A 72,089-nucleotide genomic window follows, 5' to 3' on the forward strand; every position below is an offset into this window, starting at 1 on the left:
CCCCCACGTCTCTCTCACCTTATGGTGTTGAGAGGAGGGCTTTTTTTTTGTGTGAAAAGAGTGTGTTTTTTCCTCGGATTGCCAGATTAACTAAAGAAGCCGATATGAATGTATCGGTTAAGTTGACCACCCAAAGCTTTGGTAAAACTTGAAAATATTCCAATTCTGTCTCGATGGTCCTCAGCATGTATGTCATCAAAAGAACTTGGGATTGACCAGTAATTTAGATTCCCAGGGAGGAAGAACTGGTCAGACGCAACAACACCAACGTATAATGCGGGTTCCCCACCTTTTATATGACAACTGACACAATAATATTGACCGTAAGGAACACCAGTTTGAATAGATGCAGCATGTTTATTACACCGGTTTTGGGTTCGTGGTGGTCCCACAGACTAGTGTAGCGTTATTCATCCCTTTAACTACCGCACTTTTTTGACGTGTAAATGCTAAACATTCCGACTTTCAGATTGTTTGAGGCTGCCCACTGAGTCAAACCCACTAGCAATAAGCATATAATCATAAGAAGGTAACATACTCTTAAGTCCCTCCCAAAGTCAGTGTCCCATTGGTCCCCTTCAAGCTACTCTTCAATACCACCCAGACCCTTCTTATCCCGCCTCAGGGTGTCCGTCAGGGGTCGGGAGCTGCTGGGGGACTCCAGGTTTTTGGGCTCGTTGGTGCGGTAGCTGCCCTTCTGTTGGTAGGCGTACACGTAGATGGCGTACAAGCCCGCCAGCAGCAGCAGCAGCGCCAGGATGGCGATGACTGGAAAAAATAGCAGAAGGAAGTGAAACTCTGCAAACTGATGCTTTTGTCGGGAGGGAAGAGTGCTTTGTAATCACATCAGCCAGACTCCGGGCTCCTTTTCTGTTTTATCTCATTCTACGGAGCCTGCACTACATCTTTGTTTATTTCATTGAGTTACTCTTTTACAGTGTTCATGCTCAGCAGGCCCTCTGATTCATTTAGTTTAAGGTGCATCGCAACAATTTAATAATTTTTAATCCAAAAGTAATTAAAAAAAATATGTATGACAAATCGACAAAATAATAAACAAAATAATAAAAATGTTTTAAACTACATATAATTTTAAAACATACATACAAATATATATATAATAACAGAAAAATAAGCATATACACACACATACATATATACATATATATACACACACACACATGCATGTATACGTATACATGTGTGTGTGTGTATACACGTATATATATATATATATATATATATGTATATATATATATATATATATATGACCTAATGTGTCTGTGTATATATACATATACACACACACACATATATATATATGTATGTATATATATATATATATGACCTAATGTGTCTGTATAAATATACATATATATACACATACACACATATATATATATGTGTGTGTATATTTATGTATACATATATATATATACACACACACACTAGGTCATATATATATATATATATACACATTTGTATATGTATGTGTATATATATGTATGTGTGTGTGTATATATAAATATATATACACACACACACATTAGGTCATATATATATATATATATATATATATATATATATATATACACACACATTTGTATATGTATGTAAATATATATATATATATATATATATATGACCTAATGTGTCTGTATAAATATACACACACACATATATATACATGTGTGTGTATTTATGTATACATATATATATATACACACACACACACACACTAGGTCATATATATATATATACACACATATTTGTATATGTATGTGTATATATATGTGTGTGTGTGTGTGTGTGTATATATAAATATATATACACACACACACATTAGGTCATATATATATATATATATATATATATATATATATATATATATACACACACATTTGTATATGTATGTAAATATATATATATATATATATATATATATGCACACACACATTAGGTCGGGGGGGGGGGGGGGAACAGAGGCTGTTTCATCCCTACAAGCCTGTTTCACAGGTTTCCCCTGCTCTTCAGGGGATTTTATTAATTTTAATACATTTTATTCATTAAAGCCTGTTTTGCAGGTTTCCCTCCTCTTCAGGGGAGTTTCTTCATTTTAATACAATGTTATTAATTTTAATAAAATCCTTTGAAGAATAAAATAAACACGCAAAACAGGCTTGTAGGGACGAAACAGCCTCTGTGCTTTATCCTGACCTAACATCCCTTCAATTCCCCCCAAAAATGTATTAACTCACTGGAGTATAAAGACAATATAACATACATCCATAAACGTGGATGCATATGCAAAAGTGCTATGTATTTATCTGTACAGCAATCTATTTATTTATATCTGCACTACCATCAGCTAATGCAATTAAATTGTGTTCTTATCTATACTGTAAAGTTCAAATTTGAATGAAAATAAAAGCATATAGATGCAATGCTATTCTTTATGTACCTTTTTTATTGTTTTATTTTATAAAAGTTATTTAGTTACATGTGATGCAGTCATTTCTAACTGTTTATCACGCTCTTGCATCATGTTGACGGATGAAAAGATTTGCTGCTGTTTCTCCCTGATCTGTATTCCAGGCTTCCCATGTCGTCCGCTGTTATATCGCCTGCCCTAATCTTTCATAACCGTCCCATGACCTGCATCGGCGTAATACTTCTCAATCTGCGCGGTGTTGACTTATTAAGCCGGAGCCTCCCATCGATGACCAGCAGCGGTAAGCCGGGCCCGCTGATCTGATCAAGGTCTCAGACGTCGACAGAGCAGGGAGTCTGTCAGTGTGCTACGGAATTGAAATCCCAACCGTCTACTGCTAATCAGGGCTGAGCTAAGTTAAAATAAATATTTGACTTTTAGAAATTCCGAGATAAACGTCGTGCCAAACAGACTGCAGATTTATGCATGATAAATCAGCTTTTATTATTATTGCATGCAAATGTGAATATATACAGAAGTACTAAACAGTAGAAAATAGATGGATAAGTACTTAAAACTAGAGATGTCCGATAATGGCTTTTTTTTGCCGATATTTCAATATTGTCCAACTCTTAATTACTGTTCATATTAAATGTTACTGCATTCCTAGCCCCTTCCTGCTCTGCCAATGATAAGAATATAATGGCAAATGTCCTGCGTAGCGCACAACGTGAGTGCTGGGTTTATAAATAGTAAAATCCAAGATGTGCATTTTTTAATTATTGTCAGCTATATTTATGTTCAATAGTATTATTTTTGCACAAAACAATTACTTTAAAAAACTAAATATGAATGAATGAAATTGTTGTTGGATTTTAAGTCTTTTTTTAAAACAATTTTTTTTTTTTTTTTTTAAATATCCATCCATCCATTTCCTACCGCTTATTCCCTTTGGGGTCGCGGGCGGCGCTGGTGCCTATCTCAGCTACAATCGGGCGGAAGGCGGGGTACATCCTGGATAAGTCGCCACATCTTCGCAGTTTTTTAAATAATATAACTTTTAATTTCTGTATATTTCTTCGCAGTTTTTGAACATTTTGAATCATGAGAGAATCAGGATGGATAAAAATCATGATTTAGATGTGGAATTTTTGTTTTGTATAAAAAATTAAATATAAAGCAATAAAGTACTAGTGAGTGTGTGTATGTTTGACCTACATCTGAGTAGAGATGTCCGATAATGGCTTTTTTGCCGATATTCCGATATTGTCCAACTCTTGATTACCGATTCCGATATCAATCGATACCGATATATACAGTCGTGGAATTAACACATTATTATGCTTAATTTGGTTGTGATGCCCAGCTGGATGCATTAAACAATGTCACAAGGTTTTCCAAAATAAATCAACTCAAGTTATGGGGAAAAAAATGCCAACATATTTATTATTGAAGTCACAAAGTGCATTATTTTTTTAAACATGCCTCAAAACAGCAGCTTGGAATTTAGGACTTGTTCTCTCTGAGAGAGCATGAGGAGGTTGAGGTGGAAAAAGAGTTATTGCTGCAAGGGGATTCTGGGTATTTGTGCTGTTGTGTTTATGTTGTGTTACGGTGTGGATGTTCTCCCGAAATGTGTTTGTCATTCTTGTTTGGTGTGGGTTCACACTGTGGCGCATATTTGTAACAGTGTTAAAGTTGTTTATACGGCCACCCTCAGTGTGACTTGTGTGGCTGTTGACCAAGTATGCGTTGCATTCACATGTGTGTGAAGAGTCGTAGATATTCTGGACTGGGCTTGTACGCAAAGGCGGTGCCTTTAAGGTTTATTGGCGCTCCGTACTTTGTTCGTTACCACTACGTACAGCGGCGTTTTAAAAAGTTATAACTTTTACTTCTTGAAACCGTTGCCGATAAATACCGATATTACATTTTAAAGCATTTATCGGACATCTCTACCTAAAACCTTAAGAAAACCGGTTAAATGACAATTTCCCTACCTGTATCAAAATCAGTAGGGTTCTTTGTCTGTGAAAATTCTCATTCATCCAGGTCATTGTATCCTCAGAACATTGAATTGATCACAACTGGACTGTTCAAATTGTCATATAAAAGTAATTTCACCTCTCACCCGAGCAGGCTTCATTAAGTCCTGCTCACAGACTTAAATAGAACACATGTAGTCTGAGGTTGACGCCACACGGACGGCGTGGCGAAGTTGGGAGAGTGGCCATGCCAGCAATCTGAGGGTTACTGGTTCAATCCCCACCTTTTACCATCCTAGTCACGTCCGTGGTGTCATTGGGCAAGACACTTCACCCTTGCTCCTGATGGGTCCTGGTTAGCGCCTTGCATGGCATCAGTGTGTGTGAATGTGGAAATACTGTCAAAGCGCTTTGGGCTCCTTAAAAAGGGGTAGAAAAGCGCTATACATGTACAACCATTTACCATTTTCCAAGAACACTAAGCTTACACCGGATCCCTGTCCACACTCACACAATGCCATCGTTTAAGCTTTGGTTTAAGACCCCATTCCCCCCTCCGTCAACGTGACCTAGTAGGCATGCGCGGAAAATGGTAGACGCACATATACCGATGATTTACGTGGACCACGACTTAAAACAGGTTGAAAAACTTATTTGGGTGTAACCATGTACTGTACTGTGCAATCTACTAATAAAAGACTCAATCAGTCACTTCTGACCTGGAAGTGCATCCATATAAACATTGAAGAGATCCAAGCAAGATGTCCATTTCGATTTCTTATCTGCGACTTGTTGTGCCAAGATACCGAAAATGGCTGTGAGTGGAACCAAGAAGATGGAATTCTTTGTCTGGACCGACGACGAGGTGGAGTTGTTACTGAAAGTAACAAACGATTACCAAACCGTAATCTACACGCTACCTTTTTTTAATCACATCCACGAGAGCCCACATTCTCGTTGTTGGTTGATTGATAAGACGTACTTACTTAGACTTCGTTCCTCCCGTTCCTGTTGAAACATTGGGAGACGAGTCCCCTCCATTTGTTCCGGTCCAGGCGACCCTTCTTGCTCCATGCCAGCTGACCCCCATCTCTCTTAGGTCTTCCTTGGCTTTTTGTCTCCACGTCTTCTTTGGCCATCCTCTCTTCCTTTTTCCCTCTTCTGGCACCCAGTCCATTGCCGCACTTGCCGGACTCTCTCTTGGCAGTTGGAGTACGTGTCCAGCCATTCTCCTTCTCCTGTCAGAGACTATGTCAGACAATGGTGCTACCCTAGCCCTTGTCATCACCTCTTCATTGGTGATGTGGTCTCTCCATGAGATCCTCAAGATGTATCTGAGGCTTGTTAGTAATGCTTGATGTCTTCATCCACGCTCTCAGAGGCATAGGTCACTGTAGGGATGACCACTGGCATTTAGAGGCGCAGCTTTGTGGACGTACTGATAGATTTTGATGACCAGATGTTCTGAGACGTTGGAAGACTCCTGCAGCTTTTCCGATTCTGGTCTGTACATCCTTTCCAGTGTTTGAGATGTTGCTTCCAAGATACGTGACGTTCTCAACGTACTCTATGCCTTGTTCGCCGACGGTGAGCAGTGGAATGTTGATTGATTAATTAATTGAAAACTTTATTAGTACAGTACATATTCCGTACAATTGACCACTAAATGGTAACATCCGAACAGGTTTTTCAACTTTTTTAAGTCGGGGTCCACGTAAATCAATTCATGGTCTTGTCTCCCCTTCCACAAATGGACAAAGGTTTATCGCTAAGTAGAATCACAGCTTCGCAAGTTCTCTTGCTGTTCCACTGGCACAACACACTTGCTGACAAACATATCCCACCAGGCTGCCGTTCCTCCAGGCCGTATCCAAAACCGTTGCCCAACATTGCTATGTGCATCCGAAATGAGTGGAAACCGGCTTTTATGAAGCTGACCCCTGGCGCATCAATGAGTCCAGAGATTCAAGAAATAAGACGGCGCACTTACCCGTGTAAAAATAAAATCCCACGGAAGGGAACTTTAAACGATGGGTTACTCTGGCTGACACAAGGTTTAGGATAAATAGTTATTCGTATAAGGAGTTATCCGGCTTAATAAAGACAGGGCCTGAGAGCTTGGTGCCGGATCCAAAGTATTCAACCTCTGCATTGGCATCTTCACAACACTCAGACCAGATCTGTTCTATTGAAGTCTGTGAGCATGAACTGATGGAGCCTGTCCAGTTGTGATCCATTGAATTCTCTGATTGTCCGGTTCTTGCCTTGAAGGACAATATAAATACATGTTGAATGAAATTGAAATTGTTGGAAAGCTTCCCTGATGGATACGCGATGTAGCATTAAATAGTGGCCAAGTTGTGTTGTAATTGTGTCACGTTTGAAGCATGGTTACAACATATAGTCAAAAGTATACCTAGTTTGCAGAAAAAATGAGAAATGAATATAAAACAGGATGACAAGACAAAGCTCACCTATTATCCAGAACAGGCCAAGGTCGTCATGGATGTATATATACTCTAAAAGGTAGATGCGGTATATCCAGTCAGTGGATCCAAAAATTGATGTTTTGGTTTATTTCTGCGTTTCCGGGTTGAATGAACTCACCTATGCTCGTAAACCAAGGATCTACTTCCCACGGCACGTAACCAAGGACAGGCGGGAAGGCGCCACAGATCGACTCGGAGACGTAGCCTTGTGTCGTTACCGGAGGGTCCGTTTCATTGGGCCGGAAGAAAGCCTTTAGGGGAGCATAGACATTGTATCTCACACCTGATATGCAGCCGATGAAGCCCGGGGCGTTGTGCCTCTGGATCTCGTAGTCGATGTCTCCAACCTCTGAAAGACAGAGTCAGAATATAGTTATTTGATAAGGAGGCCTCGCCAATGCTCCGTTGTAGATTAGATTTACCCATCACTCTGCCTAAGAACATGGACTTAGGAGAGTCAAATCTTGCATCTTCGACTAAAGTGATCTTCTCCACAATGGGCTCCATGTAGTCCACCTGTTTGAAAATAGAGCTTAAATCAAGCATCGTATCAATCATCTAATCGAGCATGGATGTGAGAGGCATTTGTTTGGTAGTGGTGCAGATTTAGCTTCAGTTACTGGAGTGTCGGACCTAAGCCCAGATCTATGGGGGGGGGGGGGGGGGGGTCGCATGCGGATGGAAAACTGAACCATATAAATAATTTGAGTCAGCAAACAAAGAACATATGAGTTGACAAAGGATCTTTAAAGGCCTACTGAAACCTACTACTACCAACCACGCAGTCTGATAGTTTATATATCAATGATGAAATATTAACATTGCAACACATGCCAATACGGCCTTTTTAGTTTACTAAATTGCAATTTTAAATTTTGCGCGGAATTATCCTGCTAAAACGTTGCGGTATGATGACCTGTGCACATTTTGTTCCAGCACCGTTAACAGCTATAAGTTGTCTGTTTTTATCGCATAATTCCACAGTTTTATGGACACCAAGTTGCTGAATCTTTTGCAATTTGTTCAATGAATTATGGAGACGTCAAAGAAGAAAGCTGTAGGTGGGAAGCGGTGTATTGCGGCCGCCTTTAGCAACACAAACACAGCCGGTGTTTCCTTCCCGAAAAATGACGGTGAAGCTTTACTATGGAACAGAGCGGTCAAGCGAACACGGTTCCCTACCACATGTCAACCGGCAGGTTTTGTTGAGAAAATGGTGGTAATAAGTCGGCTCTTACCGTAGACATGAGCGTAGAACTTGCGTCGTTCTTCCTGCAGCTGTCAAAGAGGCAGCTGCGACTCTCTTGCCTCCTCTCACCGGCCGCCCTCGACCGTCTGATGCTTCCACCGTGGAGGAGGGAAAAAAATATATATATCTCAGCCCGGCCCCACCGGCCGCCTTCACCTCGTCGAGAAACGTGGCTTCCCTCGTGGCCACACCCCTCCGGCATTTTTTCCCCCTGCTGTGCCAAATTCCGTTGACAAAAGTGCCAGGTTTACGCCACTTTCTTGCCGCACACTATTGCTATTGGATTGGACCACACACACAAAGTACAGTGTATTATGCAGGGATTATTTCGAAAGATCGTGTTTCGAAGAAGGTCCCTTGCGAAGGGCAGAGATGGGCATTGCCAGCACCCATCGACTGGTGCTGAAGAAAGGTGTGGGGCCGACCTTCAGGTTGTACAGGTACGACCATATCATGATCAGCCGTTGTCAGTCCACTGCTGGACGAAAGCCTCAGCATGTTTCTGCCATTTGGCGTACTTTTCATGCTGGTTATTAGCCTACACTTTCCACGCTGGCTTGGTGCGGGTTGGAAGGGGTATTTTATATCAGAGATCCTTTTCCGAGACTAATTGCCTTACTGGGATGTTGAACTTGCTCTGTCTTGTTGGTTGTCCGCGCCCCATTTACCCAGGGACCCGCTCAGCTTTATGGCGCTGACCGCCCGCCAGTCACAAGAGAAGGTGCAAACGGTTCTTTGTGTGCATTTTATAGACGTTAGTTGGGACTCACTAACCCCACACACAACCTCCCATCTCATGCCTGGATGTAGTTTAACGTCATACCCAGGACCCACAACCATATAATCTCACTAAAACACTAGTAACACAATAAGCAGATAAGGGATTTTCAAGAAGTATCCAAGTAAATGTGTCTAATAAAATCTGAATCGCTCCCACCGTATTGTCTTTTTTTTTGTTTTCTAGTCCTTCACTCTCACTTTCCGCATTAACGAATCTTTCATCCTCGCTCAAATTAATGGGGCAATCGTCGCTTTCTCGGTCCGAATCGCTCTCGCTGCTGGTGGCCATGATTGTAAACAATGTTCAGATGTGAGGAGCTCCACAACCCGTGACGTCACGCGCATATCGTCTGCTACTTCCGGTACAGGCAAGGCTTTTTTTTATTAGCGACCAAAATTTGCGAACTTTTACGTCGATGTTCTCTACTAAATCCTTTCAGCAAAAATATGGCAATATCGCGAAATGATCAAGTAGGACACATAGAATGGACCTGCTATCCCCGTTTAAATGACAAAATCTCATTTCAGTAGGCCTTTAAGGGTCTGAGAGACTTGCAAAATAAACTGCCTGATGTACCATTTTGTTGTCATTCAGGTATCAAATCTGTTACCTGTGTTTTGATGGTCCGGTTGTGTCTGGTTATATTAATGTAATGCGGGTACCCATCTGCCAGGTTTCTCCGAGTCAGCTCGTACTTGTGGGTAATGAGTCCCAGTTTGTATCTCAGATCCACGCTGCCTGTGTGGAGAGAGCAAACAGAAGCTAGTGTGCGCTCGACGTGACGATGGGCAGCGACAGCTTGGGTTATTTTCTAACCATCGGTCTTGAGGACCACAGCGATGTAGTCATGGACAAAGGAGCTGATGTAGAGCAACACGGCCGGTGTGTACACGGTGCTGAAACTAAACTCAATGTCGTCCGCCGTGTCGTTGTAGCCCAAACTGAAATTGTCGTAATGTGGGTCGATCCAGTTGGCCCACGCCGCTTCGTCGGATATTGGCTTCTTCCTCACGTTGTACCTCAGCCAGGACCCAACCTCAAAATAGGCTCCGATGTCTTAAATGAGACGGAAGGAGAATCGATACTTTTGTTTGGTTTTATAACAGACCAATAACTTACCTTTATGGCAGTAGAACCCATCAAATGCGGTATTGTTGCAGTCACACGAGTAGGAGGCGTAGCCCTCAATACACTGTCCACTGTGGCGACACGGTATGGTCGCATTGAGACACTGCCCAGTACAGTTCCTCCTGATACCTCTTTCCTCATCGACCTTCCCTTCCAAATCCAGAGGAACGCCATTCATTCGTAGCCCTCGGAGACAGCCCAAGAAGGGTTTCTGGGTGAAGTTGCGGGAACCTATTAAAAAATTGGTATCAGTTAGGCGATTTCCTTCAAGAAATGCAGACCACACTCCACCTACCTACTACAAGAGGATTGGTGAACTCCATGGTGACAAAAGTCTGACTGGGGAAACGCCTGACAGTCCAAGGTTGGTAGTCGACTTTAATCCGAGCCAACTTCACATTGAGCTCAGCCTGGACGAAATGCCACTCGTTATCATTGAGTGGTACGGGGGAGCGTAGGGTTACGTTCTGGATGCCATCCCCCACCATGAATATGAATACAAGGTTATGAGTGGCTGAAAAGAAGGTAAGAAGTTGGTTAGACATCACGTCAGAAGACCTAGTCAAATCCAGAGCCTCCATCTACTGTACTTCTTCTTCCAAAGAATGGAAGGTGGAATGGAATTAATCCGTCAAAGAAAGAAAGTACAGAGAGGGACCCTGGAAGTGATTTGAGTGAACTCACTGTTGAGCTCTATCCGGATAAAGTTCCGAAGGTGGTCATCAGAGTTTTCCAAGAAGACCGAATCGTATCGATACGTTTTGAAGTGAAACGAGATGTCTGCGCTGGAACCCGGTCTGAAGGTTGGGAAGGTGATGTTGGCGGGTTTGGTGAAGGATATAGTGTTCCAAATGTTTCCTGCAACAGTGCAATGTTAGCAGAGGAATAATAACTTGTTTGCAAGAAAAAGTAAACCAGTTGAGCTCACTGTCGCCATGGCAGCGTAAAGGTCCTACGGTGAACTGTGCTTCTGAGCCAGTCCTGTTTGTGTCACCAATCACCACTCTCCTGACAGGAAGGTGGTCCCTGAAGTCCAAGTATCCTTTATCGGAATACCTGAAGGATCACAATATTTGTTAGAAAGTTCAAGGCAACACAAAGCATACAGTATGTTCTTGTCTCACCATTGTCTGTAGTCTGCATCACAGTTGCATTGATACTTCGGGTCAACGCAGGTTTGGTTTATTGCACAACCGCACTTTTGGACTTCTCTGAATGTTCCACCCCAGTAATAGTGACTCTCGTTGTTCCGGCCAATCCAGTATCCAAAAGGTCTTCCGTCTAAACCACAGAGCGAGTATCATTGCACAAGTCACCCCTTCCCATTTGCACATTACCAAAGTATTCTCAGGGCATTCGATCGATCACAAATAGACTTGATTGTCTAAGAAAACATTTTGCCTCTCATCCAAGTAGGCTTCATCAGTTCATGCTCATAGACTTAGATTGGTCAGATGTAGTCTTAGTCTTAGATTAGTTAGATTGAGTCTAGCAGCTGGTGCCAAAACCCCAACTATTGCCTGGGCAAGGATGGTTCCGCCCTTTTGAAGTGAAGAAAACAACTGTTGGGAAATCAGTCTTTCAGTCTGGATTCCTAAGAATTGCCTTCTAAGACAAACCAAACAGTCCAGTTGCACTTGATTAAATGCCCTGAGAAAACGATGAGCCGGATGAATGAGAACATCCATAGACATTACCAACGTAGTTTACTCACCGGGCGTGTTGAGGAAGCGGGACTTGTAGCAGGAGTAGTCTACCCACTGCTCGCAGTACATGGAAGTGTTGGCCAGGGCTGTGACTTCATCCCAGGAGGCATTCCAGTAGTTGACATTGCCGATGTACGGCTTGTCTATTGAACTCCCCGACACCTTAGTACCATGCACGCGGTCGTGCAGAATCACGGTCCAAGCTTTGTAGGCTGTAACAGAACCAATTGAAACTCAATATTAAGTTTGACAGGAATTACATTGCAAGACACAATTAGGAGCCATATTTGATCGTTTAGATTCAAGTGTAAATAGATGCCAAAGTCTTACTTACACTTCATTTTACAGTACACCTCGAATGGCTTCAGCGGTCCACTCAGATCTGGATCGATGGTGTAGTTACCGGACCAGTACTTTCCGCTGAGCCTGTAGGCCTCACATGACTCTTTATAAACAGCTGTTTGAAAGGTTTAAAATTATTCAACTGCTTCGGTTCAGGTTGATTTGGCAATGTTGTTGAGTGTTGAAATACGTACACATATGACACACTTCTCCTTTATAGCCCGTGTTTTCACAAACACAGATGAAGTCATCCCAGGACTGGATGCATCGGCCTTCGTGCTCACAGGGATTGGGATTACATCTGTCAAAAAAAACAATTAAGAATGGAATGTTTGATGTGCGCACACGATTACATTTTAAAGGAATTTGGCATATAAAAAAGGCTTCATATTTAGTAAGACTATTGCTATTTTTGCGGAGTGCTTAGGAAGCTACTGGAGAGCTCGTCTCCCCGGCGCCGGGGGAGGTAGCCAGAGAGAGACCCCTGATATACATTTTGCTCTTTATATATAGAAGATATTGTATTATTTCAGGTAGTTTGTATTTTGTGGGATTAAATCTAAAATAAGGCAATTAGAAATAACAACAGTATTTATTAAAATCACCAAACGAACACATAGATAAAATAATGTGGTGTTTTTATACTGACTGAGTAAATTTTGTAAAGATATTCATGTCCTACCTGTCAGTGATGCCACACGTTCCTAACAGCAGTTCGGCGTAGCGCCCCCACTGTCGCTGCAGGACAATGTCGATGTCCAGCTGCTCGTTGTCTATGAAGATGTGCTGCATGCAGCCGTGGAAGCGGTTCAGCTTGGTCTCGCACTTCTGTACCGTGTTGTTAGTTTTCGGGCATCCTGGGGGCGCAAGGCCACAAATGGGTAAAGAACGCCGACGACTTTGTTTTCAAGTTACTCTCGGTACTCTCGGTTATCGCTTCACCTCCAAAGAAGTAGCGGTCCCCGGTGCGTATGGTGAAGGGGTTGGTGATCTTCAGCGGGGAACCCTCTTCCTCGTCGATCGTGAGGGTGAGAAGGTTATCTCTGGCTGCCAAGTCCACCGAATGCCAGTAACCGTCGTTGAGCCTGTAGCCTAAGAGAGCAAAGAACGAGCAGTCAAAGCGGGGATGCCAACGCCACACAAACCGGTGCATCACCACTGCCAACCTGCGGCAAACTGCAGTTTCTTCTTGCCGGGCTGAAAGATGGTTACGTTGATCTGGCCCTCGCTTAAACCCAGCTCCAGGGCGCCCAGGTCGTCGGCGAAGCGTGTGAACATGAGCAGCCCCGTGTAGTCCCACGAGCGGAACTTAAACTTGACAAACATCCGCGGCTTCCTGAAGAAGCCTGGCACTTGCAGGTAGTTGTTGGGTCCGGCGAAGGTCATCGGCTTGAGGAGGATGTCGCGGCAAGCAAAGTGCAAATTTTTCTGGGGAGTGTGGAGAATGCACATATTTTTAAGTGTTCTTTCTTCATCCATGGTCATGTTTAAAGCAGCTCATATTTCCCATTTGAACACTTTGGGTTTTTATTTTATGTCCGCTAGTAAACTCTTTGTTTCACCTTGAAGGTGCCGTAGTGTCCGCGTAGGGGTATAACATACTCCCTTCCTGTGGAAAAGGTCGTATCTCTTTGGAACAACAGCTGTATTTCTTTGTGGGTGGGAGGGGCTGTTTTCTCTCTAAATAAGATTGAATTTAGACCTCTTCTTACATCTGCAATTGTCGCATTGTAAGGGCTGGTCTCCTATAGCTTTAGTAAAACTTGGCCAAGTACTATTCTGTCTCGGTGGTCCTTTTTACTCAACATATACGTCATCCAAAAGAATTTGGGATTGACCAGTTTGTTTTATCCTCTGAGAGGAAGATTGGTCGCACGCAACAATTTGGGGGCTGTGTCCGGGATGACACGGTCTCCAATAGCTTTAGTAAAACTTGGCCAAGTACTATTCTGTTTTGGTGTTCCTTTTTACTCAACCAATATGTAATCCAAAACAATTTGGGATTGGCCGGTTTGTTTTGTTCCCTGAGAGGAAGATTGGTTACATGCAACAATTTGGGGGCTTCATACGGGATGACACGGTCTCCAATAGCTTTATTAAGACTTGGCCAAGTATTATTCTGTCTCGGTGGTCCTTTTTACTCAACATATATGTAATCCAAAAGAATTTGGGTTTGACCAGTTTGTTTTATTCTCTGAGAGGAAGATTTGTCGCACGCAACAATTTAGGGGCTTTGTCCGGGATGACACGGTCTCCAATAATTTTAGTAAAACTTGGCCAAGTACTATTCGGTCTCGGTGGTCCTTTTTACTCAACATATATGTAGTCCAAAAGAATTTGGGATTGACCAGTTTGTTTTATTCCCTGAGAGGAGGATTGGTCGCTCGCAACAATTTGGGGGCTTCATCCGTGGGACACGGTCTCCAATAGCTTTAGTAAAACTTGGCCAAGTACTATTCTGTCTCGGTGGTCCTTTTTACTCATCATACATGTAATCCAAAAGAATTTGGGATTGACCAGTTTGTTTTATTCCCTGAGAGGAAGATTGGTTGCACGCAACCATTTGGGGGCTTCGTCCGGGATGACACGGTCTCCAATAGCTTTAGTAAAACTTGACCGAGTACTATTCTGTCTCGGTGGTCCTTTTTACTCAACATACATGTAATCCAAAATAATTTGGGATTGACCAGTTTGTTTTATTCCCTGAGAGGAAGATTGGTCGCACGCAACAATTTGGGGGCTACGTCCGGGATGACATGTTGAGGATTGGACGTCTCTTACGCTCTTCTGCACAGACTCACCTGGCGCCAAAACAGATATCAAGGTAAGCAAAGCCTTTTGTAAAATCTGCATTTGGAGTTTGTCCTGAAGTCTGTAAGTCAAACACTGTTTTGGACCACATGGACAGAATAGTAATATTATAGGAATGTTGAGTGTATTTTTTACCTTTCCTGCCTCTACATAATAGTTATAAATCGTGGTCAACACACGTCATTGTGTCTAGACTACTGTGATGGGCTGCTTCACTGACGACTAAGCAAATAGTCGGGTGTGGCTACCCTGGGTCGTTGGTCTTCACCTAAAAGAGCAACGGATTGGAGTCCCTTTGTATGGAAAGGTAGCTGAATGAACCCCTGGTTGTTGTCGACTTCTCCTGGGCTGAAGGGCGAAGTGGGTGCATGATGAAGCAAGATGGATGACGGCGATGAATCGTTGAACAACAGCTTATTTTATTGATTTCTCTCTCCCCTGAGCAGCCAGGCAACCAGTTCTTATAGCCCGAATTGATGTCAGGTCTTTGAGTTCATAGTACCGCAATTGGCTTCGGTCATAACTAACCGTTGACAATATGTAAGCATTATGACCGTTACTTATGGAGAACTATCCGGACTCGGTCTACCTTTGACAGATTTACTAAGCCTTGCTTTTGTGAAGTGTATGTCATTCACCTGTGCATGTCACACATAAGGGTCATATTTTATTACCTGTCCAAGATGATGGACCATAGTTAATAAGAACTGGTTGGTGGCTTGCGCCAGGAGGAATATCATCTTTCACCATACGCAAAACATGTTATTTCTTAGACAAACGGATACTACAGTGGCAGATAAGGGTGGATAAACCTCTCCATAGGATACTGACAGAGATAGATATCTTTTTATTTTCATAGTCATATTTTAAAATAGCTAATGTTCTCCCATTTGTTCTTTCTGTTTGCCCGCGAGTAAACTGTGTGTTAGTCTTGAAGCTTTGGAATGTGGGAAGTTGGAGTACTCCCTGGGTATCTTATCTCTAGTTGAACAAAGGTCCTGTTTGTCCCATTTGGGGAAGGTGGGAGCTGGTTGCGTATTGAAGAAGTAGTGTCTTCCCGTTTGAGAGTTAGATCAATTTGGGCAATGTGATTAAAAGGTTGTAGTATCTAGATTGGTCTCCCAAAGCTTTGGTAATAAAATATCAAAATAAGCAACTCAGCCTGGGATTCATTTATAACCAGCTTATGTGTCATCGAACCAACCTGGGAGGTGACCGGCAGAAGACCGGGTCCAACGCAACAATACCTTTTTTGGTATTATGATGTCCTCTTCTTCACTCTCCGCCTTATAGATGATATTGATGTCATTGATGAAGACGTTCTCCAGGCAGCCCCGGAAGTTTGGGGTGGTGGGCAGGTGAGGCATGTTTGGTTCTATCACTCCACCAACGTACAACTGAGAGACACACCAAAAACAGGTTGTCCGAAGTATCTTAAAAAACAAAACTACACTTTTTTTGGGGAATTTTACCATCATCCTCGCTTTTGTTTTGTTTGTTCTAAATTGTAGAAAAAACGCTGGTAAGACGAGGCTAACAATGCGGGTAATGGCGAGTGATCTAGTCGGCCTTTAAAACGCTCACGGGTGCTGAAAGATACAACCATCCCGTCCGTTGGCATCCCAGTGAAAGCAGCGGACTTTGGAAATCACCGTTCTTATTTGAAACGTTTTGTCAAAATAATTGTATCTAGGTTATCACAAAACTTTGTGTTACATTGAGTTCCCGGCGAGAAGACAAAAGCTGTCTTTGAACCTACCAAGAAGAAGACTTGTAAAACTCCACTGTGTAGGATGGGAAGCCACATGTAGGTGTTCTGTTTCTTTCATGTATCGGAATCAACAGAAAGATATTGTTTTGACCCAGGAACTACAAAGCGGAAAGGAAGCAGGGCCTGACTCCCCTCAAGGCGACCTTTTCTTCGAACTGTTCTGTGACCGAGGGCAACGGCTGTTTACGACCTTTTCTGTGAACTGTTTACAATCTTTTCTTTGAACTGTTCCGTAACCAAAGACGATGGCTGTTAACGACCCCCGTCCCTTAGAAACAGCTGTTCCCATGTAATCGGAGAAAGTCAAAATAAAAGGGGAGGCGTACAACCTTTCGTCAGAGCGTAATGACACTGTACAGGGGTACATGTGTACACGTTTCTCCTCACTGAGCCAAATTGAATTCTGTCTCTGTTGGATTCTTTGCTTCTTGTCTTGTTTAATAGGTGTCATCTGTGTTTGAACCTGACACGTTTAGCAATAGTGCTATATAATACCACTACAAACAGGGCCTTTGGCTTGTTGTGGCTGAAAACGAGATTTGGTTCACGGCCCCATTTCTGTTTTTCATATTATTTCTTTAACACGCTCCAGTCCATACAGGGCTGACTGGTGCCGAGTGAGTATTTTGATACAGTCGTCCGTAGCCATATAGGATTTTGTGTTTGTGAACTGTAGAGGTAACTATGTGAGTGTTGTTTCATGCCTAAAGACCTTTTTTAATATTTAAAACAGTTTTTAGAAAGTCTTAAACATGTTTTTTAGGCTTGATCTACAAAAATATTGAATTTTTGATTCATGACAGCGATGAACAAGGGTTTATTGTATTACCGTATTTTCCGGAACATAGGGCGCACTGGATTATGAGGCACATTAAAGGAGTCATATTATTATTTATTTTTTTTATAAATTTAAAACACTTTCTTGTGGTCTACATAACATGTAATGGTGGTTCTTTGGTCAAAATGTTGCATTGATGATGTTTTACAGATCATCTTCAAGCCATTTTCTGAAAGTCCCTTTTGTGGGCGGTCATATTTACGTTCTCCCCGTCATCTTTGTTGTAACAGAGCAGCATCTTCTCATCCGGAAAAAAACAACAAGGCCGGAAATGTGTCCCGTGAAAAACCGTCCGACCGGAACTCTATAATAACTGAAGTTACTTGGGTGAATAAAGTAAACTCACTACACCGGTATGTTTTAGCGCTTTCATAGCGAGTTTACTGACAGATATAAGTGAGAACTTTACACTACTTTATATTAGAAATGGCAACAGCGGAGGATGAACGTCCCATAACAAGAAGATAGAGAAAAAGAAGAAGCTTATCGACTACAGAGGCGGACACGCACAATTTTTCAGGATTTATGCAGATCCCAAATACAGATCAGCAGGTACCAGAAGGTAAAAAAAAGTTGCTTTAGAATAATACAGCGAAACAAAACGCCAGATAATGTGTCTTACATTATACACACACCAAAATGATACTCGTCTGTTGAAGCAAAGTACAATCCATCAAGCGGTACGGCTTCATAGCTTACCAAAGTCGTACTAAAAACATTTTGATAGATTTCTGAGCGCCGTGTGTAATGTTCTATATTCTTAATGGACCAGGTTGTTTACTCGAGTCATATAGCCACCATTATGCAGGCTACACGTATATCTTATGTTTGACTGCCATCTACTGGTCACACTTATCATTACACCAGACAGCAGCAGCAGCTTTATTTTGTCCATTCTTAACATGTACAAGACACATAAGAGCTGAAATTACATTTTCGGCACAGTCCCACTAAGAGCAGACATACGTAACAGGAGGACAAGACGGTACCGCTAAAAGATCAGCCACTTACGGCGCTCCTTAAAAAAGGTGAGAAAAAGATGACATTGGGAAAGGGGGAAGAGTAAAAAAAGTATCAGTCTAAGGCCGGACCCTAAGGAGGGGTCCAGACTGAGTCCGAGGAAAAAAAACTCACATAGCATGCCCCACATAAACATGATACATGTAATCACACCAACTTGCAACAGAGGGAGGAGGGGAGTTGGGGCCATGGAGGCCGGCTGCAGCTATAAGGCGCTACTCAGCCATCCACAACCTCAGAGGAATTAAGCAGTGGTTAAGGCGTTGATTTGGGGAGGGGCATGTGCGTGCATGTATGCCCAATTATCTTGGGTGAGATGTTTTTGTGGACTGGGGCCGATCTCAAGTTCGACACCAGGTGTTGTTGAAAAAAAAGGAAGGTCAGAAGTACCAAACAAAATAGCTTTGAGGTCGGTAAGCAAAACCAGAATTATTCCGTACATTAGGCGCATAGTCGAGTTTTGAGAAGGGGAAAAAAAGGGATTTTAGGTGCGCCTTATAGTCCGGAAAATACGCTACTCTTCGTGACCAGAACTAAGTTTTAGTTATGGAAGCCAGAGCGAGTGCATAAAAGACGCAACCAACAAAAATGCAGTTCAAGTATGTCCATAATTAGTTGATAAAATAGTAAGATATGTAAAGAGCTTTTATTTGCTATAATCACTTATGAACAGTAAACAAAAAGACTACATTGACATCTGCAATTTAGTTCAATCCAATAGGTTTAATATTCCTGATAATATCCAAAGTTCATTCGTATAAAAATATTAAAATAAATACTTAGATAGGTCTAAGAGGAACAAGAAAAATGTTGGATATTTCCTACCGCAGTGAAACCAATTCAAAACTGCTTTGGCAGTAATCGAAAAAGTAAACAGAAAGGCGAAAACTATAAAAAAAACTAATGTTTTTTTTAGGCGAGGTATATTTACGAAAAAGGTTTGTCCACAGTATGAACTTAAATAGTTTGGTCATTTTAGAATTATAAATAAATAAATCTGCCTTGATGTTGGCGTTTGAAGCAATGCAGAATTAACAATGATCTCTATGGGGCGGTATAGCTCGGTTGGTAGAGCGGCCGCGCCAGCAACTTGAGAGTTCCAGGTTCGATCCCTGCTTCCGCCGTCATAGTCACTTCCGTTGTGTCCTTGGGCAAGACACTTTACCCACCTGCTCCCCGTGCCACCCACACTGGTTTAAATGTTACTTAGATATTGGGTTTCACTACGTAAAAGCACTTTCAGTCATTAGAGAAAAGCGCTATATAAATATAATTCACTTCACTTCATGTATGGACTTGGCCGCCATTCTGCGAAACCAAACATGTTGACTCACAGTACAATTAAAAGTTTATCAAAGTAAGACAAGCGGATACCTTGGGGCGGTTTAGCTCGGTTGGTAGAGTTGCCGTGCCAGCAACTGGAAGGTTGCAGGTTCAATTCCCGCTTCCGCCATCCAAGTCACTGCCGTTGTGTCCTTGGGCAAGACACTATACCCACCTTCTCCCAGTGCCACCCACACTGGTTTGAATGTAATTTAGATATTGGGTTTCACTATGTAAAGCGCTTTGAGTCACTAGAGAAAAAGCGCTATATAAATATAATTCACTTCACTTGACTTCACTACCTGCAAATCAACCACAACCACAACCACGTTAACGATCGGCTACTATAGTGACCGTCGCTTTAAACACTGTGTGGTCCTGAACAACCGCATGGTGTTCATGCCATGGGCTACAAGTCCAGCAAAAGTCTTCCATTAGTGGTAGCAAACACAGAAAGTGTTCTCTATGCTGTTGTTTCCATGCTCTCTGTGAACTCAATGCACCGAGGAAAGACCCCAGAACACTTTTCCACTTTGCATCAGTCCATCTTCGATGAGCTCGGGCCGGGCAAAGCCGGCGGCGTTTCCGGGTGTTGTTGATAAACGGCTTTCGCTTTGCATGGTGGAGTTTGAACTTGCGCTTACAGATGTGGCGACGAACTGTAGTTACTGACAGTGGTTTTCTGCAGTGTTCCTGAGCCCATGTGGTGATATCCTTTACACACGGATGTCGGTTTTTTGATGCATTACCGCCTGAGGGATCCACGGTCACGGGCATACCTGCAGTGATTTCTCCAGATTCTCTGAACCCTTTGACGATATTACGGACCGTACATGGTGAAATCCCTAAATTCCTTGCAATAGCTTGTTGAGAAATGTTGTTCTTAAACTGTTGGAGAATTTGCTCAGGCATTTGTTCACAAATGATGACCCATGCCCCGTCCCTTGTTTGTGAAAGACTGAGCATTTCATGAAAGCTGCTTTTTTTTAATACCCAATCATGGCACCCACCTGTTCCCAATGAGCCTGTTCACCTGTGGGATGTTCCAAATAAGTGTTTGATGAGCATTCCTCAACTGTCTCAGTCTTATTTGCCACTTGTGCCAGCTTTTTTTGAAACATGACATCAAATTCCAAATGAGCTGATATTTGCAAAAAAAAATAAGAACGTTTTCTTAAGTATCTTGTCTTTGCAGTCTATTCAATTGAATATACCCTATTTCCTTGAATTTACGCAGGGCATGTAGTATGCGCCTGCCTTCAAAATAATTAGCGCATGCTTAGTATTACCGCCTGGTCAAACTTGTGACGTTACGAGTGACACTTCCCCTGTCATCATTTTCAAAAAGGAGGAGGCTGATGTCAATACCGGTAATTTGAAATCGCATAAAGGGAAGAAGATTAAGAGCGATTCAGTAGGATTTAAGGTCCAAGCTTACATCACACTCAAATTTTTACTGCATACCTTTGGTAAGTTCCGGAGTGAGAAGAGGTTTTAAAATAATTAGCGCATGCTTACTTTTACCGCATGCCTTTGGTAAGCGCGGGAGTGAGAAGAGGTTTGAAATTCATTAGCGCCCCGGCGGCAATTCAAGGAAATACGGTTGGCTGAAAAGTATTTGCAAATCTTTGTGTTCTGTTTTTATTTACCATTTACACAACGTGCCAACTTCACTGGTTTTTGGGTTTTGTAGTGAAGTGAAGTAAAGTGAATTATATTTATATAGCGCTTTTCTCTAGCGACTCAAAGCGCTTTACATAGTGAAAGCCAATACCTAAGTTACATTTAAACCAGTGTGGGTGGAACTGGGAGCAGGTGGGTAAAGTGTCTTGCCCAAGGACACAACGGCAGTGACTAGGATGGCGGAAGCGGGAATCGAACTTGCAACCCTCAAGTTGCTGTCACGGCCGCTCTACAAACCGAGCTATGCCGCCGGTTTGTACATAAAACCGTGTTGAAGTGAAGTGAATTATATTTATATAGCGCTTTTACATAGTGAAACCCAATACCTGAGTTACATTTAAACCAGTGTGGGTGGCACTGGGAGCAGAGGTGGGTCAACTCTCTCCTTTGAGGCACACATTAAAAGCGTTACTAAAACGGCCTTCTTTCATCTCCGTAATATCGCTAAAATTCGCTCCATTCTGTCCACTAAAGACGCCGAGATCATTATCCATGCGTTTGTTACGTCTCGCCTCGATTACTGTAACGTATTATTTTCGGGTCTCCCCATGTCTAGCTTTAAAAGATTACAGTTGGTACAAAATGCGGCTGCTAGACTTTGGACAAGAACAAGAAAGTTTGATCACATTACGCCTGTACTGGCTCACCTGCACTGGCTTCCTGTGCACTTAAGATGTGACTTTAAGGTTTTACTACTTACGTATAAAATACTACACGGTCTAGCTCCATCCTATCTTGCCGATTGTATTGTACCATATGTCCCGGCAAGAAATCTGCGTTCAAAGGACTCCGGCTTATTAGTGATTCCTAAAGCCCAAAAAAAGTCTGCGGGCTATAGAGCGTTTTCCGTTCGGGCTCCAGTACTCTGGAATGCCCTCCCGGTAACAGTTTGAGATGCCACCTCAGTAGAAGCATTTAAGTCTCACCTTAAAACTCATTTGTATACTCTAGCCTTTAAATAGACTCCCTTTTTAGACCAGTTGATCTGCCGTTTCTTTTCTTTTTCTTCTATGTCCCACTCTCCCTTGTGGAGGGGGTCCGGTCCGATCCGGTGGCTATGTACTGCTTGCCTGTGTATCGGCTGGGGACATCTCTGCGCTGCTGATCCGCCTCCACTTGGGATGGTTTCCTGCTGGCTCCGCTGTGAACGGGACTCTCGCTGCTGTGTTGGATCCGCTTTGGACTGGACTCTCGCGACTGTGTTGGATCCATTGTGGATTGAACTTTCACAGTATCATGTTAGACCCGCTCGACATCCATTGCTTTCCTCCTCTCCAAGGTTCTCATAGTCATGATTGTCACCGACGTCCCACTAGGTGTGAGTTTTCCTTGCCCTTATGTGGGCCTACCGAGGATGTCGTGGTGGTTTGTGCAGCCCTTTGAGACACTAGTGATTTAGGGCTATATACGTAAACATTGATGGATTGATTGATTGAAGTGTCTTGCCCATTGGCACAACGGCAGTGACTAGGACGGTGGAGGCTGGGATCGAACCTGGAACCCTCAAGTTGCTACCAACCGAGCTATACAATACCACATTTGAAGTTGTTGAAGGTTTTTGGATGTTTTTTTTAAAAGGCTTATACAGGCAGAATGAACCCTCTATTGATAGTTTTCTTGCTTGCTTAGGTCATTTCTCTATTTTGAACGAACAAATAAGAGAAAAACGTGTCTTCTCGTCTCACGTTGTAAAGCGATTGGCGAAATTCCAAAAAAAACTGTTGTTTTTCCTTAAGAAAGCCAACTCCCAAAGACGCCGGCTTACCTTGTTGTCCAGATCCAAGTGGCTAAACTCTCCGTTGCAGTGGGCCGTCACCGTCTGGCTGTCCACGGTCAGGTTCACCTGTCGACCCGAGCGCCTGATGGTGACGTAATGCCAGTGGAGGTTATCCAGAAGGCTTCCGGCCACCAAAGTAGTCCGGCCATCTGTTTTGTGTATAACGCTACTCCCTGAAACAAAGAGGCAGCTTGAGGCTCTGGTCTCAGACATCTTCCGCTCGATAACCATCATAACGAGAGCTTGCCCAGGGGGTGATCAAAGGGGTGATCAAGGGGGTGATCAAAGGGGTGATCAAGGGGGTGATGGGTCAAATGCAGAGAATAATTTCACCACACCTAATGTGCGTGAGACGATCATTGGTACTTATGTGGAAACTTAGCAAGCCTTGCTGTCCGATATTTTGAAACATTATATCGTACCGAGGCTGATATGGAGGTAGAGACGTCCTCTCTTCAGCTCCAGGGTGAAAAGGTCTCCCTGGACCCCCTCGCTGTGGAGCAGCAGTCCGTCCTGCTCCAGAGTCTTGAAGTTCATGGCGATGTGGTCGTGGAGCGTACGAGACCTTTTCCCGGGGTAGGTGTAGATCACCGAGTCGTCACCGTTGTACTGCAGCACGTAGGAATCTGGGGAAACGCAACATGGAGCCTACGTTTTTTTTAAGGGAAATTCCGGTGGAATTCATCCGAAATGTTGGCCTAAACTGGATGCGGCTCTTTAAGTCATACTTGCTACCCTTGAGACCTCCGATTTCGGGAGATTGGGTGTGGGGGAGTGGGGGCGTGGTTGGGGGAGGAGCTAGAGTTCACCAAGTCAAATATTTCATATATATATACACTGTATATAAATAAAAGAAATACTTGAATTTCAGTGTTCATTTATTTATACATATACACACACATAACACTAATCTACTCATTGTTGAGTTAAGGGTTGAATTGTCCATCCTTGTTCTATTCTCTGTCACTATTTTTCTAGTAGATGGCAGTATTGTCCTGTTTAAGAGTGTCACAACATTGCTGTTTACGGCAGACGAACTGCTTTACGGTAGACGAAAACGTGACTGCTGTTGTTGTGTGTTGTTACCGCGCTGGGAGGACGTTTATGAAACTGCCTAACAATAAACCCACATAAGAAACCAAGAACTCGCCCTCGATCATTCTTCAGTTATAACGTCATTGGGCAGACACTATGTTTATATTGTGGGAAAGCCGAGGCGAAAACAGGCTGTCCTCACTCAGGTCCGCATGGAGCTGGAGGGAGCGTGGCCTCCAGCTCCGTCTGATTTTCAGGAGAAAATTTGTCCCGGGGGGTTTACCGGAGAGGCGCTGAATTTCAGGAGTCTCCCGGGAAATCCGGGAGGGTTGGCAAGTATGCTTTAAGTGCTGATCTGAAACATTTAAAAAAAGGATTAACAACGGAAAAAGATGGAGGGGGATTGTTTTTGTTTGAGGACAAACATGACACAAACCTTCCCAATAGTTAGAAAGCCAACTGTTTAACCCCTTGTGTGGTGTTCGGGTCTGTGGGACCCGTTTATACAAATTAATACATTTTTCAAACTGAGACTTACTGACTTTGGCTCTTTTTCTGTGAATAACATATATCAGAATACATATTTAATGAATCAGCACCTCCAAGTCCGAGTCCATGGTTCTCGCCCCGGAAAAGGGTGGAGTGCCATCTCCGGGTTGGGGAGGAGACCCTGCCCAGAGTGGAGGAGTTCAAGAACCTAGGAGTCTTGTTCACGAGTCGTAAGATCAACAGGCAGATCGGTGCGGCGTCTTCAGTAATGCAGACGCTGTATCGATCCGTTGTGGTGAAGAAGGAGCTGAGCCGGAAGGCAAAGCTCTCAATTTACCAGTCAATCTACGTTCCCATCCTCACCTATGGTCATGAGCTTTGGGTTATGACCGAAAGGACAAGATCACGGGTACAAGCGGCCCGAATGAGTTTCCTCTGTCGGATGGCGGGTCTCTCCCTTAGAGATAGGGTGAGCAGCTCTGACATCCGGGGGGAGCTCAAAGTAAAGCCACTGTTTCTCCGCATCGAGAAGAGCCAGATGAGGTGGTTCGGGCATCTGGTCAGGATGCCACCCGAACGCCTCCCTAGGGAGGTGTTTCGGGCACGTGCAACCGGTAGGAGGCCACGGGGAAGACCCAGGACACGTTGGGAAGACTATGACTCCCGGCTGGCCTGGGAACGCCTCGGGAAGAGCTGGACGAAGTGGCTGGGGGGAGGAAAGTCTGGGCTTCCCTGCTTAGGCTGCTTCCCCCGCGACCCAACCTCAGATAAGCGTAAGAAGATGGATGGATGGCGTTGGATGGATAATTAATGACCACACAGCAAACACCCCCGCTACAAATTTCTATTACATATAAGCTGTCCGGGTCCACTGGACCCGGTTCTAATAGAAGTGTGAAAAATGATGTTCTGTGTACCACACGCAACCACCAACCCACCCACACACACACCCAGCAGGCCTTGACAGGAGGAGGACAGAGTGTAGGTACACAGAACACCAGAGGGTCAAATGTGCGAGAAAATGAGAGCAGACAGTGTTGACAAACAATGTTGCAACCTTGTGAGGGAACCGCAGGTGCGGAAACCCAAAAGAAGAATCCCTGTGGGATGCAGAAACTGGCAGGGAAATGTTTCGGTGCAGCGTTCATATTGTTGTTACTCAGCCAGCGTTTTGTGGGTCTGACAGACCCGTTGCATTTTGTGGCTTTTAATGCCTCACAATCAAACACCTTTATGTTAAAATACTGAAAATTAGATTTCAACATTTCTGTCAACGAAGATTTGCCTCAGCCTGTGACACAGTCATTTTGATAGTAGGCTATCATAGCTAATATAGACACTTACGTCATGTTTTGCCTTCATTATAAGACTTATATATTTTCATATTTTGCGGCTCCAGACTGATTAATTTTGTGTATTTTTGGTACAATATGGCTCTTTCAACGTTTTGGGTTTCCTAAACCAGTGGTCCCCAACCACCGGACCGAGAAATTAAAATAAATAAATAAATAATTAATTATTAAATCAACATAAAAAACACAATATATACATTATATATCAATATAGATCAATACAGTCTGAAGGGACACAGTCCGTAAGCACACCTGATTGTATTTTTTTATGAAATACAATCAGGTCCGTGGGACAAATTTTCAAGCGTTGACCGGTCTGCAGCTACAAAAAGGTTGGGGACCACTGGCCTAAACGGTGAAAAACAATGAAGTGAAAAAAAAAACCTTATACTCTGTCCCAAAACATTAAATTACCCCCAAAATGAACAATTGTTGCAAAGTGTAAGGGGTTGCAGGTTAACAAAAATGATGTTTTTTAACATGACTTTTGTACAAAAAATTGCACCAAAAACGTACCATAATGGCATCCGAAGAGCTCCAGCCGGACCCCAATCTTCCCTCCGTTCTCCGTGTTCCACGCCAGAGGCAGCAGGCGAATGTGTTTGGCGGTGAAGGCATAATGGAAGACGTTCCTCTTCACTTGGTAATAATTCCAGTTTCCAGGCATTGTCTGCGAACACGAAGGGGCGTTAGTTATGTCGAGTCGCCACCGCGGTTGATTGAGACGTTGGAGATGAACCTGGTTCGAGATTGATCGACCGATTGAGACTTTTATTAGTAGATTGCACAGTACGGTACATATTCCGTACACTTGACCACTAAATGGTAACACCCGAATAAGTTTTTCAACTTGGTTAAGTCGGGATCCACGTTAATCAATTCATGGTAAAGTTGAGCTTTGATCAAGGGTGTTCAAGATAACGTGTCCCTTTGAAGTCTACGAATGGGGACAATGGAAACAATAAAACACTGTTTGAATGCAGAATTGACAAAAGATTATCAATCAATCAATGTTTATTTCTATAGCCCTAAATCACAAGCGTCTCAAAGGGCTGCACAAGCCACAACAACATCCACGGTACAGAGCCCACATACATTATACTGCAGACCTGGGCAAATTAAGGCCATTGAGCCATTCAATCTGGCCCGCCGGACATCCATCCATCCATCCATCCATCCATCATCTTCCGCTCATCCGAGGTCGGGTCGCGGGGGCAGCAGCCTAAGCAGGGAAGCCCAGACTTCCCTATCTCCAGCCACTTGGTCTAGCTCTTCCCGGGGGATCCCGAGGCGTTCCCAGGCCAGCCGGGAGACATAGTCTTCCCAACGTGTCCTGGGTCTTCCCCGTGGCCTCCTACCGGCTGGACGTGCCCTAAACACCTCCCTAAGGAGGCGTTCGGGTGGCATCCTGACCAGATGCCCGAACCACCTCATCTGGCTCCTCTCGATGTGGAGGAGCAGCGGCTTTACTTTGAGTTCCTCCCGGATGACAGAGCTTCTCACCCTATCTCTAAGGGAGAGCCCCGCCACCCGGCGGAGGAAACTCATTTCGGCCGCTTGTACCCGTGATCTTATCCTTTCGGTCATGACCCAAAGCTCATGACCATAGGTGAGGATGGGAATGTAGATCGACCGGTAAATTGAGAGCTTTGCCTTCCGGCTCAGCTCCTTCTTCACCACAACGGATCGGTACAACGTCCGCATTACTGAAGACGCCGCACCGATCCGCCTGTCGATCTCACGATCCACTCTTCCCCCACTCGTGAACAAGACTCCTAGGTACTTGAACTCCTCCACTTGGGGCAGGGTCTCCTCCCTAACCCGGAGATGGCACTCCACCCTTTTCCGGGCGAGAACCATGGACTCGGACTTGGAGGTGCTGATTCTCATTCCGCCGGACATTCCCAAATAATTTTTTTAGATCTTTAAGAAAGAAACTGTAGCTGCCATTATGACGTGCTGTCATGTTTTCTCATGACTGTCAGGAAAACGCCTGACTGCCGTCTTGTTACCCCAAGATGCAAGAACCAGGAGAGCTGAGAGCAGGTAAGATGACTTGAATTATCATCAAAACCAAAACACGAAGCAGTCTTGAAAACAGCAGTTCCAAACATAGAATTATCTTCGAGCACTGAGTAGTGCTCGAGTGAAAACATAAATAGATATATGTCGATTGGCAGCTGGTGTGGACCGGCTGCCAATCAACGCCAGGTGAGGAGAAAACAGTGCTCCGCGGAACAAACAGGAAATTTAACAAAATAAGAGCACTGACGGTAAAGTAAATACAAAAAACAAGGAAAACCAACGGAAATTAAGTGACGGATCATCACATCTTCAACTATACAAAGTGTTTCAATGGTTGGAATCTGCGTTTATGGATGATATACCAGTTACTATGGTAATCTAATTAATTATTATGGTAATCTAATTATTTACTATGGTCATCTAATTGGTTGCTATGGTAATCTACGTCACAGCAGCTCAGACAAGGCATCAAGCAGTGTGGGCGGGGAGCATTTCCACAGACGCGGAAGGAGATTTTCACAACAAAGTTCTAAAGCTTAGTGATATATAGAATAGAATAGAGAGTACTTTATTGATGCCTGGAATTAAGTGGGTTTATTTTCTACCCTTCGCGTTCATATTTCACTGTTTGTTGCATTTTTGTCGCTTTTCACTTAAATGTGAAGTGAAGTGAATTATATTTGTATAGCGCTTTTCTCTAGTGACTCAAAGCGCTTTGCATAGTGAAACCCAATATCTAAGTTACATTTAAACCAGTGTGGGTGGCACCGGGAGCAGGTGGGTAAAGTGTCTTGCCCAAGGACACAACGGCAGTGACTAGGATGGCGGGAGCGGGAATCGAACCTGGAACCCTCAAGTTGCTGGCATGGCCACTCTACCAACCGAGCTATGTATTGTAAAATATGTGGATTGAAAGGGGGTGTGACGTTCATATTTTGTCAATATTCAATGTTTTATCGTTTATAGAAAAATTTAAAAATCCATTACGTTTTCTAAGGCGGTCTGTCATAATGTTTTTAGTATTCAATCATACATTATTGTGAGGTTATGTATTAGTGTTCCTAAAAGTAGATATTCCGCCCCCCCAGACACATTTTTTCTCTAAATGTGGCCCCCCCGAGTCAAAATAATTGCCCAGGCCTGTTATATTGGTACGAAGTGACTTGGCTTCCAAGAAACGCGATCTTACACTGCAAAAACTGAAATCTAAGTAAGATTAAATTGCTTATTTTCTGTCTGATAAGATAATTCTTCTCACTAAGCAGATTTTATGTTAGGGTTTTACTTGTTTTAAGGGCCCTAAATGATCTCAGTAAGATATTACAGCTTGTTGCTGAGATTTTATGACCTATATTGAGTAAAACATGCTTGAAAGTGGGCTTCACGGTGGAAGAGGGGTTAGTGCGTCTGCCTCACAATACGAAGTTCCTGCAGTCCTGGGTTCAAATCCAGGCTCGGGATCTTTCTGTGTGGAATTTGCATGTTCTCCCCGTGAATGCGTGGGTTCCCTCCGGGTACTCCGGCTTCCTCCCACTTCCAAAGACATGCACCTGGGGATAGGTTGATTGGCAACACTAAAATTGGCCCTAGTGTGTGAATGTGAGTGTGAATGTTGTCTGTCTATCTGTGTTGGCCCTGCGATGAGGTGGCGACTTGTCCAGGGTGTACCCTGCCTTCCGCCCGATTGTAGCTGAGATAGGCGCCGGCGCCCCCCGTGACCCCGAAAGGGAATAAGCGGTAGAAAATGGATGGATGGATGCTTGAAAGTAACTGTTGCAAAGCTGTCTCATTAACACTCACAAGTATAAAACTACTTTTTTAAAGTAATAATTTCTTTCTTCAAGCATGACAAAAAAGTCATGATGCTAATCGCATATCATTATGTCAAGATAAAGGCACTAGCATTTACTTAATTTAAGAATATTGTTCAACATATTGAGCAAAAAATGTCTAGTTTTTTTCTACCAAGAAAAAGGCACTTGTTATTAGTGAGAATGTACTTATTTTAAGGTATTTTGGGGGTTCGTTGAGGTTAGCTGATTTTACTTGTTTTGGAAAGTCTTGACAAGCCGGATTTTCTTGTTCTATTGGCAGATCATTTTCCTTAGTTCAAATAAAATACCCCTCATTTTTTTGTGTTGTGTTAGAGATCTCATCCGCGGAGTCCGCGGGTAAACCGCGAGTCGGGCGGTTGACATGACGAATAAATAGATTTTAATGAGATTCGGGCGGGTGGCGGTTGAACCATCCAGAATATTTGATATACATGATTCTGGGATCGATATCCTTTGCCATTCAAAGAGACATTTAAGACCCGTGTCATGAAGCGAAGAAGACAATAGGATACATTATTTTTCTCTTGGATGACTGTCAGCAGTCACCCAGATAATAAGTATTGGTCACCTTCTACATCATGCACGATCCGCTTATCAGTCCGGCATCATGTTGTGTGTAGCTTTGGCGGAAACACGCACACGACTGCAAGGCATACTGGGTGACACAGAGTACACTAATGGTTGTGATATAAACAATTTTAACACTCTTAGTAATATGCGCCACGCTGTGAAGCCACACCAATTAAGAACGACAAACACATTTCGGGAGAACATCTTCACAGTAACACAACATAAACGCAACACAACAAATACCCATAATCCTTTGTATTCATGACGCCTCCTGACTATTTTATACACCGTGCATCGGTAAGGTGGCCGGGGTTGGGGGCGCGGGGGTGTAAAATATATTCAGGATTTGTCACGGATACAAAGGATTGTGGGTATTTGTTGTGTTACGTTTATGTTGTGTTACTGTGAGGATGTTCTCCCGAAATGTGTTCGTCAATCTTGTATTGTGTGGCTTCACAGCGTGAAGTGAAGTGAAGTGAAGTGAATTATATTTATATAGCGCTTTTTCTCCAGTGACTCAAAGCGCTTTACCTAGTGAAACCCAATATCTAAGTTACATTTAAACCAGTGTGGGTGGCACTGGGAGCAGGTGGGTAAAGTGTCTTGCCCAAGGACACAACGGCAATGACTAGGATGGCGGAAGCGGGAATCGAACCTGCAACCCTCAAGTTGCTGGCACGGCCGCTCTATCAACCGAGCTAAACCGCCCCAATATGCGTGGCGCATATTAGTAAGTATTAAAGTTGTTTACATCACAACCATCAGTGTACTCTGTGTCACCCAGTATGCCTTCCAATCTCATACGTGTGATTGCGGAAGCTGCACACAACATGTTGCCGGACCAACAATCGGTTCGTACATGTTGTTGAAGGTGTCAAAGGCAAGGGTTTCACAGCATAACCATATTCTTGTCATCAGGATGATCACTTAGTTACTATGGTCATCTAATTAGTTGCTATGTTAATCCACGTCACAGCAGCTCAGACAAGGCATCAAGCAGTGTGGGCGGGAAGCGTTTCCACAGACGCGGAAGGAGATTTTCACAACAAAGTTCTAAAGCTTAGTGATATATAGAATAGAATAGAAAGTACTTTATTGATCCCTGGAATTAGGTGGGTTTATTTTGTACCCTTCGCGTTCATATTTCACTGTTTTTTGCATTTTTGTCGCTTTTCACTTAAATGTGAAGTGAAGTGAATTATATTTGTATAGCGCTTTTCTCTAGTGACTCAAAGCGCTTTACATAATGAAACCCAATATCTAAGTTACATTTAAACCAGTGTGGGTGGCACTGGGAGCAGGTGGGTAAAGTGTCTTGCCCAAGGACACAACGGCAGTGACTAGGATGGCGGGAGCGGGAATCGAACCTGGAGCCCTCAAGTTGCTGGCACGGCCACTCTACCAACCGAGCTATACCGCCCCTGTGTAATGTAAAATATGTGGATTGAAAGGGGGTGTGACGTTCATATTCTGTCAATATTCAGTGTTTTATCCTTCATAGAAAAATGTAAAAATCCATTACGTTTTTTAAGGTGGTCTGTCATAACGTTTGTAGCATTCAATCAGACATTATTGTGAGGTTATGTATTAGTGTTCCTAAAAGTAGATATACCGCCCCCCAGACACATTTTTTTCTCTAAACGTGCCCCCCCCGAGTCGCGAGAACGTTGGCGGCTCCAATTGACTTCATTACTCTGTGAAACAGGTTAAAATAGCTCTGTGACTAGTAAAGGTGGCCAACCTCTGATGTAATTCAATGGGCGGTTGGCGGGCGGGTACAGTCCTGATAAAATGTTGGTTCGGGTGGACGGGCGGTTGGATGACGATTTTGGTGATGCGGTTGCGGATGATATAATTGCCTATCCGCGCATCTCTAATATTTGTGTGGGGAAAAAATCACAAGACTACTTAATCTCTACAGAACTGTTTCATGAGGGGTTCCCTCAGTCGTCAGTAGATTTTTCTCCTAACGACTGAGGGAACCCCTCATGAAACAGTTCTGTAGAGATGAAGTAGTCTTGTGATTTTTCCCACACATATATATATATATATATATATATATGCATGTATATATGTATGTATATACATATGGTATATGTATATGACTTTGAGACCCGTTATGTCAACGAGTGTGTAAAACAATCTCGTCCCCCCCCGGGATACTCACAGAGTTGCCTCCTCTCATGATGTACGGCGTCCAGGAGTCTGGCCTGTCCCCGTAGAGGAGGGTGTACTTGGTGACCCAGTCGTACGAGTTGAAGGTGCCCTGGGTGGCGATGGCCCTCAAGCGGTACTTCCTGCCCAGGTTCACCTGCAGCCACGGTTGGCGGTCCTTGGCGGAGGGCGACCAGCCACTGCTGCCTAGGAGACGGGAGAAGGCCTGTTTGGTGGCTAATCCTGGTCATGTGCCAAAGGACTTACCATACAACTTGGCGAAATTGGCAGAGTAGAGAAAGTTATATCTGGAGGAAGCCAGAAAGGAGGAGGCGTAGAGGCCGGACACCAGCGGGTCCACGCAGTCTTCTGCAGACAAATGAAAAAGGACAGCCAGGTCATGAGCTGTTAAATAAATGATTTTTGCCAGCCGCCCTAACGACGTCTCTCTCTGAGCGTTATAAACGAGAATGGAAGTCGGGGGAGTGCTGATAAGAAGAGACCATTTTGGATTTTAATTAGTGCATGCGTCATGTTCATTTAGCTTATCGGAAATGTGCAACTCAAACGGCAAGCCACTGGACGTTTTCTCACTATCTTTTATATCGAAATACAAAATAAATAGATTTATAGTTACACAGACTGCAATCTGTAGAAAACACCGGGGTAAATATGAAGGACAATGCAATGAGTCATGTGTATTGTGTTGTGTTACTAAGCGGAAATTGGGTACATGTCGGGAAGAAGTACGTAAAAATGTCAAATTAACTACAGTGCGGCAAAAAAGTATTTACAGTAGTCAGCCACCGATTGTCCAAGTTCTCCCGCTTAAAATGATGACAGAGGTCTGTAATTTTCATCATAGGTACACTTCAACTGTGAGAGACAGAATGTAGAAAAAAAATCCAGGAATTCACATTGTAGGAATTTTAAAGAATTTATTTGTAAATTGCGGTGGAAAATAAGTATTTGGTCCACCGTTCAAAGCTCTCACTGATGGAAGGAGGTTTTGGCTCAAAATCTCACGATACATGGCCCCATTCATTCTTTCCTTAACACGGATCAATCGTCCTGTCCCCTTAGCAGAAAAACAGCCCCAAAGCATGATGTTTCCACCCCCATGCTTTACAGTAGGTATGGTGTTCTTGGGATGCAATTCAGTATTCTTCTTCCTCCAAACACGACGAGTTGAGTTTATACCGAAAAGTTCTATTTTGGTTTCATCTGACCACATGACATTCTCCCAATCCTCTGCTGTATCATCCATGTATTCATTTTAGTATAAACTCAACTCGTCGTGTTTGGAGGAAGAAGAATACTGAGTTGCATCCCAAGAACACCAAACCTACTGTGAAGCATGGGGGTGGAAACATCATGCTTTGGGGCTGTTTTTCTGCTAAGGGGACAGGACGATTGATCCTTGTTAAGGAAAGAATGAATGGGGCCATGTATCGTGAGATTTTGAGCCAAAACCTCCTTCCATCAGTGAGAGCTTTGAATGGTTGACCAAATAATTATTTTCCACCATAATTTACAAATAAATTATTTAAAATTCCTAGAATGTGAATTCCTGGATTTTTTTTTTCACATTCTGTCTCTCACAGTTGAAGTGTACCTATGATGAAAATTACAGACCTCTGTCATCATTTTAAGTGGGAGAACTTGCACAATCGGTGGGTGACTAAATACTTTTTTGCCCCACTGTATGTAAAAAAAAATAGGTAAGAAATGTCAAAAAGGGTAAGAAATAGGTACAAAACCCAAAACCAGTGAAATTGGCACGTTGTGTAAATGGTAAATAAAAATAGAATTCAATGATTTGCAAATTTTTTTTAATCTTATTTTAAATTGAATGGACTATAAAGACAAGATATTTAATGTTCCAACTGAGAAACATATTTTTTTGTTGTTGCAAATAATCATTAACTTAGAATTTAATGGCAGCAACACATTGCAAAAAAAAAGTGGCATTTTTACCACATGTGTTACCTTTCCTTTTAACAACACTCAATAAACGTTTGGGAACTGAGACCAATTTTTGAAGCTTTTCAGGTGGAATTCTTTCCCATTCTTGCTTGATGTACAGCTTAAGTTGTTCAACAGTCCCTTGTGGTATTTTAAGCTTCATAATGCGCCACACATTTTCAATGGGAGACAGGTCTTCTACTACGAAGCCACGCAGCTGTAACACGTGGCTTGTTGAAATAAGCAGGGGCGTCCATGATAACATCGCTTGGATGGCAACATATGTTGCTCCAAAACCTGTATGTACCTTTCAGCATTAATGGTGCCTTCACAGATGTGTAAATTACCCATGCCTTGGGCACTAATACACCCCCATACCATCACAGATGCTGGCTTTTGAACTTTGTCGCCTATAACAGTCCGGATTGTTATTTTCCTCTTTGGTCCGAAGGACACGACGTTGACAGTTTTCAAAAACAATTTGAAATGGGGACTCGTTAGACCACAGAACACTTTTCCACTTTGCATCAATCCATTTTAGATGAGCTCGGGGCCCAGCGAAGCCGGCGGCATCTCTGGGTGTTGTTGATCAATTAAGTTAAAGTTAGGTTAAAGTGCCAATGATTGTCACACACACACACTAGGTGTGGTGAAATTATTCTCTGCATTTGACCCATCCCCCTTGAACACCCACTGGGAGGTGAGGGGAGCAGTGAGCAGCAGTGGTGGCCGCTCCCGGGAATAATTTTGGTGATTTAACCCCCAGTTCCAACCCTTGATGGGTCACATTTTTATAGTCTTTGGTATAACTTGGCTTTCCCTTTACATAGTAGAGCTTTAACTTGCACTTACAGATGTAGTGACGAACTGTAGTTCCTGACAGTGGTTTTCTGAAGTGTTCCTGAGCCCATGTGGTGATACCCTTTACACACTGATTTTGGTTTTTGATGCGGTACCGCCTGAGAGATCGAAGGTCAGTAATATCATCGCTTACGTGCAGTGATTTCTCCAGATTCTCTGAACCTTTTGATGATATTACAGACCTAAATTCCTCGCAATAGCTGGTTGAGAAATGTTGTTAGAATAGATCTTTATTGTCAATGCACAAGTACAACGAGATTTAATTTTTCGGTACAGTCCCGCTAAGAGCAGACATACGTTACAGGGGAGGACAAGACGAGACCGCCAACGGATCAGCCACTTACGGCGCTCCTTAAAAAAGGTGAGAAAAGGGTGACATTGGGAGAGGGGAGGAGTAAACAAATATCAGTCTAAGGCTAGACCCTCAGGCGGGGTCCAGACTGAGTCCAGGAAAAAAAAAACATAGCATGGCACACATTTACACATGGTATGTATATCACACCAACTTGCAACAGAGGGAGGGGTGGGTTTGAGGAGACCCACTGCCGCTGTATAGCGCTGCTCAGCCATCCACAGCCCCAGAGGAATTAAACGGTGGTGAAGGTGTTGATTTCAAGGGTGGGGGGTCATGTGTGTATATATGCCCAATTAACTTGGGAGAGAGGATGAATATTTTTGTATGGACTGAGGCCGATCAAAGTTCGACTGCAGGTGTTGTTGGACAATTTGCCCATGCATGTGTTTACAAAGTGGTGACCCTCGCCCCGTCCTTGTTTGTGAATGACTGAGCATTTCATGGAAGCTGCTTTTATACCTTATCACGGCACCCACCTGTTCCCAATTAGCCTGTTCACCTGTGGGATGTTCCAAATAAGCGTTTGATGAGCATTCCTCAACTTTCTCAGTCTTTTTTGCCACTTGTGCCAGCTTTTTTGATTAATGTCGCAGGCATCGAATTCCAAAGGAGCTAATATTTGCAAAAAATAACAAAGTTTTCCAGTTCGAACGTTAAATATCTCGTCTTTGAAGTCTATTCAATTGAATATAGGTTGAAAAGGATTTTAAAAATCATCGTATTTTGTTTTTATTTACCATTTACACAACGTGCCGACTTCACCAGTTTTGGGTTTTGTAATTTTCTAGTCTTTGGTGACGACAACACCCCCGTCCCGTCCTACAAAGAAGACTGGATGGATGTGCCACACCTTCACCCTGAGCTGCCAAAAGTAGAAAAATGAGCTGATTTGACAAATAAGGCCACTGAGGTCAAACATGGATGGCAGATGTGACCTTCCTTGCTATGCCCCGCCCCCCTCGCCACCGCCATCCGACACCAGAATAATTACAACTATCTGCTGACGGAGGAAGTATGCATATAGTGATGGACTATAAGAGGAGTATTGATTGGTAGGATCCAGCATGGTCTCCTTTCCCCCCCCCACCTTGTTCCTGACATGCACACGGGCCTCGCCCCCTTCCTCATCATGTGCTCTGCAAACAGTGCGCCCACTTTGGGAGTGCCGGCTCCATTTCTGCTGACTCATCAGTCTGCTGCTGTGTGAGTGCGGGCCGGGTCGACCCAGCCTGCACTCTCTCTCTCTCCCTCGCTCGCTCGCCCTCCTGCAGCAGCACTTTGCAGGGGGGAGGAAGGAGGGGCAGGGGGGTGGGGGGGGGGGGTGTGACGACAGTGAGGTTGCAACAAAGTCACTGGGATGTTTCTGCACTATTAGCAGCCTTTCTAGTCGCCATTGGACTTTTAAGCAGCCTTTCTAGTCGACATTTCATGATAAGCAGCCTTACTAGTCCCCATTGCACTATAAGCAGCCTTTCTAGTCGACATTGCACTAAAGCAGCCTTTCTAGTCAACATTTGCAATATAAGCAGCCTTTCTAGTTCCCATTGGCTCGAGAGCACTATAAGCAGCCTTTCTAGTCAACATTGGCACTTTAAGCAACCATTCTAGTCACCATTGGCACTATAAGCAGCCTTTCTAGTCAACATTGGGACTAAAAGCAACTTTTCTAGTCGCCACTGGCACTATAAGCAGCCTTTCTAGTCGCCACTGGCACTTTAAGCAGCCTTTCTAGTCAACATTGGCACTTTAAGCAACCATTCTAGTCCCCATTGGCACTATAAGCAGCCTTTCTAGTCAACATTGGGACTAAAAGCAACTTTTCTAGTCGCCACTGGCACTATGAGCAGCCTTTCTAGTCACCATTGGCTCGAGAGCACTATAAGCAGCCTTTCTAGTCAACATTGCACTATAAGCAGCCTTGCTAGTTACCAATGGCATTTTAAGCAGCCTTTCTAGTCGACATTGGCACTATAAGCAGCCTTTCTAGTTGACGTTGGCACTGTAGGCAGCCTTTCTAGTCCTTATTACATTATAAGCTGCCTTGCTAGTCACCACTGGCATTGTCAGCAGCCGGTCTACATGACATAACTACTATAAGCAGCCTTTCTAGTCGCCACTGGCATTTTAAGCAGCCTTTCTAGTCAACATTGGCACGATAAGCAGCCTTTCTAGTCGCCACTGGCACTATAAGCAGCCTTTCTAGTCCCCATTGGCTCGAGAGCACTATAAGCAGCCTTTCTAGTCAACATTGCACTAAGCAGCCTTGCTAGTTACCCCTGGTATTTTAAGCAGCCTTTCTAGTCGACATTGGCACTATAAGCAGCCTTTCTAGTCAACATTGCACTATGAGCAGCCTTTCTAGTCACCACTGGCATTTTAAGCAGCCTTTCAAGTTGACATTGACACTATAAGCAGCCTTTCTAGTCAACATTGGCACAATAAGCAGCCTTTCTAGTCAACATTGCACTATAAGCAGCCTTGCTAGTCACCACTGGCATTTTAAGCAGCCTTTCTAGTTGACGTTGGCACTATAAGCAGCCTTTCTAGTCCTTATTACATTATAAGCTGCCTTACTAGTCACCACTGGCATTGTCAGCAGCCTTTCTATATGACATAACTACTATAAGCAGCCTTTTTAGTCGCCACTAGCATTTTAAGCAGCCTTTCTAGTTGACACTGGCACTATAAGCACCCTTTTTAGTCCTCAATATATTATAAGCTGCCTTACTAGTCCCCATTGCACTGTAAGCAGCCTTTCTAGTCGACATAGGCACTATTAGCGGCCTTTTTAGTTGACATTGACACTATAAGTAGCTTTTCTAGTCCCCTTTGCATTATAAGCAGCCTCATTAGTGACCACTGGCATTTAAAGCAGCCTTTCTATATGACATAGGAACTATAAGCAGCCTTTCTAGTCGCCACTAGCATTATAAGCAGCCTTACGAGTCCCCCATTGCACTATAAGCAGCCTTTCTAGTCGCCACAGGCATTCTAAACAGCCTTTCTAGTCCCCATTGCACTATAAGCAGCCTTTTTATTTGACACTGGCACTATAAGCAGCCTTTCTAGTCGCCACTGGCATTATAAAGAGCCTTACTGGTCCCCATTGCACTATAAGCAGCCTTTCTAGTCGACATTGGCACGATAAGCAACCTTTCTAGTCCCCTCTGCATTATAAGCAGCCTTAATAGTCACCACTGGCATTTTAAGCAGCCTTTCTAGTCAACATATAGTAGCCTTTCTAGTCCCCATTGCATTATAAGCAGCCTTACTAGTCACAACTGGCATTGTAAGCAGCCTTTCTAGTCGACATTGGCACTATAAGCAGCTTTTCTAGTCCCCATTGCACTATAAGCAGCCTTTCTAGTCGACATTGGCACTATAAGCAACCTTTCTAGTCCCCTCTGCATTATAAGCAGCCTTAATAGTCACCACTGGCAACCTTTCGAGTCGACATTGGCACTATAAGCAGCCTTTCTAGTCCCAATTGGCTCGAGAGCACTATAAGCAGCCTTTCTAGTCAACATTGCACTATAAGCAGCCTTGGTTGTCACCACTGGCATTTTAAGCAGCCTTTCTAGTCCCCATTGAATTATAAGTGGCCTTTCTAGTCACCACTGGCATTTTAAGCAGCCTTTCTAGTCGACATTGGCACTATAAGCAACCTTTCTGGTCACCTTTGGCACTAAAAGATGCCTTTCTAGTCGCCACTGGCATTTTAAGCAGTCTTCCTAGTCACCATTGGCACTATAAGCAGTCTTTCTAATCAACATTGGGACTAAATGCAGCTTTTCCAGTTGCCACTGGCACTATAAGCAGCCTTTCTAGTCGCCACTGGCACTTTAAGCAACCTTTCTAGTCGACAATGGCACTTTAAGCAACCATTCTAGTCGCCACTGGCACTATAAGCAGCCTTTCTAGTCACCATTGCCACTATAAGCAGCCTTTCTAGTCAACATTGGGACTAAAAGCAACTTTTCTAGTCGCCACTGGCACTATGAGCAGCCTTTCTAGTCCCCTCTGCATTATGAGCAGGCTTAATAGTCCCCACTGGCATTTTAAGCAGCCTTTCTAGTCAACATATAGTAGCCTTTCTAGTCCACATTGCATTATAAGCAGCCTTACTAGTCACAACTGGCATTGTAAGCAACCTTTCGAGTCGACATTGGCACTATAAGTAGCCTTTTCTAGTCGCCACTGGCACTATAAGCAGCCTTCCATCCATCCATCCATTTTCTACCGCTTATTCCCTTTCGGGGTCACGGGGGGCGCTGGCGCTTCTAGTCCCCATTGGCTCGAGAGCACTATAAGCAGCCTTTCTAGTCAACATTGCACTATAAGCAGCCTTTCTAGTCACCACTGGCATTTTAAGCAGCCTTTCTAGTCAACATTTGCACTATAAGCAGCCTTTCTAGTCCCCATTGAATTATAAGTAGCCTTTCTAGTCACCACTGGCATTTTAAGCAGCCTTTCTAGTCGACATTGGCACTATAAGCAGCCTTTCTAGTTGGCATTGGCACTATAAGAAGCCTTTCTAGTCCCCATTACATTATAAGCAGCCTTGATAGTCACTACTGGCATTTTAAGCAGCCTTTCTAGTCGACATTGGCACTATATGCAACCTTTCTGGTCACCTTTGGCACTAAAAGATGCCTTTCTAGTCGCCACTGGCATTTTAAGCAGTCTTCCTAGTCAATATTGGCACTATAAGCAGTCTTTCTAATCAACATTGGGACTAAATGCAGCTTTTCCAGTTGCCATTGGCACTATAAGCAGCCTTTCTAGTCGCCACTGGCACTTTAAGCAACCTTTCTAGTCGACAATGGCACTTTAAGCAACCATTCTAGTCGCCACTGGCACTATAAGCAGCCTTTCTAGTCACCATTGCCACTATAAGCAGCCTTTCTAGTCAACATTGGGACTAAAAGCAACTTTTCTAGTCGCCACTGGCACTATGAGCAGCCTTTCTAGTCCCCTCTGCATTATAAGCAGGCTTAATAGTCACCACTGGCATTTTAAGCAGCCTTTCTAGTCAACATATAGTAGCCTTTCTAGTCCACATTGCATTATAAGCAGCCTTACTAGTCACAACTGGCATTGTAAGCAGCCTTTCGAGTCGACATTGGCACTATAAGCAGCCTTCCATCCATCCATCCATTTTCTACCGCTTATTCCCTTTCGGGGTCACGGGGGGCGCTGGCGCTTCTAGTCCCCATTGGCTCGAGAGCACTATAAGCAGCCTTTCTAGTCAACATTGCACTATAAGCAGCCTTTCTAGTCACCACTGGCATTTTAAGCAGCCTTTCTAGTCAACATTTGCACTATAAGCAGCCTTTCTAGTCCCCATTGAATTATAAGTAGCCTTTCTAGTCACCACTGGCATTTTAAGCAGCCTTTCTAGTCGACATTGGCACTATAAGAAGCCTTTCTAGTCAACATTACATTATAAGCAGCCTTGATAGTCACTACTGGCATTTTAAGCAGCCTTTCTAGTCGACATTGGCACTATAAGCAACCTTTCTGGTCACCTTTGGCACTAAAAGATGCCTTTCTAGTCGCCACTGGCATTTTAAGCAGTCTTCCTAGTCAACATTGGGACTAAATGCAGCTTTTCCAGTTGCCACTGGCACTATAAGCAGCCTTTATAGTTGACATTGGCACTAAAAGCAGCCTTTCTGGTCACCATTGGCACTATAAGAAGTCTTTCTAGTCGCCACTGGCACTTTAAGCAGCCTTTCTAGTCATCATTGGCACTATAAGCAGCCTTTCTAGTCAACATTGGAACAAAAAACAGCTTTTCTAGTCGCCACTGGCACTATAAGCAGCCTTTATAGTTGACATTGGCACTAAAAGCAGCCTTTCTGGTCACCATTGGCACTATAAGAAGTATTTCTAGTCGCCACTGGCACTTTAAGCAGCCTTTCTAGTCATCATTGGCACTATAAGCAGCCTTTCTAGTCAACATTGGAACAAAAAACAGCTTTTCTAGTCACCACTGGCACTATAAGCAGCTCTTCTAGTCACCACTGGCACTATAAGCAGCTCTTCTAGTCGCCACTGGCACTATAAGCAGCCTTTCTAGTTGACATTGGCACTATAAGCAGCCTTTCTAGTCCCCATTGGCTCGAGAGCACTATAAGCAGCCTTTCTAGTCAACATTGCACTATAAGCAGCCTTGCTAGTCACCACTGGCATTTTAAGCAGCTTTTCTAGTCAACATTTGCACTATAAGCAGCCTTTCTAGTCCCCATTGAATTATAAGTAGCCTTTCTCGTCGCCATTGGCACTATAAGCAGCCTTTCTAGTTGACATTGGCACTATAAGAAGCTTTTTTAGTCGAATATTCTGCTGCACAACAGACCGGAAACCAACCTCCACTTAGCGTTTGATGAAGCGTTATATTGGAGTCTATCCATTTATCAGCGACAAGATGCAAGCCGGCGCCAAAAGTGGGAACTTTTTGCAAGCATGTACACTTTCTAGTCACCATTGGCACTATAAGCAACCTTTCTAGTCGACATTGGCACTAAAAGCAGCCTTTCTAGTCACCACTGGCACTATAAGCAGCCTTTCTAGTCACCACTGGCACTATAAGCAGCCTTTCTAGTCGACATTGGCACTTTAAGCAACCATTCTAGTCACCATTGGCACTATAAGCAGCCTTTCTAGTCAACATTGGGACTAAAAGCAACTTTTCTGGTCGCTGGCACTATAAGCAGCCTTTCTAGTCGCCACTGGCACTTTAAGCAACCTTTCTAGTCGACAATGGCACTTTAAGCAACCATTCTAGTCGCCACTGGCACTATAAGCAGCCTTTCTAGTCAACATTGCCACTATAAGCAGCCTTTCTAGTCAACATTGGGACTAAAAGCAAGGTTTCTAGTCGCCACTGGCACTATAAGCAGCCTTTCTAGTCACCATTGGCACTATAAGCAGCCTTTTTAGTCGACATTGGAAGTAAAAGCAGCTCTTCCAGTCGCCACTGGCACTATAAGCAGCCTTTCTAGTCAACATTGGGACTAAAAGCAGCTCTTCCAGTCGCCACTGGCACTATAAGCAGCCTTTCTAGTCAACATTGGGACTAAAAGCAACTTTTCTAGTCGCCACTGGCACTATACGCAGCCTTTCTAGTCAACATTGGCAATATAAGCAGCCTTTCTAGTCGACATTGTCACTAAAAGCAGCTTTTCTAGTCGCCAATGACGTTATAAGCAGCCTTTCTAGTCGACATTGGCACTGTAAGCAGCTTTTTTAGTCGCCTATTTTGCTGCACAACAGACCGGAAACCAACCTCCACTTAGCGATTGATGAAGCGTTATATTGGAGTCTATCCATTTATCAGCAACAAGATGCAAGCCGGCACAAAAAGTGGGAACTTTTTGCAAGCATGCACACTTTCTAGTCACCATTGGCACTTTAACCAGCCTTTCTAGTCGACACTGGCACCATAAGCACACTTTCTAGTCACAATTGGCACTATAAGCAGCCTTTCTAGTCACCACTGACATTATAAGCACACTTTCTAATCACTGTTGGCACTATAAGCAGCCTTTCTAGTTTATATTAGCACTTTAAACAGCCTTTCTAGTCAGCATTGGCACTATAAGGACCCTTTCTAGTCACCATTGGCACTATAAACACCCTTTTTAGTCACCATTGGCACTATAAACACCCTTTCTAGTCACCACTGGCACTATAAGCAGCCTTTCTAGTCACCATTGGCACTATAAACACCCTTTTTAGTCACCATTGGCACTATAAACACCCTTTTTAGTCACCATTGGCACTATAAACACCCTTTCTAGTCACCACTGGCACTATAAGCGGCCTTTCTAGTCACTATTGGCACAATAATCACCCTTTCTAGTCACCATTGGCAGTATAAGCACCCTTTCTAGTCACCACTGGCACTATAAGCGGCCTTTCTAGTCACTATTGGCACAATAATCACCCTTTCTAGTCACCATTGGCACTATAAGCACCCTTTCTAGTCACCACTGGCACTATAAGCACCCTTTCTAGTCACCACAGGCAATATAATCACCCATGCTAGTCACCACTGGCACTATAATTACCATTTCTAGTCATCATTGGCACTATAAGCAGCCTTTGTAGTTGACATTAGCACCTAAACAGCCATTTTTAGTCAGCATTGGCACTATAACCACCCTTTCTAGTCACCATTGGCACTATAACCACCCTTTCTAGTCACCATTGGCACTATAACCACCCTTTCTAGTCACCATTGGCACTATAAGCACCCTTTCTAGTCACCACTGGCACTATAAGCACCCTTTCTAGTCACCACTGGCACTATAATCACCCTTTCTAGTCACCAATGGCACTATAATTACCATTTCTAGTCATCATTGGCACTATAAGCAGCCTTTCTAGTCACCACTGGCACTATAAGCACCCTTTCTAGTCACCACTGGCACTAAAATCACCCTTTCTAGTCACCAATGGCACTATAATTACCATTTCTAGTCATCATTGGCACTATAAGCACCCTTTCTAGTCACCACTGGCACTATAAGCACCCTCTCTAGTCACCACTGGCACTATAATCACCCTTTCTAGTCACCAATGGCACTATAATTACCATTTCTAGTCACCATTGGTACTATAATTACCCTTTCTAGTCACCACTGGCACTATAATCACCCTTTCTAGTCACCATTGGCACTATAAGCATCCTTTCTAGTCACCATTGGCACTATAAGCATCCTTTCTAGTCACCATTGGCACTATAAGCACAATTTTTAGTCACCATTGGCACTATAAGCAGCCTTTCTAGTTTATATTAGCACCTTACACAGCCTTTTTTAGTCATGATTGGCACTATAAACATCCTTTCTAGTCACCATTGGCACTATAAGCAGCCTTTCTAGTCACCATTGGCACTATAAACATCCTTTCTAGTCACCATTGGCACTATAAGCAGCCTTTCTAGTCACCATTGGCACTATAATCACCCTTTCTAGTCACCACTGACACTATAATCACCCTTTCTAGTCACCATTGGCACTATAATCACCCTTTCTAGACACCATTGGCACTATAAGCACCTTTTTAGTCACCATTGGCACTATAATCACCCTTTCTAGTCACCACTGGCTCTATAATCACCCTTTCTAGTCACCATTGGCACTATAAGCGGCCTTTCTAGTTCACATTAGCACCTTAAACAGCCTTTTTTAGTCAGGATTGGCACTATAATCCCCCTTCCTAGTCACCACTGGCACTATAAGCAGCCTTTCTAGTTCACATTAGCACCTTAAACAGCCTTTTTTAGTCAGGATTGGCACTATAACCACCCTTTCTAGTCCCCATTGGCACTATAAACATCCTTTCTAGTCACCACTGGCACTATAATCACCCTTTCTAGTCACCATTGGCACTATAATCACCCTTTCTAGTCACCATTGGCACTATAAGCACCTTTTTTAGTCACCATTGGCACTATTACCACCCTTTCTAGTCCCCATTGGCACTATAAACATCATTACTAGTCACCACTGGAACTATAATCACCCTTTCTAGTCACCATTGGCACTATAATCCCCCTTTATAGTCACCATTGGCACTATAAGCACCTTTTTTAGTCACCATTGGCACTATAACCACCCTTTCTAGTCCCCATTGGCACTATAACCACCCTTTCTAGTCACCATTGGCACTATAACCAGCCTTTCTAGTCCCCATTGGCACTATAAACATAATTTCTAGTCACCACTGGCACTATAATCACCCTTTCTAGTCACCACTGGCACTATAAGCACCTTTTTTAGTCACCATTGTCACTATAATCACCCTTTCTAGTCACCACTGGCACTATAATCACCCTTTCTAGTCACATTGGCACTATAATTACCCTTTCTAGTCACCACTGGCACTATAAGCAGCCTTTCTAGTTGACATTAGCACCTTAAACAGCCTTTTTAGTCAGGATTAGCACTATAACCACCCTTTCTAGTTTCCATTGGCACTATAAACATCCTTTCTAGTCACCACTGGCACTATAATCACCCTTTCTAGTCACCATTGGCACTATAATCACCCTTTCTAGTCACCATTGGCACCATAAGCGCTCTTTTTAGTCACCATAAACATCCTTTCTAGTCACCATTGGCACTATAGGCAGCCTTTCTAGTCACCACTGGCACTATAAGCACCTTTTTTAGTCACCATTGGCACTATAATCACCCTTTCTAGTCACCACTGGCACTATAATCACCCTTTCTAGTCACATTGGCACTATAAACATCCTTTCTAGTCACCACTGGCACTATAATCACCCTTTTTAGTCACCATTGGCACTATAATAACCCTTTCTAGTCACCACTGGCACTGTAATAACCCTTTCTAGTCACCACTGGCACTATAATCACCCTTTCTAGTCACCATTGGCACTATAATCACCCGTTCTAGTCACCACTGGCACTATAAGCAGCCTTTCTAGTTGACATTAGCACCTTAAACAGCCTTTATTAGTCAGGATTGGCACTATAACCACCCTTTCTAGTCCCCATTGGCACTATAAACATCCTTTCTAGTCACCACTGGCACTATAATCACCCTTTCTAGTCACCATTGGCACTATAATCACCCTTTCTAGTCACCATTGGCACCATAAGCGCTCTTTTTAGTCACCATAAACATCCTTTCTAGTCACCATTGGCACTATAATCACACTTTCTAGTCACCATTGGCACTATAGGCAGCCTTTCTAGTCGACTTTGGGCGGAGGATCAATGTTCATGCAGTCGTTTCACCTTGCAGAAGAAAAAGTCGTCCCCAAAAGTGGCCACGTTTTTGTTTTTGTTTTTTGTGCAAGCGTGCATACTGTGGAACATAATCGCTCATCTTTAATTCAGGACGCACACGGGCCACTCCATTAGGTACCCCATTCCACGCTGCAGCGTGTCATTTCAAATATTTGACATTCCCAAACTCTCCTCCGGTTACGTGACCGCCCATCGTTAAGAAAAAAAAAAAACTACCGCGTCATGACACGCAAGCATCGTTCAACTTCATCCCCACTTTCCACGCCCGTGACGTGATATTTCCATGCGTCACGTTTTAACGCATGTTTGCCCCCTGCTGGGATGCTTTGACGGACAGGTGACGGCGACCGTGGACGTGCCTCCCCTAAAAGTGCTGCAGTGGGCTGGTCCCGCGGCCCACGGTGCGTGCGTGATTTCCTCCCAGCGTGTCAATTATTTAAAAAAAACACACACAGCCTCCTGGATGACGAAACACGCTTAATATCGACAACATGAGTCCGCAGCCTCGTCCTCCCAACTTGCGTGCACAAACTTGCGTGGAGGGTTGAAAAAAAAAAAATCACCGCATTGCAGACAGTCCCGTCCGTGGATTGGACTCTGCATCGCAATGCGTGCAAAAAAACAAATAAATAAAAAAAAAACATGCGTGTTCGCCCTTTAAGATTCCAATTCGCACTTTCGTGTTTTTTTTAAAGCATGCAACTTTTTGCACGAAACACGCAATATCACGCACGAGTGGGACTTACGTGACGAGCAATGTCGCGCCGCCAAACACAGCAGGCACAAAGTCAATACGTCCCACGCCATCCTTCACTTTTTTTTAAGGCTGCTGAAATGCGCTGATCGGTGGGTGGAATGTCCACGCAGATTGCCCTCAACTTTAGCTCCCGCAAACTCTCCTCTCGTCTCCTCTGCGGCCGCGGGGACGCGCGCGCCGGATGCCGGTGCTGATTGTGCAGGCGGCCGTGAACGCGCACCTTCTTCTTCTTCTTCTTCTTCTTCTGTTAAATCCTGCAAAATGTCCTACCTAATAAATAAGAGCACCGAGGGCGTTCGCAAGCATGCGGAATAAAAAAAATAAAAAAAAATCAGTCATAAAAAAAATAAATCAAAAAAATCTCATGTCTTGATCACGCAGGCACTCCTGATTTTGGCACTATCTCCCGACGTAGGATGACGTCATCCCCAAAATAGTCCTGCAGGACGTGGACGTGACCTTGTCCTGCAGGTACGCTCTTGAACGCTCCCGGACTAGGTTGGAAGGGATGCGCCAGCTGTGTGCCTGGATTTGGACTAAAGGCGGACTGGTGTAGAGGAGGATTTACCACCACCACCAAAAAAAAAGAAAAAAAAAAAAAGGCTTTGGGATTAAGAAGTGGGTTTATGGGACATGAGTGAATGTGAGATTGAATGCCAGTGTGGGGATTTGCCGTCTTTTCAATCAAATCAGATTGTTTGTAAGCTCCTCTAACGCGCCCCTCCCCTGCACCCCGACTCTATGACACTCCCTATCATAGCACCCATGACTATGTGGGGCACACACTACTGAAAAACTCTCATACACACTACTGAAAAACTCTTATACACACTACTGAAATGCTCTCATACACACTACTGAAACACTCCTATACACACTACTGAAAAACTCTCATACACACTACTGAAAAACTCTTATACACACTACTGAAATGCTCTCATACACACTACTGAAACACTCTTATACACACTACTGAAATGCTCTCATACACACTACTGAAACACTCTTATACACACTACTGAAATGCTGTCACATAAATAGCTGAAATGTTTTTCTCACACACACACACACTACTGAAAAACTGTCATACGCACGACTGAAACACTCTTATACACACTACTGAAATGCTCTCACATAAATAGCTGAACTCTTTTTCTCACACACACACACACACACACACACACACACACACACACACACACACACACACACACACACACACACACACACACACACACTACTGAAACACTCTTATACACACTACCGAAATGCTCTCACGTAAACAACTGAAATCTTTTTCACTCACACACTACTGAAACACTTTCATACACACTACTGAAACACAGTCATACACACTACTGAAATGCTCTCACATAAACAAATGAAAGGTTTTTCTCTCACGCATACTACTGAAAGACTCCCACACACACTACTGAAACACTTTCATACACACTACTGAAACACTCTTATACACACTACTGAAATGCTCTCACATAAACAAAACAACCGAAATATTTTTATCTCACACACTACTGAAACACATTCATACACACTACTTAAATGCTCTTATACACACTACTGAGATGCTCTCACATAAACAACTGAAGTATTTTAGTCTCACACACTACTGAAACACTCTCACACACTACTGAAACGCTTTCATACACACTACTGAAACACTCTTATATACTACTGAAATGCTCTCACATAAACAACTGAAAGGTTTTTCACTCACGACACACTACTGAAAAACTCACACACCACTACTGAAACACTTTCATACACACTACTGAAACACTCTCACACACACTACTGACACATGACTGAAATGCTCTTATACACACTACTGAAATGCTCTAGCATAAAAAACTGAAATCTTTTTCTCACACACACTACTGAAACACTCTCATACACACTTACTGAAACACTCTTATACACACTACTGAAATGCTCTCACATAAACAAATTAAAGTGTTTTCTCTCACGCATACTACTGAAAGACTCACACACACTACTGAAACACTTTCACACACACTACTGAAACACTCTTATACACAATACTGAAATGCTCTCACACAAACAACTGAAATATTTTTCTCTCACACACTACTGAAACACATTCATACACACTACTGAAATGCTCTTATACACACTTCTGTAATTCTCTCACATAAACAACTGAAGTATTTTAGTCTCACACACTACTGAAACGCTTTCATACACACTACTGAAACGCTCTTATATACAACTGAAATGCTCTCACATAAACAACTGAAAGGTTTTTCACTCACGACACGCGACTGAAAAACTCACACACCACTACTGAAACACTTTCATACACACTACTGAAACACTGTCACACACACTACTGACACACGACTGAAACGCTCTTATACGCACTACTGAAATGCTCTCACATAAAAAACTGAAATATTTTTCTCACAGACACACACTACTGAAACACTCTCATACACACTTACTGAAACACTCTTATACACACTACTGAAATGCTCTCACATAACCAAATGAAATTTTTTTCTCTCACACACTACTGAAACACTCTGATACACACTACTGACATGCTCTTATACACACTATTGACATGTTCTCACATAAACAACTGGAAACTTTTTCTCTAACACACTACTGAAACACTCTGATACACACTACTGAAATGCTCTTATACACACTTATGAAATGCTCTCGCATAAACAACTGAAATCTTTTTCTGTCACACACTACTGAAACATTCTCGTACACACGAGTGAAACACTCTTAGACACACTACTGAAATGCTCTCACATAAACAACTGAAATGTTTTTCTCTCACACACAATACTGAAACACTCTCACACACACTACTGAAACACTCTCACACACACTGAAACACTCTCATACACACTACTGAAACACTCTTATACACACTAATGAAATGCTCTTATACGCACTACTGAAATGCTCTCACATAAACGACTTAAATCATTTTCTCTCACACATACTTCTGAAACACTCTCACACACACTACTGAAACACTTTCATACACATTACTCTTGTACACACTACTCTTTTCACATTTTTCAACGCATTTCAAATGTTCCACTGTCAAAAATTTCTTCTTAATCAGGACAAAAAAAACCTGGGAAAATTCCTAGTTTTCCCAAAATTCCAGGAATTCCGTAATTCCATTTCTCAATTCAACATGTTACTACTTCAAGATTTCTTGACCGAGTTTAAAAATTCCAACACCAACTATTTTAACTCATTCAGGCCAATCAAGATTTTTTCTTTTTTTCTTTTTTCTTACCATCTTCTAAAAAAATCCCGCTTTTCCTGAAATCCCCACATTTTTGGGAAAATCCTGTTGAAATCAATGGGACATTCTTCAAAGTTCCCAATTTCCCACATTTTTCATCTGATTCAAACTGTTCCAACATCAAAATATTAAGCCTGCTTGGGAATTGTGTGCTCTCCTTCAACAATTCTAAAAAAAATTCCACAATTTCCCATAATTCTAGGATTTCAGTTCTACTTCAGCATCGGAGCATTGACATGCAATTCGTTTAGGAATTGCCTCATCTAGTTGTTTATTGAGTTTACTTTATATCATTTTTCAGTATCAAATGGTTTAAGTCAGTCATAAAAAATGCTAATAGTTTAAATAAGGATTTTGTTTTAAATTTCAGGCAAATTGGTGCACTTTAAATCTTTTCTGTTGCAAACTAAAAAAAACTATTCTTTAGGCCCTTTTCCACTGCAGGAACTTCCTCATTTACCACTCACTTTTACATCAGCTAAAACCGCCAATCTGTTTCAACTGGATTCAGAATACAACCAAATACAGTCTTACCCAACAATGCTAATATTTGAATATTGTTACTTGCACCTAGACTAAATTTAGACTTGTATAATACTGTATAGCCACTGTCCATCTTGACTTATACAATCTTTATCTTCATCATTTATTTCAACTGTATGTGTGGAGAGGCGCAGCCGACGGGCCGACGGCGGGGCAGGGCACGCTGCAGCCCTGCCCAAGATGGCGGCGAGGAGGCGGAGAATGCGGCGGAGGAGGCGGGGCGTGCCGGGAGCGACGCCGCCACAATCGAATTCTCCTGACACTGTATAAAAGGGGATAAGGAGGAGAGATCAAGGAGGAAAGAGGAGAGTCCGCAGTGTACGAGAAGTGAGAGCAACACAGAGCCCCACAGGGGATCGTCCTCCTCCGCCTCCGGTGGTCCAGCCACGTTGGGTGCCAAATGTGACAGTCTCTTGCTGTCGTCGTGCGGGTTCAGTGGACCACCCAGGAAGGACATGCTTTTGAGCAGGTTTGACACTGAATTTTTTTTTAATAAACAAGCTTCGTTCGTAGGTCGTATCGCTTTTCAGCTGCTCCTTTCCACCGATCACTCACGGTCCGCTCTTTCAGCCGCCGTCGTCGTCGTCCTCCTCTTCTATGGCTCGCTCTCTGTCGCTCTTCGATCGCTCTTGCTCTTCATCTGCTCCTGCAGGGTCTCCAACTCCTTCCTCCTCGATCTCTCCTCCTTCTCCCCTTTTATATGTCATCAGGAGAAATATTAATAGCTTCCCGGTGTGTAAGCCACGCACCTGAATTAGATTGCGGCGGCGTCGCTCCCGGCACGCCCCGCCTCTCCGCTCCGCCGCATCCTCCGCCTCCTTGCTGCCATCTTGGGCAGGGCTCTAGCGTGCCCTGCTCAGCCGTCGGCCCATTGGCTCTGCCTCTCCACAGTATGTTATTAAAGTATGACATTTTTTTATTTAGTTAATTTCAATGACAAGCAATTCTATTATGATCATACACTCGTTTGCTAACGGCTACGATTTCAGTACTATTGAAGATATTTGCTCCTTCTCAACTCTGTGATAATATTCTATTCACAAAATACAACCATCCATCCATCTTCTTCCGCTTATTCGAGGCCGGGTCGCGGGGGCAGCAGCCTAAGCAGGGAAGCCCAGACTTCCCTCTCCCCAGCTTCTTGGTCCAGCCCCTCTGAAGGATCTTGAGGTGTCCCAGGCCAGCCGGGAGAGATAGTCTTCCCAACGTGTCCTGGGTCTTCCTCCTACCAGTCGGACGTGCCCGAAACACCTCCCTAGGGAGGCGTTCAGGTGGCATCCTGTCCAGATGCCCGAACCACCTCATCTGGCTCCTCTCCATGTGGAGAAACAGCGGCTTTACCTTGAGCTCCCCCCAGTCCGTTACCCTATACTCTCTGGGCACTCCCCACACGGTCAAATGTTAAATCTTACTTGTGAAAAGTAATTCCCCCCGATTCCCATTTTCAAAAGCCCGCTCATTAGAGCAGGAAAATGCTGAACACCAGCCGGGCATCTTTGTTTTCTACCTGTCTACTTGTCAGTTTAGGCTGCTCACCACCACTTCAAGATGGCGGCCGAATTTCTCGCGTCACAGCAGCCAATGCTGCGTCTACTTATAACACGTGTATGGCCATAACTGCCATGTGACCCTGAATGAAAACCAATCAACATCCCTGTTTTAGGGGGATGGCAAAGATGTCGAACGCTGATTGGTTAAAAATTGTTGGGGGCGGTCCTAAAACGTCTCATTCAAACCCACGACCGCCATTGTTGTTTATTTCTTATTTTCTTTATTTCTTTTACAACAAACTTGACAACGGAGAGAAAGAAGAACGAAAGGAGCTTTCGACATGCGGGAGCCTTTTTTGGGGCATCTGTCTGGTAAAGAACACTCATCACTGGAACTATTTTGGAGTGTTTTTACTCAACTGAAGTTAAACTATGTAATTTGATTCGAAGGAGTATGAAGCAATGACACGAAGCAATGACCTGAGCTGCTTTGTTGGGTAAATATGAAACAAAGTGTAGATTATCTGATTTATTATGTGTGGATAACACAAATCATAATAACACATCATTATTATTACGTTAATAATATCATTGGTGCATCTCTTAGCAAATAGTCAAACAGTTTAAGAGCAACGTTTCTCAAAGTGCAATTGCAAGAAATCTAGGGATTTCAACATCTACGGTCCATAATATCATCAAAAGGTTCAGAGAATCTGGAGAAATCACTCCACGTAAGCGGCATGGCCGGAAACCAACACTGAATGACCGTGATCTTCGATCCCTCACTGTATCAAAAACCGGCATCAACCTCTAAAGGATATCACCACATGGGCTCAGGAACACTTCAGAAAACCACTGTCACTAAATACAGTTTGCCGCTACATCTGTAGGTGCAAGTTAAAGCTCTACTATGCAAAGCGAAAGCCATTCATCAACAACATCCAGAAACGCCGCTGGCTTCTCTGGGCCCGAGACCATCTAAGATGGACTGATGCAAAGTGGAAAAGTGATCTGTGGTCTGACGAGTCCACATTTCAAATGTTTTTTGGAAATATTCGACATCGTGTCATCCGTTCCAAAGGGGATGCAAACCATCCAGATATCGACGCAAAGTTGAAAAGCCAGCATCTGTGTTGGTATGGGGTTGCATTAGTGCCCAAGGCATAGGTAACTTACACATCTGTGAAGGCACCATTAATGCTAAAACGTACATACAGGTTTTGGAACGACATATGCTGCCATCTTTTTCATGGACGCCCCTGCTTATTTCAGCAAGACAATGCCAAGCCACATTCAGCACGTGTTACAACAGCATGGCTTCATAAAAAAAGAGTGCGCGTACTTTCCTGGCCCGCCTGCAGTCCAGACCTGTCTCGTATCGAAAATGTGTGGCGCATTATGAAGCGTAAAATACGACAGCGGAGACCCCGGATTGTTGAACGACTGAAGCTCTACATAAAACAAGAATGGGAAAGCATTCCACTTTCAAAGCTTCAACAATTAGTTTCCTCAGTTCCCAAACGTTTATTGAGTGTTGTTAAAAGAAAAGGTGATGTAAGACAGTGATGAACATGCCCTTTCCCAACTACTTTGGCACGTGTTGCAGCCATGAAATTATAAGTTAATTATTATTTGCAAAAAAAAAAAAAAAAAAGTTTATGGGTTTGAACATCAAATATGTTGTCTTTGTTGTGCATTCAATTGAATATGGGTTGAAAAGGGTTTGTAAATCATTGTATTCCGTTTATAGTAACATCTAACACAATTTCCCAACTCATATGGAAACGGGGTTTGTAGATAAATATACCGGCCCCCAGACACATATTTGCTCTAAATGTGGCCCCCGAGTCAAAATAATTGTCCGGACCTGAGTTAAAGGATATCTAAAAAGTGGATGCCTATTGTTTATGGATAACGGTGCTTCATAAAATGGGTCAAATATTTATTTATTTTTCTAAAAAAAACATTCAACAGGGAAGAAACGAACATCACAGTTGGATTTTCTTCTTAAATATATATATATATATATATATATATATATATATATATATATATATATATATATATATATATATATATATATTACTTTAAAATATCTTAATCAGACTGGCTTTTAACACACAATCACTGTAGTTAAATTTTAGACATGAAGGTCTATTTTGTCTTATTATTATGCTTATTGTAGTGGTTTGTGCAGCCCTTTGAGACACTAGTGATTTAGGGCTATATAAGTAAACATTGATTGATTGATGATTATTATTTGTTTTTAGGCCACTTATGTATGTTGCAACAATTGACCACTAGATGTCAGGCTTAGTCTTTCTTTACGTCCATAGTAAATGTGATCAGGTCATTCATTGCCTTCTATTCATGAATGAGACTCTTGTAAGTGAATATTAAACTCATACAGTAGTATAAAAATTATGATATACCCTATAGTGGTCTGTATGTATTTGTGTAAGCCAACTATTGCACTTCTGATCTGCGGCACACATAAAGGGGGACTTATGGTACTATTTCTGGACAAATATGGTTATGGTATTAGTTTATGTGGAACATGCATAGTTACAATATAGTACATCACATATTTACTGCTTCTTATTACAATTTACCCGCATAAAGAGTAAGATGAAGCAGAGCTTATATAATCCAACCCTTTTCCCGTTCAGACTTAGACTTAGACTTCCTTTTTATTGTCATTCCAATTTGAACTTTAAAGTACAGATAAGAACAAAATGTTTTTGCATTATATGTATGTATATATATATATATATATATATATATGTATATATATATGTATAATGTGTGTGTGTGTGTATATATATATATATATATATATATGTATGTGTCTATGTATGTATATATGTATATATAATATATTTTTGTATGTATATATATATATATATATGTGTGTATATATATATATATATATGTGTGTATGTATGTGTATATATATATATATATATATATATATATATATATATGTATGTATGTATGTATGATTTTCAAGGAAAAAAATGATTTTCAAGTTAAAAGTAGATTTTTAAGGGGAAAAAAATGTTTAAAGGTAAAAGTTGATTATATGTATATATATATATATTTATATATATATATATGATATATATATACAGTGGGGCAAAAAAGTATTTAGTCAGCCACCGATTGTGCAAGTTTTCCCACTTAAAATGATGACAGAGGTCTGTAATTTTCCTCATAGGTACACTTCAACTGTGAGAGACAGAATGGAAGATTTTTTCCAGGAATTCACTTTGTCGTAATTTTAAAGAATTTATTTGTAAATTATGGTGGAAAATAAGTAATTGGTCAACCATTCAAAGCTCTCACTGATGGAAGGAGGTTTTGGCTCAAAATCTCACGATACATGGCCCCATTCATTCTTTCCTTAACACGGATCCATCGTCCTGTCCCCTTAGCAGAAAAACAGCCCCAAAGCATGATGTTTCCACCCCATGCTTCACAGAAGGTATGGTGTTCTTGGGATGCAACTCATTATTCTTCTTCCTCCAAACACGACGAGTTGAGTTTATACTGAAAAGTTATATTTTGGTTTCATCTGACCACATGACATTCTCCCAATCTTCTGCTGTATCATCCATATGCTCTCTGGCAAACTTCAGATGGGCCTGGACATGCACTGGCTTAAGCAGAGGGGGACACCTGGCAGTGAAGGATTTGATTCCCTGTCGGCGTAGTGTCTTACTGCTGGTAACCTTTGTTACTGTGATGACTCTTCTTCGGCATTGTAATGCCGGTGTGGTTTTCCCGTGGATGCGTCGAAGCAGAACACAGCATAGGTAAGATAAAGGGTATTTAATAACAAAAGTCTATGAACAAAAATACTGGTGTAAAGAGAAAAGGTAAACAAAAGACGCTAGCGTGAAAGCTAGGATAACACAAGGAAAACTAGAACTTGGTACGAGGACACAAAAGAGTAAACAAAACATTTAGCATGAAAGCTAGACAATAAAGTGGCTTGGCGTGAGAGCTAGCGAGAAAATACATACGAATGATGAGAGTCGTCACTGATGCGCGTGGGCAAATTAGGATCCGAGAATGAGTAAACAGAAAAGGTGAGCTTAAATAGGAGGGTGAAAATTAGTAGCAGGTGTGCGGGGCGAGACTAACAGGTGGACTAATGTGTAACCATAGTGATGGACAAAAACAGGAAATAAACGGGTCAGACTGAGAATGAAAAAACAAACACGTGAAGATCTGAGCAGCAGATCGCAACAGTATTCCCCCCCAACAAAAGACAGATACCAGATGTCTTAAAAAACAAACAAAACTTGAACCCCCTCCCCAAAACCAGAAAGTTCACAAACGAAGGGAGGGCGGAGGGAGGCCATGGTGGAGGGTCGCCAGATCGCATGTCCCCGAATCCACCGAGGACACATCATGTGGCGGCGGCGGGTGGAACGCTGCTGCCGAAAAAGTTTTGGCGGGCGACCTCGAAAAGGCCACATTAGTGGCCGCCTCGCAGGATGAGGTGCCCGGCGAGGCGGACGACCCGGGCACGGCCACATCCGTGGCCGACATGGAGGAGGGAGTATCTGGCGAGGAGGATGACCTCGCAGAGGCCACGCCCGTGGTCGACGTGGTGGACGACGCCTCAGCACCGAAATCCCAGCAGGCTTGGAAGCAGCAGACGAGGGTGCGGGGACTGCAGCCAAAGCAGGCCCGAGTGCAGCTGGCGAGGATGATGCGGGTGCTGCAGCCGAAGAAGGCGTCGGAGGCGGCCTGGGAGCCGCAGGAGTCGTCGGAGGCGGCCTGGGAGCCGCAGGAGTCGTCGGAGGCGGCCTGGGAGCCGCAGGAGTCGTCGGAGGCGGCCTGGGAGCCGCAGGAGTCGTCGGAGGCGGCCTGGGAGCCGCAGGAGTCGTCGGAGTTACTGTTGCGATCTGCTGCTCAGATCTTCACGTGTTTGTTTTTTCATTCTCAGTCTGACCCGTTTATTTCCTGTTTTTGTCCATCACTATGGTTACACATTAGTCCACCTGTTAGTCTCGCCCCGCACACCTGCTACTAATTTTCACCCTCCTATTTAAGCTCACCTTTTCTGTTTACTCATTCTCGGATCCTACTGTGATGACTCTTCTTCGGCATTGTAATGCCGGTGTGGTTTTCCCGTGGATGCGTCGAAGCAGAACACAGCATAGGTAAGATAAAGGGTATTTAATAACAAAAGTCTATGAACAAAAATACTGGTGTAAAGAGAAAAGGTAAACAAAAGACGCTAGCGTGAAAGCTAGGATAACACAAGGAAAACTAGAACTTGGTACGAGGACACAAAAGAGTAAACAAAACATTTAGCATGAAAGCTAGACAATAAAGTGGCTTGGCGTGAGAGCTAGCGAGAAAATACATACGAATGATGAGAGTCGTCACTGATGCGCGTGGGCAAATTAGGATCCGAGAATGAGTAAACAGAAAAGGTGAGCTTAAATAGGAGGGTGAAAATTAGTAGCAGGTGTGCGGGGCGAGACTAACAGGTGGACTAATGTGTAACCATAGTGATGGACAAAAACAGGAAATAAACGGGTCAGACTGAGAATGAAAAAACAAACACGTGAAGATCTGAGCAGCAGATCGCAACAGTTACTTTGGTCCCAGCTCTCTGCAGGTCATTCACCAGGTGCCCCCGTGTGGTTCTGGGATTTTTGCTCACCATTCTCATGATCATTTTGACCCCACGGGATGAGATCTTGCGTGGAGCCCCAGATCGAGGGAGATTATCAGTGGCCTTCCATTTTCTGATAATTGCTCCCACAGTTGATTTTTTTCATACCAAGCTTCTTGCCTATCGTAGATTCACTCTTCCCAGTCTGGTGCAGGTCTACAATTCTTTTCCTGGTGTCCTTCGACAGCTCTTTGATCTTGGCTATATTAGAGTTTGGAGTCTGACTGTTTCAGGCTGTGGATAGGTGTCTTTTATACAGATAACGAGTTCCAACAAGTGCCATTAATACAGGTAACGAGTGGAGGACAGGAGAGCTTCTTAAAGAAGAAGTTACAGGTCTGTGAGAGCCAGAGATATTCCTTGTTTGAAGTGACCAAATACTCATTTTCCACCATAATTTACAAATAAATTCTTTGAAATTCCCACATTCTGTCTCTCACAGTTGAAGTGTACCTATGATGAAAATTACAGACCTCTGTCATCATTTTAAGTGGGAGAACTTGCACAATCGGTGGCTGACTAAATACTTTTCTGCACCACTGTATATATATATATATATATAGCCCGGACAAATTATTTTAACCCAATGCGGCCCCCGAGTCAATAAGTTTGGGGACCACTGCTTTTATTAGTAGATTGTACAGTACAGTACATATTCTGTACAATTGACCATTAAATGGTAACACCCGAATAAGTTAATCAATTCATGGTAACTTTTCAATTCTTTCATGAGTGCCCGTGGGTGCTCGGGGCCCTGAAGCACCCACGGGTTCTTTGCCTATGTTCACACACCAGTGACCATTTAGTGTTGCCGATCCACCAACCCCCAGGTGCATGTCTCTGGAGGTGGGAGAACAATGTCATACATTCCAAATGGAGGTTATCAGCTCGTTTCTCACCAGGCTTGAGAAGATTGTGCTTTGGTCTGCCCCCATTTCGAGCCCCGTGCGTTTTCCATAGGGGTGTGCACTGCGCACGGAATGTGTGGGTATGTCGCATGACAACACAAACTCGAGGAGACACCGGCGCACACAACCACGGGCGACAACCACGGGTCACGACTCACGCCCAGATGTTTCCATGTGATAGTTGTGCTGATCTGGTATCATGGCTGAGTGCTACTTGTCATCAAGATGGATGGCTCGGCCCTATGTTGGTGTGTGTGCAACTCAAAACACAGCCAGATAACGCTGACTCGGAGTAGCTTGTTGGGAAACTTTTGGAATTCAGCAGGATTCTTTCCGGGACGAGTGTTTATGTTGGCTGCCATCCATCGAGAACCTGCTGTCCCAGCTTCCTGGCGGTGGTGGCCGTAAACAGAGCTGTGACACCAGTCTGCTTGGGCCCCCCTGCCGGGATAGAAGTGGGGGGACCGAGCCCTGCTGACTGCTCCGGCCTCGGTGTCGACTCCGTCGGCGTCTCGGCCGATTGACCTCTCGCATTTCAGACCAAGCCTGCCGTTGACCTTTAGGAACTTGGAAGGGTGTGACAATCCTACGGAATTTTTGTTGACATTTAACAATTGTTCTCACAATTTGGTATTTCGCCCACCAGTTTGATCATGGGTTTATTGTCATGGACAGAAACACTGGAGGAGTCGGTTCAATTGAATGCACTACAAAGACAAGATATTTGATGTTGAAACTCATAAACTTTATTGAGTTTTTTGCAAATAATAATTGACTTACAACTTCATGGCTGCAACACATGCCAAAGTAGTTGGGAAAGGGCATGTTCACCACTGTGTTACATCACCTTTTCTTTTAACAACACTCAATAAACGTTTGGGAACTGAGAAAACTAATTGTTGAAGCTTTGAAAGTGGAATTCTTTCCCATTCTAGTTTTATGTAGAGCTTCAGTCGTTCAACAGTCCGGGGTCGCCGCTGTCGTATTTTACGCTTCATATTGCGCCACACATTTTCGATGGGAGACAGGTCTGGACTGCAGGCGGGCCAGGAAAGTACCGGCGCTCTTTTTTTTTACGAAGCCACGCTGTTGTAACACGTGCTGAATGTAGCTTGGCATTGTCTTGCTGAAATAAACAGAGGCGTCCATGAAAAATGCTTAGATGGCAGCATATGTTGTTCCAAAACCTGTATGTACCTTTCAGCATTAATGGTGCCTTCACAGATGTGTAAGTTACCCATGCCTTGGGCACTAATGCACCCCCATACCATCACAGATGCTGGCTTTTGAACTTTGCGTCAATAACAGTCTGGATATTTCGCTTCCCCTTTGGACCGGATGACACGATGTCGAACATTTCCAAAAACAATTTGAAATGTGGACCACAGAACACTTTTCCACTTTGCATCAGTCCATCTTAGATAATCTCGGGCCCAGAGAGGCCGGCGGCGTTTCTGGATGTTGTTGATAAATGGCTTTCGCTTTGCATAGTAGAGCTTTAACTTGCACTTACAGATGTAGCGACGAACTGTATTTAGTGACAGTGGTTTTCTGAAGTGTTCCTGAGCCCATGTGGTGATATCCTTTCGAGATTGATGTCGGTTTTTGATACAGTGCCGTCTGAGGGATCGAAAGTCACGGTCATTCAATGTTGGTTTCCGGCCATGCCGCTTACGTGGAGTGATTTCTCCAGATTCTCTGAACCTTTTGATGATATTATGGACCGTAGATGTTGAAATCCCTCAATTTCTTGCAATTGCACTTTGAGAAACGTTGTTCTTAAACTGTTTGACTATTTGTACACGCAGTTGTGGACAAAGGGGTGTACCTCGCCCCATCTTTTCTTGTGAAAGACTGAACGTTTTTTGGGAAGCTGTTTGTATACCCAGTCATGGCACCCACCTGTTCCCAATTAGCCTGCACACCTGTGGGATGTTCCCAATAAGTGTTTGATGAGCATTCCTCAACTTTATCAGTATTTATTGCCACCTTTCCCAACTTCTTTGTCACGTGTTGCTGGCATCAAATTCTAAAGTTAATGATTTTTTGCAACAACAAAAAAATGTTTATCAGTTTGAACATCAAATATGTTGTCTTTGTAGCATATTCAATTGAATATGGGTTGAAAAGGATTTGCAAATCATTGTATTCCGTTTATATTTCCATCCAACACAATTTCCCAATATACGTCAGGTCAGGAAAAACACAGGGGCTATTTCATCCTTACAAGCCTGTTGTGCAGCTTTCCCTGCTTTTCAGGGGATTTTATTATATATTTTATTATAAAATCACCTGTTTCGTAGGTTTCCCTGCTCTTCATAGGATTTTATTATATATGGATCTATTGTCTACCGCTTATGCCTTTCGGGGTCGCTAGAGCCTATGTTATTATAAAATCCCCTGAAGAGCAGGGAAACCTGTGAAACAGGCTTGTGGGGATGAAATAGCCTCTGTGTTATTTCCTGACCTAACGTGTGTCTGTTTTTGTGTGTGTGTGTGTGTGTGTGTGTGTGTGTGTGTGTGTGTGTGTGTGTATGTATGTATGTATGTGTATATATATATATATATATATATATGTATGTGTGTGTGTGTGTGTGTGTGTGTGTGTGTGTGTGTGTGTGTGTGTGTGTATATATGTATGTATGTGTGTGTGTGTGTGTATATATGTATGTATGTATATATACTTATGTGGGCCTACCGAGGATGTCGTGGTGGTTTGTGCAGCCCTTTGAGACACTAGTGATTTAGGGCTATATAAGCAAACATTGATTGATTGATTGATATATATATATATATATCCATCCATCCATCCATCCATTTTCTACCGCTTATATGTATATATATATATATATATATATATATATATATATATATATATATATATATATATATATATATATATATATATATATATATATATATATATATATATATATATATATATATATGTGTGTGTGTGTGTGTATATATGTATGTATCCCGGCCCCCAGCTAAAAAATTTGAACACAATGCGGCCCCCGAGTCAAAAAGTTTGGGGACCCCTGGTGTAAACAGTGCGATGTCCCCATTAAGTAAGCATTGTGAAGTGAAGTGAATTATATTTATATAGCGCTTTTTCTCTAGTGACTCAAAGCGCTTTACATAGTTAAACCCAATATCTAAGTTACATTTAAACCAGTGTGGGTGGCACTGGGAGCAGGTGGGTAAAGTGTCTTGCCCGAGGACACAACGGCAGTGACTAGGATGGCGGAACCGGGAATCGAACCTGCAACCCTCAAGTTGCTGGCACGGCCACTCTACCAACCGAGCTATGCCGCCCCAAAGCATTGCCAGAACACACACACACACACACACACACACACACACACACACACACACACACACACACACACACACACACACACACACACACACAACCAACCGAGCTATGCCGCCCCAAAGCATTGCCAGAACACACACACACACACACACACACACACACACACACACACACACACACACACACTTTCCAAGGCTGATTTATGCAAGCTAAGCGCGCGACGACAGCTAAACAAAGACCGTGCTGCACACACACCTGCATGGAGTTTAAATACTGACAACAGCTGTGGCCTGACGGAGACGCATGGAGGAGAGACACTTTTGTTCCCTTTTGCACTTCTAACACAAGCACACACATCTGTACACACAGGCAAAAACCACAACACACACGCACACACACAAGCCCCCACAGCATTCGTGTCGTCGGTCTCCCAGTTTGTTTGCCAACTGCTCTTGTGTGGGTCCGCCTTGGGCTTTTTACGCGGCGTCAAGTGCTGACTGTGCAACTTGACAGTTGCACCTGTGAGGAGACTGACAGTAAGTGTCGAGCCGGGGGAGGTGGGGGGGGGGGGGGGAGAGAAACAAGTCAGACGTCCGTTTTGTGCACGGAAAGTGTTGAAGTCTGCCTTCACACTTGGCAGTTTTGCTGCAAAAAAAAGCCACCAGAGAGCCGAACAAAGTTGTAGAATAATGTAATAGTCCAATCCAAGTCAACGAGAGCCCTATAGCCCGTGTTTCCAGACTGTCACTGAACGCGCCACGCCGCTACAATAAGTCTCGCCAAACAATCGAGGCTATTATACCGCCGAGCAGCTGTCCTCTGTAGCTTTGCCAGAGCCTGGTCTTGCTGTGTCAGCGGCGCTAAGAAAGCCACTTCAAATGGACCCGGCGCCATCAGATTGCCTCGAAAATGGGTTGCAAAGGGCTTCTTTCCAGGCCGTTTGCCAGAACATGTACAACGCCGTGTTCGCGAAGTCGCGACGGTGTGACCTGTTGCGCTGCAACGCGTGCGATTGCATCAGTTGAAGTACAAACCCCATTTACGTATGAGTTGGGAAATTGTGTTAGATGTAAATATAAACGGAATACAAATCCTTTTCAACCCATATTCAATTGAATGCACTACAAAGACAAGATATTTGATGTTCAAACTCATAAACTTTATTTTTGTTTTGCAAATAATAATTAACTTAGAATTTCATGGCTGCAACATGTGCCAAAGTAGTTGGGAAAGGGCATGTTCACCACTGTGTTACATCACCTTTTCTTTTAACAACACTCAATAAACGTTTGGGAACTGAGGAAAGTAATTGTTGAAGCTTTGAAAGTGGAATTCTTTCCCATTCTTGTTTTATGTAGAGCTTCAGTCGTTCAACAGTCCGGGGTCTCCGCTGTCGTATTTTACGCTTCATAATGCACCACACTTTTCCATGCAAGACAGGTCTGGACTGCAGGCTGGCCAGGAAAGTACCCACACTCTTTTCTTATGAAGCCACGCTGTTGTAACATGTGCTGAATGTGGCTTGGCATTGTCTTGCTGAAATAAGCAGGGGCATCCATGAAAAAGACGATGCTTAGATGGCAGCATATGTTGTTCCAAAACCTGTATGCACCTTTCAGCATTAATGGTGCCTTCACAGATGTGTAAGTTACCCATGCTTTGGGCACTAATGCACCCCCATACCATCACAGATGCTGGATTTTGAACTTTGCGTCGATAACAGTCTGGATGGTTCGCTTCCCCTTTGGTCCTGATGACACGATGCCGAATATTTCCAAAAACAATTTGAAATGTGGACTCGTCTGACCACAGAACACCTTTCCACTTTGCGTCAATCCATCTTAGATGATTTCAGGCCCAGAGAAGCCGGCGGCGTTTCTGGATGTTGTTGATAAATGGCTTTCGCTTTGCATATTAGAGCTTTAACTCTCACTTACAGATGTAGCGACGAACTGTATTTAGTGACATTGGTTTTTTGAAGTGTTCCTGAGCCCATGTGGTGATATCCTTTAGAGATTGATGTCAGTTTTTGGATACAGTGCCGTTTGAGGGATCGAAGGTCACGGTCATTCAATGTTGGTTTCCGGCCATTCGACTTACATGGAGGGATTTCTCCGACTTATTACCACCATTTTCTCACCCAAACCTGCCGGTTGACATGTGTTAGGGAACCATGTTCGCTTGACCGCTCTGTTCCATATTAAAGCTTCACCGTCATCTTCGGGAACATAAACAAGGAAACATCAGCTGTGTTTGTGTTTCTAAAGGCGGCCGCAATACACCGCTTCCCACCTACATCTTTCTTCTTTGACGTCTCCATTATTAATCTAACAAATTGCAAAAGATTCAGCAACACAGATGTCCAGAATACTGTGTAATTATGCGATTAAAGCAGACGACTTATAGCTTGGATCGGGCCGGAAAATAATGTCCGCTACAACCCGAGACGTCGAACGCACGCGACGTTTTCAACAAGACACTTCGCGGGAAATTTAAAATTGCAATTTAGTAAACCAAAAAGGCCGTATTGGCATGTGTTGCAATGTTAATATTTCATCATTGATATATAAACTATCAGACTGCGTGGTCGGTAATAGTGGGTTTCAGTAGGCCTTTAAGAGAGACTATGTAGAACAAAACTAAAACCTAAAATAAACAAAAACAGAATGCTGGACGACAGCAAAGACTTACTGCGGAGTAAAGACGGCGTACACAAAGTATAGCGGAACATGACATGACAATCCACAATGTCCCCACAAAGAAGGATTAAAGGCCTACTGAAACCCACTACTACCGACCACGCAGTCTGATAGTTTATATATCAATGATGAAATATTAACATTGCGACACATGCCAATACGGCCTTTTTAGTTTACTAAATTGCGATTTAAAATTTCCCACGAGGTATCCTGTTGAAAATGTCGCGGAATGATGACGCTTATGATGACGCGTGCGCGTGACGTCACCGGTGGTAGTAGACATGTTCTCCCAGCACCGATCACGGCTAAAAGTAGTCTGTTTTCATCGCATAATTACACAGTATTCTGGACATCTGTGTTGCTGAATCTTTTGCAATTTGTTCAATTAATAATGGAGACGTCAAAGAAGAAAGATGTTGGTGGGAAGCGGTGTATTGCGGCCGGCTGTTGCAACACAAATACAGCCGGTGTTTCTTTGTTTGTTGTGAAGCTTTACTATAGAACAGAGCGGTCAAGTAAACATGGTTCTCTTCCACATGTCAACCGTCAGGTTTCGGTGAGAAAATTGGGGTAATAAGTCGGCTCTTACCGTAAAAATGAGCGGAGCTTGTGTCTTTCCTCCTGCAGCCGTCCAAGAGGCAGCTGTGACTTGTTTGGCTTCTCCATGGCTTCCCTCAGAGACACTGGCGGTCACCACACCCATCAGGTATGACTATATAATCTCACTAAAACACTAGTAACACAATGAGCAGATAAGGAATTTTCCTAGTAAATGTGTCTGATAACATCTGAATCGCTCCCACTGAATCTTTAATATGGAACAGAGCGGTCAAGCAAACATGATTCTCTACCAAATCTCAACCGGCAGGTTTCGGTGAGAAAATTGGGGTAATAAGTCGGCTCTGACCGTAAAAATGACCGGAGCTTGTGTCGTTCCTCCTGCAGCTGTCAAAGAGGCAGCTGCGACTTTTTTGGCTCCTTCATGGCTTCCCTCAGAGACACTGGCGGTCACCACACCCATCAGGTATGACTATATAATCTCACTAAAACACTACTAACACAATGAGCAGATAAGGAATTTTCCTAGTAAATGTGTCTGATAACATCTGAATCGCTCCCACTGAATCTTTAATATAGAACAGAGCGGTCAAGCAAACATGATTCTCTACCAAATGTCAACCGGCAGGTTTCGGTGAGAAAATTGGGGTAATAAGTCGACTCTTACCGTAAAAATGACCGGAGCTTGTGTCGTTCCTCCTGCAGCTGTCCAAGAGGCAGCTGCGACTTTCTTGGCTCCTCCATGGCTTCCCTCAGAGACACTGGCGGTCACCACACCCATCAGGTATGACTATATAATCTCACTAAAACACTAGTAACACAATGAGCAGATAAGGAATTTTCCTAGTAAATGTGTCTGATAACATCTGAATCGCTCCCACTGAATCTTTAATATAGAACAGAGCGGTCAAGCAAACATGATTCTCTACCAAATGTCAACCGGCAGGTTTCGGTGAGAAAATTGGGGTAATAAGTCGACTCTTACCGTAAAAATGACCGGAGCTTGTGTCGTTCCTCCTGCAGCTGTCCAAGAGGCAGCTGCGACTTTCTTGGCTCCTCCATGGCTTCCCTCAGAGACACTGGCGGTCACCACACCCACCAGGTATGACTATATAATCTCACTAAAACACTAGTAACACAATGAGCAGATAAGGAATTTTCCAGACTCTTCCTAGTAAATGTGTCTGATAACATCTGAATCGCTCCCACTGAATCTTTAATATGGAACAGAGCGGTCAAGCAAACATGATTCTCTACCAAATGTCAACCGGCAGGTTTCGGTGAGAAAATTGGGGTAATAAGTCGGCTCTGATCGTAAAAATGACCGGAGCTTGTGTCGTTCCTCCTGCAGCTGTCAAAGAGGCAGCTGCGACTTTTTTGGCTCCTTTGTGGCTTCCCTCAGAGACACTGGCGGTCACCAGACCCATCAGGTATGACTATATAATCTCACTAAAACACTAGTAACACAATGAGCAGATAAGGAATTTTCCTAGTAAATGTGTCTGATAACATCTGAATCGCTCCCACTGCCCTCGTCTTTTCTTTTTTTTCCCTTCTAGTCCAGGGGTAGGGAACCTATGGCTCTAGAGCCAGATGTGGCTCTTTAGATGACTGCACCTGGCTCTCAGATACATTTTAGCTGACATTGCTTAACACGATAAGTAATGAATAAATCCGCTGATAATCACAGTATCAAAAATAATGTTAAAAATATAAAACATTCTCATGCATTTTCATCCTGTTCAAGAAGTGGCATTAATGGTAAGAAGTATTTTATTTATTTTTGGCTAGCCTCAGAATAACAATGTTATTAAAAAGAATGAGAGACTTACTATAGTCTAAAAATGTTAGTCTTACTTAAAAATGCACGCATATACTGGTATTCAGTGTTAAAAAAAAAGAAAAAAAGTTTTATGGCTCTCACGGAAGTGCTTTTTAAAATATTTGGCTTGTATGGCTTAGTCCTTCACTCTCACCATCCTCATCCACAAATCTTTCATCCTCGCTCAAATTAATGGGGAAATTGTCGCTTTCTCGGTCCGAATCGCTCTAGCTGCTGGTGGCCATGATTGTAAACAATGTGAGGATGTGAGGAGCTCCACAACCCGTGACGTCACGCGCACATCGTCTGCTACTTCCGGTACAGGCAAGGCTTTTTTATATTAGCGACCATAAGTTGCGAACTTTATCGTCGATGTTCTCTACTAAATCCTTTCAGCAAAAATATGGCAATATCGCGAAATGATCAAGTATGACACATAGAATGGACCTGCTATCCCCGTTTAAATAAGAAAATCTCATTTCAGTAGGCCTTTTAAAACAACTGAAATATTCTTGATCGCTAAAACAAAGATGCGGGAAATATCCAGAAGCTTGCCAGAAGCTTTTGGACGGCTACCAAAAGCGAGTGAAACTTGCCAAGGGACATGTAAGCAAATATTAACATTGCTTTATGTATACTTTTGACTCAGCGGATTTGCTCACTTTTTCAGTAGACCCATAATAACTTTATTAAAGAACCAAACTTCATGAATGTTCTTTATTGTCATTATATTTGTATATAACGAGATTAAAGACTCCAACCCACGGTGAAGCGACCGGAATGAGAATCAGCACCTCCAAGTCCGAGTCCATGGTTCTCGCCCGGAAAAGGGTGGAGTGCCATCTCCGGGTTTGGGAGGAGACCCTGCCCCAAGTGAAGAAGTCTTGTTCACGAGTGGGGGAAGAGTGGATCGTGAGATCGACAGGCGGATCGGTGCGGCGTCTTCTGTAATGCGGACGTTGTACCGATCCGTTGTGGTGAAGAAGGAGCTGAGCCGGAAGGCAAAGCTCTCAATTTACCGGTCGATCTACGTTCCCATCCTCACCTATGGTCATGAGCTTTGGGTCATGACCGAAAGGACAAGATCACGGGTACAAGTGGCTCAAATGAGTTTCCTCCGCCGGGTGGCGGGTCTCTCCCTTAGAGATAGGGTGAGAAGCTCTGCCATCCGGGAGGAACTCAAAGTAAAGCCGCTGCTCCTCCACATGGAGAGGAGCCAGATGAGGTGGTTTGGACATCTGGTCAGGATGCCACCCGAACGCCTCCCTAGGGAGGTGTTTAGGGCACGTCCAGCTGGTAGGAGGCCACGGGGAAGACCCAGGACACGTTGGGAAGACTATGTCTCCCGGCTGGCCTGGGAACGCCTCGGGATCCCCCGGGAAGAGCTAGACGAAGTGGCTGGAGATAGGGAAGTCTGGGCTTCCCTGCTTAGGCTGCTGCCCCCGCGACCCGACCTCGGATGAGCGGAAGATGATGGATGGATGGAATTGAAATAAACAGACTACTATCCAATAAAAATGTTAAGCAATCCTGTACAATATACAAAACACTATAGAAATACAAAATACTGTACAATATACAGAACAAGACAAGTTTGATCGTGACTGTAGGACTGTGACTGGCAACGGGACGGCGTGGCGCAGTGAGAGAGTGGCCGTGCGCAACCCGAGGGTCCCTGGTTCAATTCCCACCTAGTACCAACCTCGTCACGGCCGTTGTGTCCTGAGCAAGACACTTCACCCTTGCTCCTGATGGGTGCTGGTTGGCGCCTTGCATGGCAGCTCCTCCATCAGTGTGTGAATGTGTGTGTGAATGGGTAAATGTGGAAGTAGTGTCAAAGAGCTTTGAGTACCTTGACGGTAGAAAAGCGCTATACAAGTACAACCCATTGATTTATTATTCACATGAGAATAATGCTGTATAATAGACTGTATTTATATTATTCACATGTGAATATTCCATTTAACATTCTTTGACCAAAACCAAACATGAATGTTAACACACCGTAAAAAACATTTTAGTATTCACATCACTAAAAAAAGTCTCCGGTGGTCCAAAGCAAACAGAAGGAAAAAAAACGATATTGTTTTAGATTCTGAACTTTCATTGTGCAAACCTTCGAGCCGCACAGGAAATGTGTCCTAAACCGCCGTTGTGTGTTTAAGGGTGTGTTTGAGAGTGTGTGTGTGTATGTGGGGGTTGGGGGGGGTGTTCCGTAACAAAATCCAGCAGGGTGCACCTCTCCATCCATGAATGTTGCTGCTTTTTTAGAGGTCACGGCACCTAGCAACAGTCCAGAAGTGGGAAACACGAGACAACAGACGCAGAGATTACGGTTCTGAACGCTCTCTAACTGAAGTACATTCCGTTAGATTTCTTGCTATTTCCAGTTTCGTTGTCTGCATATCCAAAACAACACATAAACAGTCCGTCTCCACTCAGTTAGTCACAGCCAAGATCTCCGCGGTTCTCCACGTTGACCACCAAGCAGTTAGCCGGCCACCCAAAGATGTCAAGCATTTAACCATGCAGATCGTCCGCACGCCGGTAATCCGGCCAGGTCGACATTTTGGCAACGCGTCCTGGCGTCTCCGTCCGGCCCGCTTTCGCGCAGTCAGCAGGCTAAGAATAGCAGAAGTGAGCTGGCGCCCTGCCCGGCCTCTTCTAACTGACAATAAGTTATCTTCTGCCTCCTGTAGTCGTTAGCTACCACATGTTAGCTGTTTATGATTATTATGGGAAAAACCGGGTTTTTCTGCTCCGCTGCTCCCAGTCTGTGGAACGCTCTCCCTGACCACCTGAGGGCACCGCAGACTGTGGATGCTTTTAAAAAAAAGCCTTTTTATAGAAATATGCATACAAGTTCTAGCAATAAGTCGATTTGCCGATTGTATTGTACCATATGTCCCGGCAAGAAATCTGCGTTCAAAGGACTACGGCTTATTAGTGATTCCCAAAGCCCCAAAAAAGTCTGCGGGCTATAGAGCGTTTTCCGTTCGGGCTCCAGTACTCTGGAATGCCCTCCCGGTAACAGTTCGAGATGCTACCTCAGTAGAAGCATTTAAGTTTCACCTTAAAACTCATTTGTTTACTCTAGTCTTTAAATAGACTCCCTTTTTAGACCAGTTGATCTGCCGTTTCTTTTCTTTTTCTCCTATGTCCTTGTGGAGGGGGGTCCGGTCCGATCCGGTGGCCATGTACTGCTTGCCTGTGCATCGGCTGGTGGACATCTCTGCGCTGCTGATCCGTGTCCGCTTGGGATGGTTTCCTGCTGGCTCCGCTGTGAGTGGGACTCTCGCTGCTGTGTTGGATTCGCTTTGGATTGGACTCTCGCGACTGTGTTGGATCCATTATGGATTGAACTTTCACAGTATCATGTTAGACCCGCTCGACATCCATTGCTTTCCTCCTCTCCAAGGTTCTCATAGTCATCATTGTCACCGACGTCCCACTGGGTGTGAGTTTTCCTTGCCCTTATGTGGGCCTACCGAGGATGTCGTAGTGTTTGTGCAGCCCTTTGAGACACTAGTGATTTAGGGCTATATAAGTAAACATTGATTGATTGATTGATTGATAAGTGTTTCTAGTTTTTATAATTTATTTATTTCCATCCATCCATCCATCTCATTCCGCTTGTCTGAGGTCGGGTCGTGGGGGCAACAGCCTAAGCAGGGAAACCCAGACTTCCCTCTCCCCAGCCACTTCGTCCAGCTCTTCCCGGGGGATCCCGAGGCGTTCCCAGGCCAGCCGGGAGACCATAGTTTTCCCAACGTGTCCTGGGTCTTCCCCGTGGCCTCCTACCGGTTGGACGTGCCCTAAACACCTCCCTAGGGAGGCGTTCGGGTGGCATCCTGACCAGATGCCCGAACCACCTCATCTGGCTCTTCTCGATGTGACGGAGCAGCGGCTTTACTTTGAGTTCCTCCCGTTTCTCACCCCGATCTCTAAGGGAGAGCCCCGCCACACGGCGGAGGAAACTCATTTCGGCCGCTTGTACCCGTGATCTTATCCTTTCGGTCATGACCCAAAGCTCATGACCATAGGTGAGGATGGGAACGTAGAAATTGAGAGCTTTGCCTTCCGGCTCAGCTCCTTCTTCACCACAACGGATCGGTACAACGTCCGCATTACTGAAGACGCCGCACCGATCCGCCTGTCGATCTCACGATCCACTCTTCCCTCACTCGTGAACAAGACTCCGAGGTACTTGAACTCCTCCACTT

General features: G+C 43.5%; 1 protein-coding gene across 1 annotated transcript; it reads right to left on the reverse strand.

Moving 5' to 3' along the window:
* Positions 1-270: 270 nt before the first annotated feature.
* On the reverse strand, positions 271-47,809 carry cntnap1 (contactin associated protein 1). Its single transcript, XM_061905362.1, has 24 exons — positions 47,509-47,809; positions 33,062-33,163; positions 32,808-33,001; positions 26,727-26,880; positions 23,757-23,960; positions 23,323-23,507; positions 16,170-16,319; positions 13,278-13,539; positions 13,054-13,203; positions 12,794-12,968; positions 12,306-12,412; positions 12,104-12,226; positions 11,778-11,981; positions 11,188-11,344; positions 10,992-11,119; positions 10,748-10,921; positions 10,359-10,577; positions 10,055-10,294; positions 9,752-9,991; positions 9,546-9,673; positions 7,328-7,421; positions 7,024-7,254; positions 6,891-6,935; positions 271-768 (listed from the first exon to the last, which is right to left on the reverse strand). The coding sequence occupies exons 1-24, from the start codon at positions 47,567-47,569 to the stop codon at positions 584-586; spliced, it is 3,912 nt and encodes a 1,303-aa protein (XP_061761346.1). The 5' UTR covers positions 47,570-47,809; the 3' UTR covers positions 271-583.
* Between the last annotated feature and the right edge of the window lie 24,280 nt (positions 47,810-72,089).

Source organism: Nerophis ophidion, linkage group LG07, assembly GCF_033978795.1.
Source record: "Nerophis ophidion isolate RoL-2023_Sa linkage group LG07, RoL_Noph_v1.0, whole genome shotgun sequence".
NCBI classification, from domain to species: domain Eukaryota; kingdom Metazoa; phylum Chordata; class Actinopteri; order Syngnathiformes; family Syngnathidae; genus Nerophis; species Nerophis ophidion.

What these genes read in the sequence shown, in the direction of transcription:
- cntnap1 (XM_061905362.1), bottom strand. Translation starts at nt 47,569, where the DNA reads ATGGCGTGGGACGTATTGACTTTGTGCCTGCTGTGTTTGGCGGCGCGA. An exon ending in ACGTGTGGCATCACTGACAG is followed by an intron (nt 12,413 to 12,793) that starts GTAGGACATGAA and finishes TTTTTTTGACAG; the next exon opens with ATGTAATCCCAATCCCTGTG. An exon ending in CCGCTTCCTCAACACGCCCG is followed by an intron (nt 11,345 to 11,777) that starts GTGAGTAAACTA and finishes TCTGTGGTTTAG; the next exon opens with ACGGAAGACCTTTTGGATAC.